Source organism: Myxine glutinosa, chromosome 10 (genome assembly GCF_964187855.1).
Source record: "Myxine glutinosa chromosome 10, kmMyxGlut1.1, whole genome shotgun sequence".
NCBI lineage: Eukaryota > Metazoa > Chordata > Myxini > Myxiniformes > Myxinidae > Myxine > Myxine glutinosa.
This window is the reverse complement of record NC_136270.1, coordinates 3,711,586-3,783,674: the sequence shown is the minus strand read 5'-3', so window position 1 is coordinate 3,783,674 and position 72,089 is coordinate 3,711,586.

The window sequence follows — 72,089 nt, the reverse complement described above, 5'->3', positions numbered from 1 at the left end:
TCCATAAGGTGTGTCCTAATGTCCAAGGGGATGCTGTTCCTAAAATCTTCCATCAAGATAACCTCCCTGAGATTACCATAGGTCCTATCCACTTGTAGAGAACGATACCACCGATTAAAACGCTTTTCTTTCTCCCTCGCAAATTCAACAAATGTCTGCCCAGCCTGTCTTTTTAAGGTTCGGAACTTCTGCCGGTATGCTTTCAGAACTTGCTCATAGGCTGACAACACAACCCTTTTAACAGCCTCATAATTCTCTGACTGATCCTCCGACAGAGCTGAATACACTTCCTGGGCTCTCCCTACGAACCCACTTTGTAGTAGCAGGGTCCAGTATTGTACGGGCCACTGAAGACGTTTGGCTATCTTTTCAAAAGACAGGAAAAACGTTTCCACCTCCTCCTCATTAAACTTGGGAACAAGCCTAATGTTCTGAGCCACATCAAAGGAACGGTGGAGATCATTTGGACCCCCACCTGAATCGATGGAAACCGGTTGGGCCGATCCCACCTGAATTTCTAATTTTCTTAACTCAAACTCTCATTGCCATTCTTCTTTTTCCCTTTCAAACTCTTTGCTTTTCTTCTTTTTCTCTTTCAAACCCTTGTTGCCTTTCTTTGTCTTCTAACTTTAGTCTGAGCAGTCTTTCTTCTGATTCTATCTGGGCCAATTCCAAAGCTTCACTCAATTTTACCCACGGTTCTAAACACATGCGACTGACAAATGCCGAAACAATCTCCGCCTTTTTCATACCAGATGTCCCACTAACCCCCGAGATGATCAGCTACAGTTCGTAACTCTACCATACGTAACAGTTCTACATCTTGCACCGATAGCCGCTTCTTCTCCATAAATTCCTTCACTTCAAAATCCATCTCCTCAGCCATGGTGTACGACTGCAGTAATATAGAAGTACCAGCACCGTAAACAAAAGTCAAATTATCTGCCAATGAGAAAACTTACAAATGCGAAAAAAACAAAAATCCAAGACAGGTACCATATAATCCATATCCCGGACGAGCCCCCAATTTGTTACGACCTGAAGCACACCAAGCCAAGCCTTCAATCACACTGTCTTTATTTATGGATTATCACACGAAAATATCTTCCTACACATAAAACAAAGAAGGGAGAAGAGAGGGAAAAACCAGAGTAGGCCAGTCCAAGAGTAGGCAGGTCCAAGAGTAGGCAGGTCCAAGAGTAGGCAGGTCCAAGAGTAGGCAGGTCCAAGAGTAGGCAGGTCCAAGAGTAGGCCACCAAGGCAGGCCCAGCAGTAGGCCCCAGTGCAGGCCCAGCCCAAGAGGGTAGGAGTAGGCAGGTCCACAAGTAGACCCCAAGGCAGGCCCAGCAGTAGGCTCCAAGGCAGGCTGAGTGGTAGGCCCTAGTGCAGCCCCAGCACGAGAGGGTCGGAGTAGGCAAGTCCACGAGTAGGCCCCAAGGCAGTAGAGGTACGGCAGCAAGAGTTCGATCAAAGTCACCCTTCAGGTAGAGAGGCGGCTGCAGGCGGTTGATCCAGCATACCCTTCAGGTGGAGAGATTGCAGCTGGAAACTCTACAACACCCGAAAATGCACTCCGCCATGAACCCTCCTCCAAAATCGCCACTCCCCCTGCTGAATCACCTTCCTGGCCCCTCCCCTGCCCCACAGCCAATCAGAGGCTTTATACCCATGGACCAAACCACTTGGTCTAACTCAAAGGGGGGGGGGGGGGGGGAGGAAGAGAGAAAACAAAGGTCGTAGACCGTAAGAATATATATATATATATTGTTACGGAACTGGAGTACGGCACTCCCCTTATGGGGGGGGGGGGGGGTTAATCCCCCCTTCTATTTTCACTGGCCATCTCCGCTCCTGACGCTACCCAGCTACCTCTGGAAAGGCAGGTGTGCAGCCCCGTTCGTATCGCGGACAGATTTTAATTGCCGAGCGGTTTTTAGCAACCGCGGCACGAACTATAAACAGAACCTAACCCGATCCTTGAACGTTGGCCAAATCGTGCCACAGGTATTCAATGAAGGAAATCACTAAGACGACGGATGTGAAGAAGAGGAAGACAGCAGTAGGAAATACGAATATGATTTATTTGCTATTATTTACAACCAAAAGAAACCAAGGAGGAGCAGAGATAATAAAATACATTACAGAAGAAGAAGAGGACACAGTGCAAATTAGCTTACCTACTACAGTCTTACTTAACCCCAAGGACAAGACACACAGAACAAACTCACGTACACAGAAGGATGGAATGGAGGCAGGAACGAAGGACTGGAAGGAGAGAGGAAGGTTCAGCTGGAGCAGATGGTTCGGGCTTGATCCCGCACGGGACGTCGGGCTGGACCTCGACGGCCACCGATGCCAGCGATCCTGTTTCCCGCGTGGTAATGGGTCGAAGCTGCCTGGTGGAGCCAACGCTGCCTGGTGGAGTCAACGCTTCCTGGTGGAGTCAACGCTGCCTGGTGGAGTCAACGCTGCCTGGTGGAGTCAAAGCTGCGTGGTACTGCTCGTGGGGCTCCGTCACTTCCCTCGCTCTGGACTCATCTGCCGCATCTCTCTCTCCGACCACCTCAAAGGCTTCCACGCGCGCTTTTATAGCGCCTCCAGAGCAACCTGCGCCACGCCCGAGCTGGTCTCTCACCGGTCCTGATTGGCGGGTCGGGGCTCGCTGGCTCCACCTTGTGATGACGATCGGCAGCCAACGCCCTGGATTCGGCGGCTCCTCCCCCTTCATCTCCGATCTGACCACATGTTCAATGGAGTTTTGCGGCGAAAACCACAAAGCAGCAGCGGCGAATGCAGAAAACCGCACGCAGAAAACCGCCCAATGCAGTTGGCAATTGATGACAAAAGGGGTTTTGGAAGGGAATCTACCTTATTTGCATTCGGTGCAATGGAGTGTCAATTAATGGAAGACAAAGCCTTAATCTAATACACATAATAAGGAGATAACTACTGAACAGGGAGATCTATGATTTGCTACGTGATTGTATATGGCCTAACTAAGGGACGACCTTTGACCTTTACACATAACACGGAGGGTGATATCTTACAACAATCTTCATTACACTTACAACGATTAAAAAAAACACAACAATTCTCAAATCCACAACAATATATATATATATATATGTATGTATATATATATATATATATATATATATATATATGTATATATATATATATATGTTGGATTCAGACTTAGAACTTGGGACTCAGAAGACTCAGAGAAAAGGAGCAACGGATATATTTATTAGAACTCGATTACACAAGCTTGCGGGAGCAGGTGTCGCTGGAAGGTTCACATGGAATGACCAACACTACAACAAGATGCTCTGAAATAATTCAATTAAACCTTGCTTTATATAAGGAAGATCAGGGGTGGGGTTAGCTCACAAGATACAGAGAAAGAATGGGCTCATTGGTCCTCCCACCATAGTCCCATCCTGTTGTTCAGTTAGTTAGAGGAAGCTCATCAAGGCCACTCATAGGTTAACTCAGATAAGGAGATGGTCAGCCATATGTGGCAACATGTTTACAACTTTCTGTATAGAAACCTTGGTTGGGAAAGTACAAAGGGAGGGGACACTCATAAATGTGTCAAATACAGGATATTGGCAAAGTCTAGAGGGAGGCAGAGAGATAACAATTGCCTCCAAGGCCAGGGAAGGGGAACTAGAGATTGTGCCCACGCAGGCCAAGAGCTCACAGGCAAAGAACTCCTTATTAGGATATTACACATCCTCAATGCACAAGAAAGAACTAAGCATTATAAAAGAGTACAGCAGTCAGTCAAAACAAAACATATAATTGGTTATACTTGGTAATTGGTAAAGCAGCAAGGATATACAAAGGGGGAGGGGCATTACAGCTCCCTACATACCGCCCTTTTGGATCTAAGATACAAAGTTATCTACGAGCCAATCAAAGGCCTTTATTTCAAACAAAGCAGAAACAAAACCAATCAGGAAAGTCATTCAACATATCACGCGAAGGCAGCCCAGTAAGCATGTCCCGTACCAAAGCACCACACACACTCAGTAGGATGATTCGCGTCTGTATGTGAGTATGCAATGTAAATCCGAAAAGCGGAGTGATCAAATGGCATACAAAATCCACCATGAGAGGTGAGAGAGACAGTGTAAAGGGTTCACTAAACGTAACGTACCGCGCGAATGCAGCCCAGTGAGCATGTCCCGTACCCCGTACCGCACATCGCACTCAGCAGGAAGATCCGCGGGTGTGTGGTGTAAGTGGGTGTAAGTGGGTGTATGATGTAAGTCAGGTGTAGATGGGTGTATGAGGTGAGACCGTAGAGGCATGAAGATCGAATAGCGCGTCAAATCCACAACGAAGACCTCTGGTTCCACCGGGGTCCACACCCAGGAAGATCTCCGACCCACCCTTTGCCCACAGAGGTGCGGCCGGACTCCCCCCCGACTGGAGCTCGCCCAGGCTTCCCCAGGTGAAATCCTTGTAGATCTCCAGCGCTCAATCGATATTCATGTTCATGAGGTCTCTTACGTGCTGGTGATCTGGGGAAGACACAACATCGTCAGTATCAGGTGGCTCAAACCTATGGCCATAAAATAAAGCATAACGGTCCAAAGGTGGGAGAGAAACTTCCTTTGGGTCAAAGTCGAGATCGTCCGAGGCGATGCTGCTTGCATCGCTGCTATCTCTGGACGAATTCGTAAAACAATCAGTCTCGGAACTCAGAGTATCTCCACGATCGAGTTCCTCTCCATCCGGGCTTGGGTTAGCAGCTGGGTCCAAATCCCGGACTGGGTCAGTGGCGTTTGACTCACTGTGGGCTTGTGAGACATAAAGGTGAGCTCGTGAAACATAAAGAGGCAAGGCCTGCATAGAGACATAAACATCAGTCGGGGACCCTTGCAAGTGGCCCACATCATCATTGGTAACATCATCAGTAACATTATTCTCAGGTGGCGTAGGCCGGCGGCGTCGGCGGCCACCAATAGTCACGGCCTTGCACATCGAGAAGAAACGAGAGGAGTCCCTTAGGAACTCGTTGACGTCTGCATGCGACGTGTTGGGGCCCAGAGTAAACGGCCTCCTGGCAGCCTGAAATGCTTCGAGGTCCGCAAAAGTGTAATCGACATCATTATCGGTAATATCAACAATGGAAGAACAATCTTCGGAAGCGGAGATCTCATTGTCGCGGCCCAGTGGCTCGTTCGGGTCGTCGTTCCAGGATCTGCGGTCTGCAGTCACGTCGACGGCCAGTGTGTCATCTGGACCTGCGATCAGCTTGTCGATCATCACCATGGCCTTTTCTGTTGTCGTCTTCAGAGTCCATCCTGTGGAAAACTTTCTCACACACGCAAGGACTAAAGCCTTGATTATTACACAACTAACCACGATTCCGAGGACTATTGCCAAGGCGGTCAGTACCCACTTTACTATCGTACCTGTCCACCCTTTGAACCAGTCGGTAAGCCACTGGTGGGAGGCTTCCCGATCCATTCGATCCCTTGTCAATGTATGAGCACTTTCCCTTAACCTTATAATAGCAGCGCTGACCCCCTGTGAGGGGTCAGGAATAAAAGTGCAACATCTACCCTCAATTATCCCACATACCCCTCCTCGTTCTGCCAATAGCATATCTAACGCAACCCTATTTTGCATAACCATTGTACGCAGGTGGACAACTGTGTCCAACATTTCGTCATGTGCTGTAGCGGTGGCGTTGGCCACACTTTCTAGGATTAACGCAATTTTGTCAATGCGGTAACTGCTCATGACCGTCCCAGCCCATGGGAAGAAGAAACTAACGGCTTTCTCCCAATCAGCGCCATGTAAGGTGGTGGTACCGTCGTCGTGCCAATAGGTGCTTCGTGGTGTCCTTATGAGTGCAGGGGTATTATACAAGTGTTGTCGCATTTCCATTTCTGGGAAAACTGATCCTAGATAGCAAATTCCTCCCCAATTATCAGGTAAATACGGGTAAGCTTTGTTCCCGCATACAAACATGGTTCCGTGTGGAGCCACTAAATGAGTGGTCATGCAAGTGCGAAGGTCTACGATAGTGTTTGTTCCGTTTTCCCCTTCCCATGCCAACTGGAGGTGTGTGAGGTTATGTAAGGGTGAACTTGTAACATTTACTAACAGCATGTGTTTCCCTTCCCTAGGGTCCGCGAGGAGGGTATCTCTACACACAGATTTGCCTACCGTTATTGGGCCCTTTCCTTCTAAGCAGAGGGCCCCTTTAGCCGGCTTAACCCAAACCGGCGCCGGACGTTCCTCAAAGTGTCGGGACTGGATGGGGGGCGAGTACTGGAAAACTCGTTTACACGCGGTTTCGTCAGAACCTTGGCTTGTCAGGGTTGTACTAAGGCATTTGGTGTCTAGTGGCTTCGAGCACAAATCATTGAGTGATAGGGGTAACACTACCATTGGTATTCCTGCTGTGCTGGTGCGGGGAAGGTGCATACACATCCAACACCGTGTCCTGTTCTGTATTGTGGCCATATGCCGTGCGACCTTCCAGTATGTGTTCTCCTCTGGTTTCCTTCTTACTTTCTGGGCAGGCGGGGTTTTAATGACGTAAGCGGCGCAACTAGGTCGAAGGTAAGATGCAGTTCCATTAGGGATTATCGTGCGAGGGGGCCATATTCCACATTCGAGTATCATTGTTGTATCCGGACCAATGGGGGTATAACGCAACATGAGGGTAGTATTCTCAATGCCCTTGCCCCATCGATATCCTGGGGCATATCAACTGCTTATGTCCCCTGTGTATGTTCCATTTTCCACTTTCCTCACCTTAGTCAGGACTAGGCGTGTTCTTGTCATGCGTGCCTGTGGTGTGTTATTGTGTACCACTATAGCTTCCACCCATCTTACAGATAACCACTTAAAGCTCGTTTCCAAGTTACAGCAATTCACCGCTATTTTGTCTCCCCTGCGAGCCGTTATATACTTGACGGGGTAGAGGGGAAATGCTGAATAGTTGTCGGGTCCTGGGTACTTGGGGAGGTCCTTTCTCGATAGTTCAAAGTTCAAGAGCCTATCTTGGGCAGGGGGTTTTCGGCAGTTCCCCAGCATTCCCATCATCATGACCGTCATCGCCGCCCTTAGGAGACTGTGGTGCCCTAGACGGTGCATTGTCTTCAGCTGTGTGGGGTGCGGTGTCTTTAGCAGTGTGAGGTGCGATGTCTTGTGTGACTTGTGGTGCGGGAATGGACAACTTACAATGGGTGGCGTGGATCCACGAAGGTTTACCCTCGCAGAAGACTGCCGTCGGTGTGACCAGTAGCACCTGGAATGGTCCCTTCCACCGTGGCTCCAAAGCAGCCTTGCGGGTGAAGTGCTTTACGAGCACCCAGTCGCCGGCCTGGAAGTCGTGGATGGCGTGGCCTATTGGTTCAGGCAGCGCCTCTCGTACTCGAGCATGGATGCTGCGTGCCACATTGGACAAGCCTATGCAAAATCTCAAAAGCATGTCATCCATTACTGGCAAAGCAAGGGTGGACATGTCTGTTGGTGCTGAAACGGGCAAGCTCATAGGTCGTCCCATTAATATTTCATGGGGGGAAAGGCCCGTAGTGCGACCCGGGGTGGAACGGATGCTCATCAACGCAAGCGGGAGAGCCTCTGGCCACCTCAAGCCTGTGTCTGCGCAAAGTTTCGCTAGTTTATTCTTTAAAGTCTGATTCGTTCGTTCCACAAGTCCCGATGACTGTGGGTGGTAAACGCAATGGAAGGACTGTTTAACGCCCAACGCCTTCAGGATGCCCTTGACCACCTGCGCCGTGAAATGGCCCCCTTGATCTGACGAAATTATCTGGGGGATGCCAAATCTGCACATAAAATCCCTTACGAGGCGCTTCGCTACTGTCGGGGCATCAGACTTGACGCATGGGTAAGCTTCGACCCATTTGGTGAACGTATCTATGATTACCAACACATAGCGAAACGACATGCTTGGTTCCAATTCTGTAAAATCGAACTCGATAGTTGCGAACGGCCCACTAGGCGGGGGCCGTCCCCCATCATGTGCATGTCTCGGCGGCGCCCCTCTATTGTGTTGCTGGCAGACCACACACGATCGGCACACTTCGGATGCAATCCGTGACAGTCCTGGCGCTGCCCAAGTGTAGTTTATCTGTCCCATCACCCCCCTCTGGCACACATGACCATTCTGATGAGCCATGCGTGCCAGCCAAGGCAGTAAGGCCTGGGGTGCTATAGGTTTCTCGTCAAGGGTCCATATTTCTCCTGGCCCGAGGCGTATCGCCCCTCGCTTGAGCCAGTCCTCGTGTTCGGCCGTCGGTGCAGCATTCTGCAAATTTATGATATCGTCCTTAGTTGGTGTGGCGGGTGGTCCCACAGTCGGTATGTCAGCAATCTGTGCAGATGTCGCCTTTGCTCGTGTCACCATCGGCATGTTGCGTTCTATCTGTTGGTTGGCGGCCTTTCCTGCCGCCTCGTCCGCCCTTGCATTGCCCCGGGCAACGTCAGTGTCCGCCCTTTGGTGGCCACGACACTTAATTACCGCGATAGCGCGGGGAAGTAAAATACTTCGGAGGAGCCCTTCTACCAACGCGCCATTTTTTATTACTGAACCGGCAGATGTGAGAAAACCTCTCATCTTCCAGATGGCCCCTTTATCGTGGACTACGCCGTGAGCGTAGGCCGAATCTGTGTAAATGTTGACGGCAAGGCCTTCCGCCAAGCTGCACGCTCTGGTCAAGGCGCACAGCTCCGCCTGCTGTGCGGAAAATGTAGGTGGAAGACGCCCGCTTTCCACCGTTTCGCTATCCGAGCACACGGCGTACCCGGACAACAGGGACCCGTCCCATGCGCGCCTAGCTGATCCATCGACATAATATGTACAGTCGGGGTATTCTAAGGGATTGTCCTTTAAATCCGATCGCACCGTGGAGACTAGCTGCACCACGTCGGCGCACACATGGGGTTCGCCCTCCTCAGGGGTGGGCATCAGTGAGGCTGGGTTGAGTGTCGTGCAACGTTCGATCTTGATGTTGGCTGCAGTGATCAGTGCGGATTCGTATTGCATTAATCTAGTGTTCGACAAATGCTGTGTGCTTCGCTGTAACAACAGCGAAGTGACGCAATGCGGTACCCGTAGCGTTACTGGGTGTCCCATAACGATGTCCGCTGTTCTTTCTACTGCGTACCTGGCCGCTGCCACGGCTTGCAGGCACACCGGAAACCCTTGTTCGACCGGATCTAACTTTTTACTAAAGTAGGCTACCGGCCACTCCTTATCCCCATGGGTCTGTGTCAAAACTGACTGGGCGAAACCTCCCACGGCGTGAGTGTAAAGGGTAAATGGTTTCGCATAATCCGGGAGTCCTAATGACGGTGCCGTGACCAGCGCCTTTTTCAGCCCGTCAAAACATCGCCTCAATTCATCCGTCCATACCATTTCGATTGAGGCGGTTGATTTGGTCGCCTCGTATAGTGGCTTAGCCAGCAGCGCAAAATCAAGTATCCAAGTGCGGCAATATCCCGTCATACCTAGGAAGCGCAGCATTTGCCGTTGTGAGCGAGGGCGAGGCAGCTCCATGATAGCGGTCACTCGTCCAGCATCCAATTCTCGTTTTCCGTGCGAAATGGCATGTCCCAAGTAAGTTACAACCTTCCGCACAAACTGAAGTTTCGGTCTGCCTACTTTGTGGCCTTTGGCCGCCAAGGCCTTTAATAGGGCCATGGAATCCATTTCGCACGCCTCCTTTGAAGGGGAGCAAATCAACAAATCGTCAACGTATTGCAGCAACACTGACCCTCCCTTCAATTCCACATCCGCCAGGTCGCGGTGTAGCGCCCGGGAAAACAGAGTGGGGCTATCTGAAAACCCCTGAGGTAGTACTGTCCAAGTATACTGGCGCCCCCTATGGGTAAAAGCGAACAAGTATTGTGACTCAGGCGCGATGGGCACAGAGAAAAACGCAGAACAATGGTCAATAACTGTGAAATATGTTGCGTCCGGCGGGATTGACATCATGAGGGTTTCTCCGTTTGGAACTAATGGGTGTATGCCCTGTATCACCTTGTTCACCTCCCTTAAATCCTGTACAAACCTCCATTTGTCCTTCGACGGCTTTTTTACTGGCAAAATTGGTGTATTACATGGGCTGTTAGTTTCCACGATAATTTTCTGTTCCACTAGGGATTGAATTACTGGTGCTATGCCTACGTCCGCCTCAGGTCGCAGCTTATACTGTTTTACGTTTGGCAAGCGCATCCCCGGCTGCACTGCTATCACTAGGGGTTTGGCGTCTCGCATCCGCCCAACCTCACCGTCGCTTTTAGGCCATAAATTGTCTGGCACCTCCGCTAGGAGGTAATCTGACTCACCCGGGTCCGTTAGCACTGCCCTCATGGCATAAGTGCCCTTAGGAGGCAACTCAGTTGCTTCGAACACTCCATCCCTCCGTTGTGTCTTGAAGTCAATTGAGAACCCTTCGCCATTTTGGAGCCGTTTCAAAGTCCAGCGGCCTCTCTTACTCCGATAACCTTGTAAGGGGACTTCTCGTAACCTCCCCACCATCCAACCTACACTTTCCAGCGGCCACCCCTTGGCAGTGGTGAGGGTAACATGGGCGGCCACTCCTTCGGGGTATTGGGTCAACGCACGCTGACTCGAGGTTAGGACTGCCTCGATTCCTATTCCCTCACGGCCGATCCATATCCGTGATAAGTGTAGAGGCGTGCGCTCGCCCAGCTTTTCCTTAACCTTCTCTCGATAATTCTCGTCGTCGCCCGTTGCATCATAGTACGCAGTGCAATGGGGTGGATTATCCTTTAAGGTTTTTATCGAAATTTGGTGCAGTTGTAGCCAATCTCGCAGAACTGAACTGTCCAAACACACATTATCTATGATATGCGTCCAGGTAGCCAGAGCCCCGTCATCCATGCGCCACCAATACACGGTGGGGCCGGGCCGAGACAATGCCGTCATTACCAAGTCGCGTTTAGATTCCGCGACGTCTACGAAAACTCCCTCCTCTGTACATGAGATTTGACAGCCCAATCGGCACAACAAGTCCCGTCCCAACAAATTTGTCGGGGCGGTAGTGGTCATCAAGAAAGCATGTTTAGCCTCCAGCGGGCCGCATGTTACTCGCACCTCCTCCGAAATAGGAAGCGCTTGGGGTAAACCCGAAACACCCAGTATTTGAATGTTCCTTGCCGTAGGGCGCAAAGAGGGCAATTGCCCCCTGTTAATTGTGCTGCGAGTCGCGCCTGTATCGACGAGAAATTCTAATTGTCTTCCCTCCACGTCCAACATCAAGGTCGGTTCCTCTGCCGGTGTCATGGTCAAGAGAGGACACTCCTTGGGCGACCCGCCAGCGTCCCGTCAATAGGCCCCTCTATTGTATTGGGGCGGAAACCCCTTACGAGCCTTTGGGCAATCACGTATCCAGTGTCCCATTTGCTTGCAATAATGGCACGGTTCCTGCGGAACCGGTGGTGCGGAGGGCATAGGTCGTCCCACTACAGCTCCCCTTCCGCCCAGCCGGCGTTCTGGCGCTCCCCACTGTGACTGGTTTACTGGTTGGCATTGCGGCGGACCCCAAGGCGGGGCCCAGTTCCCCCTTGGTCCATTCTGCATCCCACTATTGGGGGGTGGTCCAGGGGTTTGGAGAAGGGGTCTTGGTGGATACCAATTTTGGGGAGGGGGCCCTTCTACGGTCCAAGTTTGGGGGTTTTGAGGAGGAGGGGGAAGAGGGGGTGGTATTGTCCATTGTTGTTTTATTTCGTCCATATTAATTAGTCCTAAGTCCTCAGCAGTACAACCTTCGCAGAGGTTACCTTCGCGGTGGATCCACTCTCCGTTGGGGAATTGGCCCCTATAGAAAGGCAAACCGCTCCTCCCAAGGTCCTCATAACCTCGAACAGGTCCCCACTTCTGGCACTGTTCGCGTATGTAGTTCTGACTCTGATCCCCCTTTTTATTTTGATTAAATTGAGCCCGTTTCTCCTGAACATACATTTGCAATATTTCCTCCTTAATATCCTTCTTCTCCTCTAAGGAGGAGCCCGGGCATTGTTCCAGTTTGTCGCATAACTCGTTGGTTGTCATTCCTTTCCAGCCGAAAAGGACTAACTGTACCTGTTTCTTTAATGCTGGCCGAAGCCCCTCTATTAAATATTGGTTTACCAATGGGTTGGGTAGTTCGGCCAACAGCATCGGGCCCAGTCCTCCCCAACGCGCGATGGCTCTTTCCAACCTTTCCCGGTAATCCCCAATTGATTCTCCTGCCTTTTGTTTTATGGCCCCAATTTTTGCCCAATCCGGACCTCCTGCTGGCAACAGCGCCTGCTCAATAGCCTCTAGCAGCCGGACCTTTAGATCATCCCATTGTGCTACTGTTATCTGGTTTGCACCCGCCGCCCTTGGGTCTATCATCGGCCACTGTGCTCTTTGCCTAGCCTTATCCCATACCTTGGGTGGGAGCACAGAAGTGCCCATATGGGTTATATCTCGAAAATCACAATCGCCATGCTCGCATGTGATCCAATTCGCTATAGTCGGAGCTATCTGTCTTGGGTCCTCGATAAGCAAATGTTGAATCCTTTCCCGCATTACTGTTAGAGCGGATTCTTTCCATGGTACCCTTTCTCGAACCCCATGACCTTGAGCATCAACTCCGATAACTTGTAGGGGGCACAATTTTCCTCCCTCTGTTAATCCAGAACTTTTCTTCAGTGGGGGGTATAAACTAGACATTCCGGTGGTTCGGGGGGTCTCGTTCCCATTACAACCTACCAGCGAGGGGTATAACCCATCCTGTCCGATCGGTGGCGGGAACCCCGCAATGTCGGTTCCGTCATCTATCCCGTTAGCCCCGAGTTGGGCAAACGGCCTTCCCTGGCTCGGGTGGTTCTGGGGTATCTGGGGCGCGATGGTAGCGGGGTTATAGGGAGGTGGTGGCGGGAGCGCAGAAAGGATAGGTGGTGCCTGAAACCCCGGAACAGGGCTTAGGTCTGGGGCTGGGGAGGGTAGATTGGTCACTACTTCCCCTACCGCAGGGTCTGGGTTTTCAACGAGCGACATCAGTCGCGCGTTGGCCTGCCTCTCTATTTCTTTAAGCGCTTCATCCTGCACTTTATTCGCCTGTTTCCTCAGACCCTTGAGTTTTGTTACCTCACCGGCCAAGCTGGCCTGTTTCGACTTTGCGTGTCGCTTCATCGCTTCTTCCTTCCACCAGCCAAAGACTTTCCAATAGTCAGGCGGGAAGTGTTTCGTGGCCTGTTCAAACTTTTCTAATGTCTCATACAACACGTCCAATTTTTCCAGCGCAAAAGACCCTCCTTCGGGCCACGGTTCTCCTAAATCCTTCGTCAGCGCAACCCATGACTTCCCTGGTCTCACAGCATCATAGCCATACCTCCGAAACATGAAAAATGCTGGGGTATTTCTAAGCGGTTCACCTGCCTTTACTGTCTTATTACCCATACTGTTACCCATCCTAGGAAAATTTTTAGTTTACCGACGTAGCCTTGTACTCGTGAGGATCTCCCGCCTCGCGGCACAGCCGTCTACCTAACTCTGAGAGGCTCGCAGCCTTGTACCCGTGAGGTTCGCCCGCCTCGCGTGGTACGGCCTTCTACCTAACTCTTGAGAGACTCGTAGCCTTGTACCCGTGAGGTTCGCCCGCCTCGCGTGGTACGGCTTTCTAACCTACCCTTACTGTACTCTCCTGGCGTCCTACGCCCGTGTAATACTTCTAACCTTACTTATAATTCCGACGTCTCCCAGGTAGGCCTCGGATCGGGACGCCGCCCTTATCCTTACCCTCACAACCCGGAGATCTATTACTCCTTACCCTCAGGCGCCCAACGTGGGGCACTTTCCCTTACGTAACGTTACCCTAACGAGTCCATAAACAGTCAGTTGCTCCGGGACCCAAGCGGTCCGTATTTAAATTTAGGTTCGAGGATCAGGTCTGAGCAGGGAACGGAACAAACGGCATCCGAGCAAGAGAGTGTGGGTTACAATTTGGACTGACCCCCCGGCTATAAAGGAAAAACAAAAGAAAACCACAGCTCACCTGACCCGGATCAATTGCCAGCTGGTCTCTCACCACTCACTTGCCTGGGACCGCGTCCCGGACTGCACAGACTGATCCCACCGCTGCCACCAGTTGTTGGATTCAGACTTAGAACTTGGGACTCAGAAGACTCAGAGAAAAGGAGCAACGGATATATTTATTAGAACTCGATTACACAAGCTTGCGGGAGCAGGTGTCGCTGGAAGGTTCACATGGAATGACCAACACTACAACAAGATGCTCTGAAATAATTCAATTAAACCTTGCTTTATATAAGGAAGATCAGGGGTGGGGTTAGCTCACAAGATACAGAGACAGAATGGGCTCATTGGTCCTCCCACCATAGTCCCATCCTGTTGTTCAGTTAGTTAGAGGAAGCTCATCAAGGCCACTCATAGGTTAACTCAGATAAGGAGATGGTCAGCCATATGTGGCAACATGTTTACAACTTTCTGTATAGAAACCTTGGTTGGGAAAGTACAAAGGGAGGGGACACTCATAAATGTGTCAAATACAGGATATTGGCAAAGTCTAGAGGGAGGCAGAGAGATAACAATTGCCTCCAAGGCCAGGGAAGGGGAACTAGAGATTGTGCCCACGCAGGCCAAGAGCTCACAGGCAAAGAACTCCTTATTAGGATATTACACATCCTCAATGCACAAGAAAGAACTAAGTATTATAAAAGAGTACAGCAGTCAGTCAAAACAAAACATATAATTGGTTATACTTGGTAATTGGTAAAGCAGCAAGGATATACAAAGGGGGAGGGGCATTACAGCTCCCTACATGATGGAGATGGAGGCATTACAGCTCACGTACACAGAAGGATGGAATGGAGGCAGGAACGAAGGACTGGAAGGAGAGAGGAAGGTTCAGCTGGAGCAGATGGTTCGGGCTTGATCCCGCACGGGACGTCGGGCTGGACCTCGACGGCCACCGATGCCAGCGATCCTGTTTCCCGCGTGGTAACGGGTCGAAGCTGCCTGGTGGAGCCAACGCTGCCTGGTGGAGTCAACGCTTCCTGGTGGAGTCAACGCTGCCTGGTGGAGTCAACGCTGCCTGGTGGAGTCAAAGCTGCGTGGTACTGCTCGTGGGGCTCCGTCACTTCCCTCGCTCTGGACTCATCTGCCGCATCTCTCTCTCCGACCACCTCAAAGGCTTCCACGCGCGCTTTTATAGCGCCTCCAGAGCAACCTGCGCCACGCCCGAGCTGGTCTCTCACCGGTCCTGATTGGCGGGTCGGGGCTCGCTGGCTCCACCTTGTGATGACGATCGGCAGCCAACGCCCTGGATTCGGCGGCTCCTCCCCCTTCATCTCCGATCTGACCACATGTTCAATGGAGTTTTGCGGCGAAAACCACAAAGCAGCAGCGGCGAATGCAGAAAACCGCACGCAGAAAACCGCCCAATGCAGTTGGCAATTGATGACAAAAGGGGTTTTGGAAGGGAATCTACCTTATTTGAATTCGGTGCAATGGAGTGTCAATTAATGGAAGACAAAGCCTTAATCTAATACACATAATAAGGAGATAACTACTGAACAGGGAGATCTATGATTTGCTACGTGATTGTATATGGCCTAACTAAGGGACGACCTTTGACCTTTACACATAACACGGAGGGTGATATCTTACAACAATCTTCATTACACTTACAACGATTAAAAAAAACACAACAATTCTCAAATCCACAACAATATATATATATATATATGTATGTATATATATATATATATATATATATATATATATATATATGTATATATATATATATATATATATATATATATATATATATATATATATATATATATTGTTACGGAAACGGGGACGGCACTCCCCTTAGCAGGGGGGGGGGCGGAGGGGTTAATCCCCCTTCTATTTGCACTGGCCGTGTCCGATCCTGAAGCTACCCCGCTCCCTCCACGAGGCAGGTGGGCAACTCCGCTCGAGACCGCGGACAAGATGTTATTTGCCGAGCGGTTTTCAGCAGCCCGCGGTCCGAGCCATTTAACAAAAACTAAACCCGATCCTAAACGTTGGCCAAATCGTGCCACATGTACTCAATGTGGAAACCTCTAAAGTCTAAAGCGACCGAATGTGAAGAAGCAAAAGGGGTAGAGAAAGAACACAGGGATGTATTAATTATTTACACACAACCAAAGCAAGAGAAGAAAAGAAATGTAATTTACAGGGAAAAATAGAAGACAGTGCAGTTATTAACTTATACAAGCTTACTTATACCCAGGACAATACAGACAGAATGAACTCACTCACACGAATAGGGAATTGCAGATTGGATTGGCTGGAGGGAGAGGAAGGTGGGACCACAGGGCTGGCAGGTTTGGCAGGGCGGCACAGCAAGCAGGTCCTCTCCGGGCTGGAAGCGAGCAAGGCGGCGGTAGGCACATGTATTTTCGTTGCACGCGGCAGGGGCTGGTTGTCGCTGCACGCCTCGGGCTCCCTCAGTCATCTGCTGGGTGGGGCTTCCCTCTACGGGTTATATAGCCATGCCCTACCAAGCCGTGCCCACCGAGTCCTGGTTGGGCGCAAGGGCTTCCTGGCTCCACCTCCTGAAGACGATGGGCCGGCCACACCCTTCTCCCCCGAGTTGACTGAGTGCGTAATGGAGTTTTGGGGTGAAGAAAACAGCCCAATGCAACGGTGGCGAACACCACAGAAAACAGCCCAATGTTACTGGCACTTTGAAGAGATGATTTGGGGGAAACTTGAAAAAGGGGACTATCTTATTTCATTTGGTGCAATGCAAGGTCAATTAATGGGAAACAGAGCCTTAAACTAACATAGAATAAGAAATAACTATAGAGAGGTTCTATGGTTCTCTACGTGTGTGCGATGGACTAACTAAAAGGACGACCTTTAATCTTTACACAATTGGAGGTATTTACAAGGATTACTATTACAATTTGCAGAGGGTGATATTTACAACAATGAATTAAACACAGTGCATGGTTTCCCAAATCCGTTACACTGCACCCTCATCCTCCAGGCACGTCCCGGGCCTATAAAACTTTACTTAATGTGACACGCAGGTGTAATTACCTCTACAATTAATCTGACCCTGAGTGTGACAGTTTTAAAACACAAATAAATATGTCCTGCTGTTGCATTGCACCCTACCTAACAGATTCACGCCCACAGCTAACCGAATTGCGGAATGGTTTTCAAACTGTACATTTACGGTGGGGAGCATTATTTACAAGTTACACTATTTGGACTATTTACAAAACGCAACCCAGGACCTGCGATTTCTTATGGGGGAAACAAAAAGAAAATCCTGTGGGAGGGGAGGAGACAGCATGCACTGCATCAACGCACCAGCACCAATAAAGAGCACCAAAACACCACAAAAAGCACCAATCCCATGTACAGTCATCACATAATAAAAAAAACACTGATGATCTGGATCTTCTCGTCCGCTCTGCTGGCCGTCGTCTCTTCCAGTTGTTGTCTTTCTTGTGGCTTGTTGCCTATTTGTAAAGATAAAAAGGCACACAACGTGTCCATCTTTTTATTTATGGCCCACAGGGGCCGACTATGGGTGGTTCACCTGTGGGCTTGGTGCCACCTCACCGGGTCCGCAAGCAAGATCTTTTGGCCGCAATGGCCGGTCCCAGCAGAGGGGCCAGGCCCCAAAACTTAGGGTCCATAAGTGGTGCTTGGCCACAGACTGTGGTCCATATTGTGGTGCGTGGATGCAGGCAGCTAGTTGCGGGGATTCGGCCACACCGACGCGGGCCCCCCGCACGCTCCCCTCAGTGCCCAGAGAGCACGGTCCTCGGGTCGGGTCGGGAAGACAGAGATGACAGGTTAGCAAGGGGTAAGGTCACAGGGGTACACATCAATGAAGGTAATGCAAGGTGAGGTGCGCCTGGAGACTGAGCGGAGAAAAGCTCGTCCCTATCGTACGTCACCCCCACCCCCCCCCCCCCTTGTCAGCTACTCTACCCTTGCCTCCTTACCCCCGTGTTTCCAAAATTTACACACTTACCAATTCGTTACTAATGTCACGTCTTCCCCATATCTCCCCTATACCAAATTCGTCACCACAATCCCTCTAACCAAATTTACCACAAATTCAAATTCCTCATCAATTCCTCATAAGGAGGAAGAGATGGAACCTTAAGCACAATGTCACACCCACGTCATGATGCGTCTCACAATCCAAACAATTGCACACAAAAAGAAAAACAACAAACCATGGCATGGTGTGGAGTTCTGTCACCCCAGGTGAGTGGATGTAGATGGTGCGAGGAGATTTCAATCCTAACTACTTCCTAAATGACATTAACACTCTTTACACTACCCGGGGTCTTTCCCTGCCAATCCATTGGCCATCTTACACTCTATGCGGTTTTAAGAACCAAATTCCCATTGACCAAACTGTGGTGCTTCATCAATTTGGGGTCTCACTCCCCCGGTTCAACTCCCTGTGCCTTTGCACAATTTCAGGACTGGGTTGTGTGGCTCTCCCAGCAGGTCTACCCACCTGCACACCTCCACCACTGCAGTTGCCTCCGAGCTTACCTGCTCCTTACCTAACCTATCTACCTGGGGAAGGCCCTCCTTGGCGCTTACCCCCTCGGTGCCCTCTCTGGCACTGGGCTACCCGGGTCCTTCCTCTGGATCCTCGGGCCCCATTCACAACTCTACCGGCTCCCAGAGCCCACCTGCGGCCTCACCTGGCCGACATCCTCACAGTGGCAGAGTGCCCATTTAACTACGCACACTAACAGGCCACACGCCCAGCCATTTCCACGTCACTAATGCACCCATCCAAACACCATTCTTCCGCACGCACCACAGATGCCAATATCCAACCACAATTTACCTATACCCTCTACCTAACTCTTAAACTACCCTCCCCGGGTATTCGTGATGGGGTCCATCCTCCCCATACACACCTTCGCACCATCCACTCCACTCCACAGTTTCCACCATACTCACTCCACACCATCCATTCCATACTCCATACATTCCAGACCATTTATTCCATACAACCATGCTCACCTGTATTTGCACACCTGTGCCATCACTCCTACACCTGGTGCTTCCTGCACCCTCCTTCCTCCAGGACCATTTGCTCAACACAACACACAATCACCATTACTCAGTCATACACTGCTCCATACACCTGTTCACTTGCACACCTGTGCAATCACACCTGGTGCCTCCTGCACCCTCCTTCCTCCCAGGCTTCTTCATTCAATACAATGCACAATCACAATTATTCCTCATACGCTGCTCCATACACCTCCACGCTCAATACAACTCACAATCACCTCACACTTTTCACAATACGCTACTGAATACACTTTCAACACACACACACGGCACCATTCACGAGCATTTCCTCATTTGCTCAACATGCTCACCCGCAAAGATTCTCACACACACGGCATCATCTGACTACCTGGTGGCCTTCTAACTTGGTGCTCCCCGTCTTCCCTTTAAACTAAGCACATACCATGTCATTAACAACCATTCTAACCTCTCTACATCCCCGACTTCCTGTACAATGTCGCTACTTACCTGTACAGTTACCTATGGTCATTTTTCTAGATCCCTATACAATATCCAAACCGTCCCTCGGCGAGCTTACACTGCCAAAACCCCATAGCTAGTGCTCATGTGCCCCGTGTGATGTGAATGATGATGGATTTGCCATCCCACAACCTCGGGCATCTTCTATTATAAATTTTGCCCATCCAATTTCCAGCCAATCAAATTTTGCTCATCAATTTTTGCCAATCACCAATTCCCTATCCCTACCAAATGTCCATTAAACTTGAGCCTCGGTGCGTCGTTACCTGCTCAAAGTTTGGCTTCGCCAAGCCGAGCAATGAATGCGGGTGGTTCGTTGCCTGCAGTTGGATCTGTCCGGCACTTGGTTCAAGGGAGGGGGTTCGCTCGGGCCGAGATCCCACGGTCCACCCCGGCGCGGAGCCTTTCGGTCTCCCGCCCGATGCCCCAATCTCGCCCGGCCGGAACGCCGCAACCACAAGGGGTTGCCGTGCTGACCCTTCCTACCTGTCCTTCAACCAGGCCGCCCGCTCCGCTTAGCGGAGCACGGACGCGACCGTGCAGAGCGAAGCCCAGCACGGATCGCGCACAGCGGTTCCTTTGAAACCGCCGTGGTTACGATCCCCGCTGGTTCCCGCAGCACCCAAAGCCCGGCACGAACCGAGGGCTCGCGTCGGCTAACCGTCGATCTAACCGCTGCTCCGTTTAACGTCGATGCTTTACTTGCATGCTCACACGACGCATTCTGTTCCTTATTCACACATCCAGGTGTCTCCCTACTCTTCGTTATTGTACCTTCTCTTGCACACCACCCAGGTACACTCATTCCGCTCACAGACTTCACCACACACCTGACCACCGCACACCTTGGCACACACTCGTCGTTTGCACACCACATCAACACACCTCTTCGCGCCCACTCCTCGGTCACGTCCTCTGTGACAACCATGTGTGTGCACTCTTCCGCACACCCGATCACGTGCTTCAATGTGCCCTCTCGCACTCGCGCCACCACCAACTCAGGTGTACATTCACACACGCGCTCGACCATTCCAGTTGTGCATCCTTTCATTCCATGTGTACATTATTTCTCACCTGTCACAACCAACTCGTGCTCCGTGTCACTCTCACTCTCGACAGCACACTCACTCCTCGGCGCACACTCTTTCCTCACACACACCTCCGTTCCACACCATTCCCGTGCACCTGTCGCACTCTCTCCCCGTACATACTCCGTACCACTCATGCGGGTGCATTCTTGCACACACCCAATCACTGCCGCACACGCTGGCTCACAAATACCTTCCGCACTCCCCATAGTCAGACCTCCTTGCACACCTCCTCTTTCCATACACTCTGGACCAGTCATACACCTCACCATTGGTCTCTCACGAACACCCGGGTCCAACCCAACACCCAAGCCCCCTGAATCTCTACTCACACCATATACATTTCCGATTATATCGCCACTCACCTCGGCACCTCGTCTTCGCTCCTCCTCCGCCACCTGCAAACTCTTTATTTGGTCAGTAAGCACATCATCACGATTTGAGCACAGACCTTGTACATAATCCATCACTTCTTCCTTTATCTCCCTCTGAGTTTCCCTCCGTCTCTTCTTAATTTCACTCACCCCCTCTTCCACTTCCTCTAATTTTTGTTTCACCTCTTTTATTTCCCGGTGCGCCCCCTCAATTTCTTCCTCTAATGCCACCTTGGTCGTTTCTATGTGCGTCCTTACTTCCCGTTCTTTTGTCTCCATTGCCTCTGTCACCTCGTCCAACCTCTTTGTCAACCCCTCATGTACCATCTGACATTCCCTCTTCATCGCTATAAGTTCTTTTTTTTATCTCTTTCTGTGTCGCCTTCAACCCCCCGATTACTGCAGTGTTCTTCTCCACTTGCTACCCTAATTCTTTTTGTCCCACTGTCAGCTGCTCTACTCCCCTCATCAGATCTTCTATTCCCCCCTGTAACCTAGCCGTACTATTTCTCACCTCTTTCTCCATACGCTCCTCACCCCGCCTTATCTCCTCGCGTACCCCCGCGACCTCTTCTCCCACACCTCGCCTGATCTCCTCCCCCATTTCTCCCATCTCTTTGGTAGATGCTGCCCTCATCTGTTCCAAATCATTCCTCTGGGCATCCAATTTAGTTTCCAACCCGATTTTCATCTCCTCTATCTGATCTCCCATCTGTTTAATTTCCCTGGCGGATTGCTCCCCTATTTCCCTCAATTTGCCTTCCATGGTGTTTTCTAACCCCCCTAACCCATTCTTCACCCCTTCCATCTGGTTCTCCTGGGCAGCCATTCTATTTTCCAACCCCGTTAACCCCTCCTTCATTTCCCCAATTTGATTACCCATGTCCTCCAGTTGGCCCCCCAATTTACCTTCGAGCCCCCCGTTTCGGCTTCCCATATCATTTCTCAATTCCCCGATTTGGTTTTCTAGCCCCCCAATTTGATTTTCTAATCGCTCCCCCATTCTGTTTTCCAAACCTCCAATTTGGTTTCCCATTTGCTGCCCCATTCCCCTGAAATTATCGTCTGTCTTTACCATAAAGGCTATCATCTGCTTCATAAACAGGTCCAAATTCATTGGTGGCGCGGGCTCAGCTGCCGCAACCACGTGTGAGCTGCCATTTTGTGCGCCTCCCACCTCGTGCGTGGCGTCGCCATCTTGTGCACCTGAAACTCCCGTAACCCAATGCGTATTGTGCTCCTCCATTACTCCCAAATCCTCCCCAGGGTCCTGGGTCGATTCTACCCCTTCTTCTATCTCCCCTACCGGCATCCGGTCGCCTTGATCATCCGTGGCACGATTTTAAAATTTAGAATGTTAAATAAAATTTTGGCCACTCGTAATTTTGAGTGCGTGAAGCGCACTTCGGGTCCGAATCTCGCTCCCGACACCAATTGTTACGGAAACGGGGACGGCACTCCCCTTAGCGGGGGGGTGGGGGGGGGTTAATCCCCCTTCTATTTGCACTGGCCGTCTCCGATCCTGAAGCTACCCTGCTCCCCCCACGAGGCAGGTGGGCAACTCCGCTCGAGACCGCGGACAAGATGGTATTTGCCGAGCGGTTTTTAGCAGCCCGCGGTCCGAGCCATTTAACAAAAACTAAACCCGATCCTAAACGTTGGCCAAATCGTGCCACAGGTGTTCAATGTGGAAACCTCCAAAGCAATCGAATGTGAAGAAGCAAAAGGGGTAGAGAAAAAACACAGAGATTTATTAATTATTTACACACAACCAAAGCAAGAGAAGAAAAGAAATGTAATTTACAGGGAAAAATACATGACACAGTGCAGTTATTAACTTATACAAGCTTACTTATACCCAGGACAATACAGACAGAATGAACTCGCTCACACGAATAGGGAATTGCAGATTGGATTGGCTGGAGGCAGAGGAAGGTGGGACCACAGGGCTGGCAGGTTTGGCAGGGCGGCACAGCAAGCAGGTCCTCTCCGGGCTGGAAGCGAGCAAGGCGGCGGTAGGCACATGTATTTTCGTTGCACGCGGCAGGGGCTGGTTGTCGCTGCACGCCTCGGGCTCCCTCGGTCATCTGCTGGGTGGGGCTTCCCTCTACGGGTTATATAGCCACGCCCTACCAAGCCGTGCCCACCGAGTCCTGGTTGGGCGCAAGGGCTTCCTGGCTCCACCTCCTGAAGACGATGGGCGGCCACGCCCTTCTCCCCCGAGTTGACCGCGTCCGTAATGGAGTTTTGGGGTGAAGAAAACAGCCCAATGCAACGGTGGCGAACGCCGCAGAAAACAGCCCAATGTTACTGGCACTTTGAAGAGATGATTTGGGGGAAACTTGAAAAAGGGAACTATCTTATTTCATTTGGTGCAATGCAAGGTCAATTAATGGGAAACAGAGCCTTAAACTAACATAGAATCAGAAATAACTATAGAGAGGTTCTATGGTTCTCTACGTGTGTGCGATGGACTAACTAAAAGGACGACCTTTGATCTTTACACAATTGCAGGTATTTACAAGGATTACTATTACAATTTACAGAGGGTGATATTTACAACAATGAATTACACACAGTGCACGGTTTCCCAAATCCGTTACAATATACATATATATATATATATATAATTATATATATATGTGTATATATATATATATATATATATATATATATATATATATATATATATATATATATATATATTGTTACGGATCTCTCCGTCGGCCTTCTCCCCTTAAGAAGGGGGGGTCAATCCCCTTGTCCACGACTGACCGACGTGAGTCCTGGGGGTCCCAACGCTCCTCCCGGTTGGGAGCAGCCAGGGTATTTGGTCTACAAAAAGTCCCAAGGACCTGAGTGCCACTCCTGACCGCGAGCAAGGTAGGGACTCCCGCTCGAACCCCGGTGTTAGATGTTATAATTGCCGAGCGGTGTTAGCAACCCGACGTTCGAGCCATGAGCAGAGACTAACCCGATCCTGAACGTTGGCCAAATCGTGCCACAGGTTTTCAATGGGGAAAAGACAAAGACGACGGATGTGAAGAAGAGGAAGACAAAAGGTTGGAAATACGAATATGATTTATTTGTATCTATTATGTACACAATTAAAGAAACCAAGGGAGAAGGAAGAATAAGAAAATAATTACAGAAAGAGGGACCGACCAGAAGAACACAGTGCAACGCTAGCTTACCTATGGCAGTCTTACTTACAACCCCAGGACAGAACAAACAAAACAAACTCACGTACACAAGATGATGGAATGGCAGGAATGGTTTGGAGGGATGAGCAGGTGGAATCACAGGGCACAGCGAGCAGGTCCACTCCGGGCGGGACGCGAGGAGCCGGCAGCTCCAACTATTTGGCTGTACACCGCGCACCGGCAGGTTGGTTCACAGCAGCGCGTCAGGGCTCCGGGCGGTAGGTTGAAACGAGGCTGGTTGAAGCGGCTCTTTGCAGAATTATCGCTTGTGCAGAACTCAGCTGGGTCACGCATCTCCCGCAAAAGGCTTGCGCACGCGCTTTTATAACGCCTCAGGCGATCAAGCCGCCGGCCTCCAGGACACGCCCATCGGTGAGCTCGCCTCGGCCTTGATTGGTCGCGAGGGCTCACCGATCCCGCCCCTAGAGGAGGCGTTGGCAAGGCCACGCCTTGTTCCCGGCGCTGGGCCGACTCCTCCCACCTTCTGCTCCGAGATGACCTCGTGGCTAATGGAGTCTTGCGGCGATGGAAAACCACTCGCACCGCTGGGATGGAAAACCACTCGCACCGCTGGGATGAAAACGAAAGGGGACATAGCTTATTTGACTTCGGTGCAATGCAGTGTCAATTAATGGAAGACAAGGCCTTAATCTAATACACATAATAAGGAGATAACTACTGACCAAGGAGTTCTATGATTGGCTACATGATTGTATATGGAATAACTATGGGCACCACCTTTGACCTTTATACACAACAAATGGAGGAAGGAGGGTGATATTTACAACACACAAAAAAAACACAATTCTCAAATCCATAACACTGCACCCTCCTCTTCTTAGGCACGTCCCGGGCCTATTAACTTTTACCTTTAGTGTGGCACGTAGGTGTAGTTCCCTCTACATTTAACCTGACCCTGAGTGCGACAATTTTAAAAACACAAATAAGTATGTCCCGCTGCTGCATTGCACCCTGCCTCACAGATTTACGCCCACAGCTAACCGAATTGCGGAATGGTCTTCAAACTACACATTTACGGTGGGGGAGCATTATTTACAATGACGCCACTCGTATTTACAAAACGCAACCCAGGACCTGCGATTGTTCTTTTTGGGGGGCGGGGGGGGGGGGGGAGGGAGACAGCCTGTGCTGCATCGACGCACCAGAAAGCACCATAAAGCACCAATCAGTGCACAGTCACCACAGTTCATAATAAACAGTAATCCCAAACCCTGCTGGTGGTCTTGCTCTTCGGCTCCCTCTGCTGGCTAATGCTCTTCCAGATGTTGTCAACTTGCTCTTCTTACTGGCGGCCTATTTAGACTAATAAAAGTGCACAACCGTGTCCATTGTTCTTTTTATTTATGGCCCACATGGCCGACTATGTGTGGTTCACCTGTATGGCATAGGTGCCATGTTACCAAGGTCCGCCAGCAAGATCTCGGGCCATCATGGCTGGTTCCAGCAGAGGGGCCATGCCCCAACCCGTGGGGTGTCAGCGGTGCTCAGCCACAGACATGTGCTCCATACGTGGTGCATCGATGCAGACCGAGGGACCGACCATCGATGCAGACAGCAATGGCGGACTCCCGCACGCTCCCCTCGGCGCTCATTGGCGCACAGTCCTCGGGTGGGAGACAAGGGGGGGGGGGGAAGACAGGTGAGTGAGGGGTAAGGTCACAAGGGTACACATCAACAAGGCAATGCAAGACGAGGTGCGTACGGAGAGCGAAGTGAGAAAGCTCGTCCCTACCGTACGTCACCCCCCCTGTTACCTACTCTACCCTTGCCCTTACCCCATATGTACAAAAAAATCTAACACATTTACAAATTCGGCGCTACCGTCACGTCTTCCCCATATTTTCCCTATACCAAATTCATCCCCACAATCCCTCTAACCAAAATTTGCCATCACCCAATTCATCATCAATCCTCATAAGGAGGGAGAGATGGAACAACAAAGCACAATGTCACACCCACGTCATGATGCGTCTCACATTCCAAACATTTGCACAATAAAATAATAAAACCAACAAACCAGGGCATGGTGTGGAGTAGCGTCACCTCAGGTGAGTGGATGTAGATGGTGCCAGATTCTTAATCCTAACTATCTTCTAAATGACTTTAATACACTTTACACTACCCGGGGTCTTTCCCTGCCAAACCATTGGCAATCTTACTCTATGTGGTTTTAAGAACCAAATTCCCATTGACCAAACTGTGGTGCTTCATAAATTTGGGGTCTCACTCCCCCGATTCAACTCCCTGTGCCTTTGCACAATTTCCGGGCTGAGTCATGTGGCTCTCCCAGCAGGTCTACCCACCTGCACACCTCCACCACTGCAGTTGCCTCCGAGCTTACCTGCTCCTCACCCTAACCTATCTAACTGGGGAAGGCCCTCTGGCGCTCTCCCCACTCGGTGCCCTCTGGCACTGGGCTACCCGGGTCCGTCCTCCGGATCCTCGGGCCCCATCCACAACAACTCTACCGGCTCCCAGAGCCCACCTGCGGCCTCACCTGGCCGACATCCTAACAGTGGCGGAGTGCTCAACCTACTACACACACTAACAGGCTACATGCCCAGCCGTTTCCACAACACGAATGCACCCATCCAAACACCATTCTTCCACCACGCACCACAGATGCCAATATCCAACCACAATTTACCTACTCCCTCTACCTAACTCTTAAACTACCCTCCCCGGGTATTCGTGATGGCGTCCATCCTCCTTTCCCCCATCCACACCTTCGCACCATCCACTCCACTCCACAGTTTCCAACACACTCACTCCATGACCATCCATTCCATACTCCATATATTCCATACTCCATATATTCCACACAACCATTCTCCATTCACCTGTAGTTGCACACTTGTGCAATCATTCCTACTGGTGCTTCCTGCACCCTCCTTCCTCGCTGGACCATTTGGTCAACACAACACTCAATCACCACTACTCAGTCATACACTGCTCCATACACTTCCGATCCTCAAACACTCGGCATCATCTGATCTAACTACTCCCCTCTGAAACTCGCGCTTCCCAGTCGCCCCTTTAATTTATTGCGCTCCCGCGTCATTATCATCCAACTACCCTCTCTATGTCCCCACTACCTGTCCAATGTTGCGACCTAAACTTACAGTTACCTATGGTCATCTTCTCTAGATCCCTACACACTTTATCCTAACCCTCCCGGGCTAGTTTTCACTGCCAAACCCCATAAACTATAGCTCTTTTGCCCCCGTAGTGTGTGAGAGATGGCAGAGTTGCCATCCCACCACATCGGGTATCTCACTATAAATTTCGCTCATCAAATTCCAACCAATCAAAATTTTCCAATCACTAATTTCCTATCCCTACCAAATGTCCTTTACTTGAGCCTCGGTGCGTTGTTACATGCTCAGAAATTGGCTTCGCCAAGTCGAGCAATGAATGCGGGTGGTTCGTTGCCGGCGGTTGGATCCGTCCGGCATTCGGTACAGGGAAGGGGGTTCACTCAGGCCGAGATCCCAAGGTCCACGTCGGCGCGGAGCCTTTCGGTCTCCCGCCTGATCACCCGATCTCGCCCTGCCGGAACGCCGCAACCAAAAGGGGTCACCGTCCCGACCCTTCTTACCGGGCCGCCTGTTCCGCCTAGCGGAGCACGGACGCGGCCGTTCAGCGCGCGGCCGGGCGTGGATCCCGCACGGCGGTTCTTTCGAAACCGTCGCGGTTACGATCCCCGCTGGTTCCCGTGGCACACAAAGCCCGGCACGAACCGAGGGCTTGCTCCGGCTACAAGTCGATCTAACCGCTAACCCGGTTAACGTCGATGCTCCACTTGCATGCTCACACCCCGCGTTCCGTTCCTTGCTCACACATCCAGCTGTCTCCATGCTCTCCGTCATTGCACCTTCTCTTACACACCCAGGTACACTCATTCCGCTCACAGACTTTGTCACACACCTGACCAGCGCACACCTTAGCACACACTCCTCGTTCGCACACCTCACCAACACACCTCTTCGCGCTCCCTCCTCGGTCACATCCTCTGTGACAATCACGGGTGTGCTCCCCTTCGCACACCCAATCACGTGCTCCACTACCAACTCCAGCGTGCATTCCCACACGCGCTCGCCCATTCCAGGTGTGCATCCTTCCATTCCAGGTGTGCATCCTCTCTCACCTGCTACAACCAACTCGTGCTCCGTGTCACTCGCACTACTCTCTCCACCCCACTCGGTCGCGCATTCACCCTTACTCTCGACAGCGCACTCTGTGCTCACGCACTCCTCTGTTACACACCTCTCTCATGCACACTCTCCCGTTACGTCCTCCATAACACTCACCACAGGTGTGCACTCCTTCGTTACATCCCCTGTAACACTCCCCATCACGCGCTTCCATGTGCCCCCCCACACTTGCGCTACGACCAACTCACTCTCGCCAGCACACTCACTCCTCGGCGCGCACTTTTTCCTTACACACCCCATAGTCGGACATCCTCGCACACCTCCTCCTTCACACTCTGTACCTGTCGCGCACCTTACCCGCGGCCTCTCACGAACTTCCGGGTCCAAACCAACCTCCAAGCCGACTGAATCTCCCCTCACACCATATACATTTCCGAGTATATCGCCACTCACCTTGACACCTCTTCTTCGCTCCTCCTTCGCCACCTGCAAACTCTTGATTTGGTCAGTAAGCACATCATCACGATTTGAGCACCGACCTTGTACATATTCCATCACCTCCTCCCTTATCTCCCTCTGAGTTTCCCTCCGTCTCTTCTTAATTTCACTCACCGCCTCTTCCACATCCTCTAACTTTTGCTTCACCTCTTTTATTTCCTGGTGTGTCTCCTCAATTTCGTCCTCTAAGGCCACCTTGACCGTTTCTATGTGCGTCCTCACCTCCCGGTCCTTCGTCTCCATCGCTTCCGTTACCTTGTCCAACCTCTTTGTCAGCCCCTCATGTACCATCCGACATTCCCTCTTCGTCGCTATTAATTCATTTTTGATTTATTTTTGTGTCGCCTTTAACCCCACGATTATTGCAGTGTTCTTTTCCACCTGCTCCACTAGTTCCTTTTGTCCCACCGTCAGCTGTTCCACCCCCTGCGTCAACTCCTCTATGCCACCTTGTGACTTTGCCGTCCCACTTCTCACCTCTTTCTCCATACGCTTCTCACCTCGCTTTCCCTCCTCGCATACCCCCGAGACATCCTCGCTTACACCCCGTCTTATCTCCTCCCCCATTTCTCCCATCTCTTTAGTAGATGCCGCCCTCATCTGTTCCAATTCATTCCTCTGAGCATCCAGTTTACCTTCCAACCCGATTTTCACCTACTCTATCTTGTTCCCCATTTGTTTGATTTCCCAGGCGGATTGCTCCCCTATTTCCCTCAATTTGCCTTCCATCTTGTCTTCTAGCCCAGTTAACCCATTCTTCACCCCTTTTATCCCGTTGTCCAACCCCTCAAATTTATTGTCTAAACCCTCAAATTTAGCTTCTAGCCCCCCGATTTGATTTTCTAATCGCTCCCCCATCCTTTGTTCTAGACTACCCAACCCGTCTCTCAATTGCTCACTGGTACCCCTCGCTTCGTCCCTCATTTGGCCCCTCAATCCCACAAGTTGGTTTCCCATTCGTTCCAATTGTTCCCCCATCCCCATTTGCACGGCGGCCTGCAGCTGCGCAATGAGGGCTTGCATGTCTATCCCTCCCACTTGCGCCGTGGGCGCGGCTACTGCAGCGCCGCCATTTTGTGCCTCTGCAACCACGTGTGCGAGGGCGCCATTTTGTGCGCCTGAAACCCCCTCAACCACCTCCTCATTGTTCTCCTCCTCCATTTCTCCCACATACATTTCCCCAAGGTCCTGGGTCGACTCTACACCCTCTATTTCCCCCACCGGCATCCCGTCGCCTTGACCATCCATGGCACGATTTTTAAATTTAAGATGTTAAAATTAAATTAAATTTTGGCCGCTCGAAATTTGAGCGTGCTATTCGCGCTTCAGTTCCAAATCCGACACTCCTGACACCAAATGTTACGGATCTCTCTGTCGGCCTTCTCCCCTTAAGAAGGGGGGGGGTGTCAATCCCTTGTCCGCGACTGACCGACGTGAGTCCTGGGGGTCCCAACGCTCCTCCCGGTCGGGAGCAGCCAGGGTATTTGGTCTACAAAAGGTCCCAAGGACCTGAGTGCCACTCCAGACCGCGAGCAAGGGAGGGACTCCCGCTCGAACCCCGGTGTTAGATGTTACAATTGCCGAGCGGTGTTAGCAACCCGACGTTCGAGCCATGAGCAGAGACTAACCCGATCCTGAACGTTGGCCAAATCGTGCCACAGGTTTTCAATGGGGAAAAGACAAAGACGACGGATGCGAAGAAGAGGAAGACAAAAGGTTGGAAATACGAATATGATTTATTTGTATCTATTATGTACACAATTAAAGAAACCAAGGGAGAAAGAAGAATAATAAAATAATTACAGAAAGAGGGACGGACCAGAAGGACACATTGCAACACTAGCTTACCTATGGCAGTCTTACTTACAACCCCAGGACAGAACAAACAAAACAAACTCACGTACACAAGAGGATGGAATGGCAGGAATGGTTTGGAGGGATGAGCAGGTGGAATCACAGGGCACAGCGAGCAGGTCCACTTCGGGCGGGACGCGAGGAGCCGGCAGCTCCAAGTATTTGGCTGTACACCGCGCACCGGCAGGTTGGTTCACAGCAGTGCGTCAGGGCTCCGGGCGGTAGGTTGAAACGGGGCTGGTTGAAGCGGCTCTCTGCAGAATTATCGCTTGTGCAGAACTCAGCTGGGTCACGCATCTCCCGCAAAAGGCTTGCGCGTGCGCTTTTATAATGCCTCGGGCGATCAAGCCGTAGGCCCCCAGGACACGCCCATCGGTGAGCTCGCCTCAGCCTTGATTGGTCGCGAGGGCTCACCGATCCCGCCCCTAGAGGAGGCGTTGGCAAGGCCACGCCTTGTTCCCGGCGCTGGGCCGACTCCTCCCACTTTCTGCTCCGAGATGACCTCGTGGCTAATGGAGTCTTGCGGCGATGGAAAACCACTCGCACCGCTGGGATGGAAAACCACTCGCACCGCTGGGATGAAAACGAAAGGGGACCTAGCTTATTTGACTTCGGTGCAATGCAGTGTCAATTAATGGAAGACAAGGCCTTAATCTAATACACATAATAAGGAGATAACTACTGAACAAGGAGTTCTATGATTGGCTACGTGATTGTATATTGTTACGTGGTCCCCTCGGTGACTACCTGGTCTCGGTGACCCCCGGACCGTGAGAGGAACTTCGCCAGAAAGTAGTATTATATATGCACTTTCGCAACGCAATCCCTATGAATTCCACCCAAGATAAACTGATGTTCAATGATATATTTCAAGAGTAAGGATATCATACAATTTCAATGCTACAATCACGGATATATTCCCCGAGCAATCAACAACAAACAACCATCAACAATTCCCCATCCACAATCAATTCCCTATATGCTTAAGATGGCCATCTTATATGTGTGTCCCCGTGGGTACTCACGACCCCCTTTTGGTCTCGGTCCCGCACAATGTCTCTGGGCCCCTCCTGACCAAGATGATGGTCGGCGTCGCCGCACTCGGGTGGTTGAACGAACCCCGGGTGGACGTGTTTCCACCGGGCAGGTATCGTACCAGGCACCCGGCTGCAGCCCCTCGTGGCCACGCGAAGCGGGTACGGGAAAGCAAGCCAAAAGCCCCACGCCGCTTGCAAAGCGTGTTAGGCCCCAACGTGCGACCCGTACGCGTCTTTTTAGACGGTGTCGCGAACGGTGCCAGACGCTGGGTCGGTGCACGGCCACACGACAGTTTGACGTCCACCGGGCAGGTATCCGTCCCGGTAACTCCTCTCGCCAGACGGGCTCGGGAACGCCGCTTTTCCACACGGCTCAATATCAATCCCACCTTTTGTCGGAGCGGGGCGAGGAAGAAGAATACTCGTCGCTTTTCTTCCTCGTGTCTTTTTCTCTTCCGTTTCCGGTCACTTCCGTTTCCGGACACTTTTTCAGAAGGGCTCCTGACCCTCCAACCACAACAACCCTTAATCTATTACACATGGATAAGCAAAGACCTGAATGGTAATTCACATACATTCACATAAATATGTAACACTCCCCCCCTTCAAGAAAGAAAGTTTGAACCCAGCGAAAACTTTCTTTGCCGGCCAATTTGGAGAAACAAACCAGATAACTCAACCCCCCCCCCCCACATTATCAGTTCCCCCCGGGCACAGTTATCACTTAAAAATAAAGCAACAAAATTTCACCACAACCCCCCCAGATTACTCACTCTGGACTAAGCACCAGCAACGACATTGTCCCTGCCCTTTACATGTTCAATTTCCCGTTGGACTCCTGCCAAGCCAAACTCCATCTCATGACCCTCTGACTTTGACCGTCAGTTTCTTGTGAATGAAGGTTAAGGGGTTGATCAAAGATCCAAAGTTAAGCAACTCGATAGCACTTTTTCCGGGAGGCCAAGCCGAGTATTCACTACATGGATGCCTTTAGGAACGTGGAGTTCATGGTTAGTCCGTGCAGGAAAGTTCTCTACCTGGGCGCCTTGAGGAACGTGGAGTTCACGGTTAGTCCGTGCATGAAAGTTCACTACATGGACGCCTTTAGGAACGGCGTTCACGGTTAATCCGTGTAGGAATCTTGGCTCGGCGACTCCGCCGCATTCAGTGCTTCAACTTCTCAGAACTTCCCTAATAATTATGGTGGGACCACTTGTCCCTGTAGTCCCATGAATAGCGGTCTCCTTCTCGGCCACTACTTTGCCAATCCTTCCTTCGGGAGCTGCCGTAACTCAGGGAGCCTCCATAATAATATTGATTGCGGCCACCAGCAAAACTACCGCCCAGTTGTCCTCTCCTGTAGACCTCTCGACGCCTACGAAATGCCTTCCCTACTGTTATAGTCCGACCCTCCAAATCCTTGCCATTCCAATTCTTCTCTGCCTCTCTGGCATCTTTTGTGCTGGCAAACGTGACAAAGCCGAACCCTCTTGACTGTTGCGTTTCCCTGTCTCTTACCAACCGCACTTCCACCAGCGGCCCATATCTGTTGAAGACAGAGGTCAGAACTTCTTCCTCTGTTTTGAAGTTCAGTCCCCCTACAAATAACTTGGCACTTTTGTCGCCATCCCGAGCTGGTGTGGTGTTATTTTCCCTGCTGGGCTCTTTACCAACCCTCAGGTTACCATAAACTTGACCCCCGGCCAAATCATTCCCGATAACCACAGATACACCCTCTACAGGAAGCGTGGCTTGTAAACCGACGGTGACCGGTCCTGACACCAAATCGGACTCCAAATGGATGACATGAAGTGGAGCACTAACACCGCCCCCGATCCCCTGTAAACGAACACTATCCCCCGTTGCCGTCTCCTCGGACCCTGGCAAAATGCCTTCAAGCATTAAAGATTGATGTGCCCCTGTGTCCCTCAATATCCTAACCGGTCTCCGGTTAGTCGAGGCTCCATCCCGTGACACAAACCCCTCTGAAATAAATGGTTGGTAACCCTTTTGATGGCGATTTCTCACAATGGCCATTGCATTTGGAGTCGTAATAGTCGGACTCCGCTCTGGGTCTTCCCTTTTCATGCGGTAACAACTGGACATCAAGTGTCCAGGTTTCTTGCAAAAAGCGCAAGAAGGCCCGGAGGATAAACTCGTGGTCTGCCTCGGGCCCCCCGAACTATAAGTTTGTCTTGGGCCCGCATCCCTCTGATTTCGAACAGGTGGGGTATCCGCGTTGTCCCCATAATCCTCTCGAGGCCGCCGCCATGTATGGTCGTTCTCCGCACCTGCTGTTCCCCACCTCCCCTGCGGAGATCTAGGCGAGGAGTTAGGTTCGTGGACCCCTATTCGGTGGGTTAAGGCATAATCATCTGCCATGGTGGCTGCGTCCCACAATTTTGGTACTTTCTTTTCCTGCAGGTACACTTTGATGTCTTCGTGGACACACTGCTGAAATTCCTCCACCAGGATCAAGTCACGCAATGTTTCGAAGTCTTTCCCGACTCCTTTTGACTCACACCACCGATCAAACATGTTTTCTTTCACTCTGGCAAACTCCACATGGGTCTCACTCTCCCTCTTCCTGGCATTCCTGAATTTTTGCCTGTAAGCTTCCGGAACCAACTCATAGGCTTTGAGGATGTGCTTCTTCAGTACCTCATAATCTGCACATTGGTCCATTGGTAGCGCCGAATAAATCTCTTGAGCTTTTCCCACCAGCACACTTTGCACTAGTATGGTCCAGGCCTCCTTAGGCCAGTTTAACTGTCGAGCCACTTTCTCAAAGTGTGGAAAAAATTTCGCGACTTCCTTTTCACTGAACGGTGGAACCAGCCTCACATGTCTACCCACATCCCAGGTTTTCTGGTTAGGTGTCGACCCCGTCAGCAAGGGTGGTGCCTCTCCCCATTCTCTCATTAACTCCAGCTCCTTGAATTTAATTTCCTGCCGAAGCTCCATGTCACGTTCCTTTAATTCCCTTTCTGCTTTTCTCTCCTCTGCTTCGAGTTCACTTGCAGCTCTCCTCTCCTCTGCTTGTTTCTCTTCTCTCCTCTCCTCTGCTTTCCTTTCTTCTTCTGCTCTTTCCTTTTCTGCTTTCCTTTCTTCTTCTTTTAACCTTTCCTGGAGTTCTCGTTCCACTCTCCTTTCTTGTGCTTGTTTCTCTTCTCTTCTCTCTTCTGCTTTCCTTTCTTCTTCTGCTCTTTCCTTTTCTGCTTTCCTTTCTTCTTCTGCTCTTTCCTTTTCTGCTTTCCTTTCTTCTTCTTTTAACCTTTCCTGGAGTTCTCTTTCCACTCTCCTTTCCTCTGCTTGTTTCTCTTCTCTCCTCTCTTCTGCTTTCCTTTCTTCTTCTTTGATCCGTTCCTGGCTCCGTAATTGCAACTCCAGTTTCCGGAGCTCAACGTCTTCTGGTTCTTCGGGTAGCCACTCCCAGGCTAACTCGTCCCATGTTCCTAATCCCACCATAGATTGTATCACCGTGGCCTGCAACTCTGCCTTCCTCAAATTAGTTCGGACCTCCAAGTTAAAATGTTTGGCCAATTTCAAGAGGTCCGACTTTAGTAACGCTCGGAACTGTGCCTCACTCGGTGTTACCGCAAAGTTCTGTGCCACAAACGCCATGGTGACTATCGTTAACACCTGTTAACCTTCACCCAAGACTTTACCCCAATTTCCCCAAAAATTTTCCAATTAATACTTAATTAATAAATTTTTATTAATAAAAATTTTATTTTATTATTTTATACAATTTTAGATCCCGGACGAGCCCCCAATTCTGTTACGTGGTCCCCTCGGTGACTACCTGGTCTCGGTGACCCCCGGACCGTGAGAGGAACTTCGCCAGAAAGTAGTATTATATATGCGCTTTCGCAACGCAATCCCTATGAATTCCACCCAAGAGAAACTGATGTTCAATGATATATTTCAAGGGTAAGGATATCATACAATTTCAATGCTACAATCACGGATATATTCCCCGAGCAATCAACAACAAACAACCATCAACAATTCCCCATCCACAATCAATTCCCTATATGCTTAAGATGGCCATCTTATATGTGTGTCCCCGTGGGTACTCACGACCCCCTTTTGGTCTCGGTCCCGCACAATGTCTCTGGGCCCCTCCTGACCAAGATGATGGTCGGCGTCGCCGCACTCGGGCGGTTGAACGAACCCCGGGTGGACGTGTTTCCACCGGGCAGGTATCGTACCAGGCACCCGGCTGCAGCCCCTCGTGGCCACGCGAAGCGGGTACGGGAAAGCAAGCCAAAAGCCCCACGCCGCTTGCAAAGCGTGTTAGGCCCCAACGTGCGACCCGTACGCGTCTTTTTAGACGGTGTCGCGAACGGTGCCAGACGCTGGGTCGGTGCACGGCCACACGACAGTTTGACGTCCACCGGGCAGGTATCCGTCCCAGTAACTCCTCTCGTCAGACGGGCTCGGGAACGCCGCTTTTCCACACGGCTCAATATCAATCCCACCTTTTGTCGGAGCGGGGCGAGGAAGAAGAATACTCGTCGCTTTTCTTCCTCGTGTCTTTTTCTCTTCCGTTTCCGGTCACTTCCATTTCCGGACACTTTTTCAGAAGGGCTCCTGACCCTCCAACCACAACAACCCTTAATCTATTACACATGGATAAGCAAAGACCTGAATGGTAATTCACATACATTCACATAAATATGTAACAATATGGAATAACTACGAGCACGACCTTTGACCTTTATACACAACAAATGGAGGAAGGAGGGTGATATTTACAGCACACAAAAAAAACACAATTCTCAAATCCATAACAATATATATATTGTTACGGACCGCGGATAAGATGTTGATTTGCCGAGCGGATGGCGCCGCGGCCCTAACAGTTACCCCGACTAACCCGATTCCTGAACATTGGCCAAAATCGCGCCACAGATATTCAATGGGGAAAAGACTAAAGCGAAGGATGTGAAGAAGAAGAAAGACAAAGGGTAAGGAATACAAATATAATTTATTTACTATTTACAACCAAAAGAAACCAAGGTGAAGGAAGGATAATAAAATAAAGACAGAAGGAATCAAGGAGACACAGTGCAAATATTAACTTATACAAGCTTACTTATACCCAGGGACAAGACAAAAGACAGACTACAAGCACACTTACACGGGGGATGATGACAGGAATGGCAGGAGGTGGATGGCTGGAGGGAGCAGAAGGTTCAGCTGGAACCGCAGCACGGTCGGGTCGGGGATGAGCAGCCGCCGCCCTTTCTCGATCGGCGCGTTTATCAGCCGCCGTTCCTTCGCGGCCCCGCTCGAAACTGCCGTCAAAGCCCCGAAGCTGCTGTGGCTGAAGCTGCTGTGGCTGAAGCTGCTGTGGCTGAAGCTGCTGTGGCTGAAGCTGCTGCATGCCGCTGCTCTTTCAGGGATTCCTCCACCTCATGCGCCGCGTGCTCTCCACCGGTTCATCTGCCTTCTCTCTCGTATCTCGTGGGGGCGTTGCGTGACGGGTTCTCTCCCTGACGCATCTGCTCGTGGGGATCCCTTACTCAACTCCGTAAGCAGTCCCTCACTCCTTCTTTTTTTTGCCCTCCCCGGAATCAAGCCGCGGGCTACGAGGGCACGCCTACCGGTTCGCTCACCGCGGTGCTGATTGGTGGTTAAGGGCTCTCTGACTCCAACTTTTGATGACGATGAGGTGCCACGCCTTTCTTCCCCGAACAGAGCACATGCTTAATGGCGGCAATTGCAGACAACAGCCAAATGCAGTTGGCAATTGACGAAAGGGGGGTTGGAAGGGAATCTACCTTATTTCACTTGGTGCAATGGAGTATTTCAATTAATGGAAGACACAGCCTTACACTAATACACATAATAAGGATATAACTATTGAACAGGGATATATGGTGTCCTTCGTGTATGCTTTATGGAATTAACTACGGGAACGCCCTTTGACCTTTATACAACACTGGAGTAAGGATGGCGATATTTTACAACAATTTACACAACAACAACAACAACAACAAAAAAACATTCTCATATCCACAACACTGCACCCTCCTCCTCTTAGGCACGTCCCGGGCCTCTTACCTTAACTTTTAGTGTGGCACGTAGGTGTAGTTCCCTCTACATTTAACCTGACCCTGAGTGCGACAGTTTTAAAACATAAATAAATATGTCCCGCTGCTCCATTGCACCCTGCCTAACAGATTCACGCCCACAGCTAACCGAATTGCAGAATGGTCTTCAAACTATACATTTACGGTGGGGGCGCATTATTTACAATGACTACTTTATTTACAAAATGCAACCCAGGACCTGTGATCATTCTTTTGGGCGGGGAGACAGTCTGCCCTGCATCGATGCACCATGAAAGCACCCAAAAACTCACCAAAGCACCCTCAAGCACCAATCGGTGCACAGTCACTACAATTCTCAATAAAAATAACCAAACAAACCCTGCTGGTGGTCTCTTGCTCTTCGGCTCCCTCTGCTGGCTATTTGTTCTTCCAGATGTTGTCTTTCTTTCATTTTCTTACTGGCGGCCTATTGGTGGAAATAAAATGCACCCAACGTGTCCATTTTTATTTATTTATGGCCCACAGGGCCGACTAGTGTGGTTCACCTGTGGGGCATCGGTGCCCTGTGGCCAAGGTCTGCCAGCAAGATCTCGGGCCTTCATGGCCGGTTCCAGCAGAGGGGCCATGCCCCAACCCATGGGGTCCATAAGTGGTGCTCAGCCACAGACATGTGGTCCATAATGTGGTGCATCGATGCAGACAGCTGGTTCTGGGAGTTTCGGGTGCACAATGGCAGACTCACGCACGCTCCCCTCGGTGCCCAGTGGCGCACAGGTCCTCATGTGGGAGACAAGGGGGGAAAAGACAGATGAGCGAGGGGTAAGGTCACAAGGGTACACATCAAACAAGGCAATGCAAGGCGAAGTGCGTACGGAGAGCGAAGTGAGAAAAGCTCGTCCCTACCGTACGTCACCCCCCCTTGTCACCTACTCTACCCTTGCCCTTACCCCATATTTACAAAATCTACACATTACAAATTCGTCGCTAATGTCACGTCTTCCCCATATTTCCCCTATACCAAATTCGTCTCCACAATCCCTCTATCCAAAATTTGCCATCACCCAATTCATCATCAATCCTCATAAGGAGGAAGAGATGGAACATCAAGCACAATGTCACACCCACGTCATGATGCGTCTCACAATCCAAAACATTTGCATCATAAAAATAATAAAACATGGCATGGTGTGGAGTTATGTCACCTCAGGTGAGTGGATGTAGATGGTGCAAGGAGATTTTCATCCTAACTATCCTCTAAATGACATTAACACACTTTACACTACCCGGGGTCTTTCCCTGCCAATCCATTGGCCAACTTACACTATGGGTTCTAAAAACCAATTCCCATTGACCAAACTGTGGTGCTTCCTTAATTTGGGGTCTCACTCCCCTGATGCAACTCCCTGTGCCCTTGCACAATTTCAGGACTAGTGCGTGTAGCTCTCCCAGCAGGCCTACCCACCTGCACACCTCCACCACTGCAGTTGCCACCCGAGCTTACCTAGCTCCTCACCCTAACCTATCTAATTGGGGAAGGCCCCTCCTGGCTCTGTCACCCCTTGGTGCCCTCTGGCACTGGGCTACCCGGGTCCGTCCTCCGGATCCTCGGGCCCCATCCACAACAACTCTACCGGCTCCCAGAGCCCACCTGCGGCCTCACCTGGCCGACATCCTCACAGTGGTGGAGTGCCCAACCAACTACACACACACTAACAGGCTACACGCCCAGCCATTTCCACATCACTAATGCACCCATCCAAATACCATTCTTCCACCACGCACCACAGATGCCAATATCCAACCACAATTTACCTGTACCCTCTACCTAACACTTACACTACCCTCCCTGGGTATTCGTGATGGGGTTCATCCTCCTTTCCCCCATCCACAACTTCGCACCATCCACTCCACTCCACAGTTTCCACCATACTCACTCCACGACCATCCATTCCAATACTCCATACTATTTATTCCATACAACCTGTTTTTTCATACACCTGTTGTTGCACACCTGTGCAATCACACCTGGTGCCACCTGCACCCTCCTTCCTTCCTGGACCATTTGGTCAGCACAATACACATCACCATCACTCACTCAAACACTGCTCCATACACCTGCTCAGTTGCACACCTGTGCAATCACAATACAACTCACAATCACAATCATTTACTCATACCCTGCTCAATACACTTTCGATCCTCACACACACGGCATCATCTCATCTAACTACTCCCCTGCTAACTTAGTGCTCCCCGTCTTCCCTTTAAACTAAGCACATACCACATCATTATCATCCACACTAATCTACCTGCGTCCCCACTACAGGTATCATTGTCACTACCTAATCTTAACGTTACCTATTGTCATCTTCTAGGTCCCTACACACTATATCGTAACCCTCCCGGCTAGTTTTCACTGCCAACCCCATAACTAGTGCTCCTTTTCCCCCGTGTGAGAGATGGCAAAGTTGCCATCCCACCACATCGGGTATCTCTCACTACCAATTTTGCACACCAAATTTCAACCAATTAAAAATTTGCCAATCATCTGCCAATCATCACTCTGCCAATCCTTTGCCAATCCTCAAATTTTGTTTTTCTAATTTCGGGGCCAAAACACTATCCTCATCATGACAGTCTACTCACTAGAGCCTCTCGGTGCACCAATTCATTTCCAAAGCTCGGCTTCGTAAAGCCGAGCAATGAATGCGGGTTGTTTGGTGCTGGCGGCTGGATGCGTCCGGCATTCGGTGCAGGGAAGGACGCTTACCCGGGCCGAGATCCCACGCACCATCTCGGCACAGAGCCGTCCAATGGCCCGATCTCGACCTGCCGGAACGCCTCAACCACAAAGGGTTGTCGTGACGACCCTTCCTACAGGGCCGCCCACTCCGCTTAGTGGAGCACGGACGCGGCCGTTCAAAGCGTGGCCCGGCGTGGATCTCGCACGGCGGTTCTTTCGAAACCGCCGTGGATCCCCGCGGCACGCAAAGCTGCCCGGTTCGCACCGAAGGCCCGATTCGGCTATACGTCGCTCTAACCGCTAACCCGGTTAGCGTCGATGCTCCATTCGCATGCTTACACCTCGCAGCCCGTTCCTTGCTCATACATCCAGCCGTCTCCATGCTCTTTGTCATTGCACCTCCCCTGGCACACCCAGGTACACTCATCCGCTTACCGACTTTGTCACACACCTGACCACCGCCCACCTTTGCACACACTCGTCATTCACACACCTCACCAACACACCTCTTCGCGCCCCCTCCTCGGTCACCTCTTCTGTGACAACCACAGGTGTGCTCTCACTTGCACACCCAATCACGTGCCTCACTACCAATTCCAGTGTGCATTCCCATACGCGCTCTACCATTCCAGGTGTGCATCCTTCCATTCCAGGTGTACATCCTCTCTCACCTGCCACAACCAACTCATGCTCCGTGTCACGCTTACTACTTTCACCACCACACTCGGTCGCGCATTCACCCTTACTCTTGACAGCGCACTCTGTACCCATACACTCCTCTGTTACACACCTTTCTCGCGCATCCTCTTGCGCACACTCTCCCGTTACACTCTCCGTAACACTCACCACAGGTGTGCAGGCTTCCGTTACATCCCCTGTAACACTCCCCATCCCGCACTTCCATGTGCCCCCTCGCACACGCGCTACGACCAACTCACTCTCGACAGCACACTCACTCCTCGGCGCGCACTTTTTCCTCACACACCCCAGAGTCGGACATTCTCGCACACCTCCTCTATCGTACTCCGTACCTGTCGCACACTTCACCAATGGCCTCTCACGAACACCCGGATCCAAATCAATCCCCAAGCCGACTGAAGCTCCCCTCACATCATATACATTTCCACGTATATCGCCACTCACCTCGGCACCTCGTCTCCGCACCTCCTTCGCCACCTGCAAACTCTTTATTTGGTTAGCGAGCACACAATCACGATTTGAGCACCGACCTTGTACATATTCCATCACCTCCTCCTTTATCTCCCTCTTAGTTTCCCTCCGTCTCTTCTTAATTTCACTCACCCCCTCTTCCACTTCCTCTAACTTTTGCTTCACCTCTTTTATTTCCCGGTGCGTCTCCTCAATTTCGTCCTCTAAGGCTACCTTGACTGTTTCTATGTGCGTCCTCACCTCCCGGTCCTTTGTCTCCATTACTTCTGTCACCTCGTCCAGCCTCGTTGTCAGTCCCTCACGTACCATCTGACATTTCCTCTGTGTCGCTATTAATTCGTTCTTGATGTCTTTTTGTGTCGCTTTTAACCCCCCGATTATTGCAGTGTTCTTTTCCACTTGGTCCACGAGTTCCTTTTGTCCCACTGTCAGCTGTTCTACTCCCCTCATCAGACCCTCTATTCCCCCCTGTAACCTAGCCGTATTATTCCTCACCTCTTTCTCCATACGCTTCTCACCTCGCTTTACCCCCTCGCGTACCCCCGAGACCTCCTCGCTTACACCTCGTCGTATTTCCTCCTTCATCTCTTCCATCTCTTTTGTAGATGCCACCCTCATCTGTCCCAATTCATCCCTCTCAGCATCCAATTTACCTTCTACCCCGATTTTCACCTCCTCTATCTGCTCTCCCATTTGTTTAATTTCCCGGGCCAATTGCTCCCCTATTTCCCGCAATTTGTTTTCCATCTTGTTTTATAACCCCTCTAACCCATTTTTCACCCCCTCTATCTGATTCTCCTGGGCAGCCATTCTATTTTCCACCCCCGTTAACCCATTTTTCACCTCTTTTATCCCATTGTCTAACCCCTCAAATTTATTGTCTAAACGTTCACTGGTACCCCTTGCTTCGTCCCTCATTGCTCCCATTTGGCTCCCCATTTCTCCCATTTTGGCTTCTAGCCCCGTATTCGCCATTAGTATGGCTGCATTAATCTGCGCCATGAGGTCCTGCACATCAATTCCCCCTATTTGCGCAGCGGGCGCGGCTACCCCGCGCTCGTGCGAGCTGCCACTTTGTGCATCTGATACCACGTGCGCGAGCGCGCCATTTTGTGCACCTGACACCTCCTCAACCACCTCCTCATTGCTCTCCTCCATTTCTTCCCTCTGATCCTGGGTTACCCCTAACCCCTCTTCTAGTTCCCCCACCGGCATCCGATCGCCTTGACTAGCCATGGCGCGATTTCAAAGTTCGTTTTTTTTTTTCGAAAACAAAACAAATTTCGGCCGCTCGTAATTTTGAGCGCGTTAAGCGTGCTTCGGGTCCAATCTCGCTCCCGACACCAATTGTTACGGACCGCGGATAAGATGTTGATTTGCCGAGCGGATGGCGCCGCGGCCCTAACAGTTACCCCGACTAACCTGATTCCTGAACGTTGGCCAAAATCGCGCCACAGATATTCAATGGGGAAAAGACTAAAGCGAAGGATGTGAAGAAGAAGAAAGACAAAGGGTAAGGAATACAAATATAATTTATTTACTATTTACATCCAAAAGAAACCAAGGAGAAGGAAGGATAATAAAATAAAGACAGAAGGAATCAAGGAGACACAGTGCAAATATTAACTTATACAAGCTTACTTATACCCAGGGACAAGACAAAAGACAGACTACAAGCACACTTACACGGAGGATGATGACAGGAATGGCAGGAGGTGGATGGCTGGAGGGAGCGGAAGGTTCAGCTGGAACCGCAGCACGGTCGGGTCGGGGATGAGCAGCCGCCGCCCTTTCTCGATCGGCGCATTTAGCAGCCGCCGTTCCTTCGCGGCCCCGCTCGAAACTGCCGTCAAAGCCCCGAAGCTGCTGTGGCTGAAGCTGCTGTGGCTGAAGCTGCTGCATGCCGCTGCTCTTTCAGGGATTCCTCCGCCTCATGCGCCACGTGCTCTCCACCGGTTCATCTGCCTTCTCTCTCGTATCTCGTGGGGGGCGTTGCGTGACGGGTTCTCTCCCTGATGCATCTGCTCGTGGGGATCCCTTACTCAACTCCGTAAGCAGTCCCTCACTCCTTCTTTTTTTTGCCCTCCCCGGAATTGAAGCCGCCGGCTAGGAGGGCATGCCTACCGGTTCGCTCACCGCGGTGCTGATTGGTGGTTAAGGGCTCTCTGACTCCAACTTTTGATGACGATGAGGTGCCACGCCTTTCTTCCCCGAACAGAGCACATGCTTAATGGCGGCAATTGCAGACAACAGCCAAATGCAGTTGGCAATTGACGAAAAGGGGGTTTGAAGGGAATCTACCTTATTTCACTTGGTGCAATGGAGTATTTCAATTAATGGAAGACACAGCCTTACACTAATACACATAATAAGGATATAACTATTGAACAGGGATATATGGTGTCCTTCGTGTATGCTTTATGGAATTAACTACGGGAACGCCCTTTGACCTTTATACAACACTGGAGTAAGGAGGGCGATATTTTACAACAATTTACACAACAACAACAAAAAAAAAAAACCATTCTCATATCCACAACAATATATATAGATACATACATACCCACATATGTGCATTTACATACACATGGTGAAACATACACACACACACACACACACACACACACACACACACACACACACACACACACACACACACACACACACACACATACACACACACACACACACACACACACACATATTTTAACAAACAGGAATAAATTCCTGCATGGGCTAGTGTGAAAAAAATGCTGACCCAACCTGGAACTACGAACCCAAGGCCTTTATCACTTACACGGTGTCAGCCCACAGAGCTATATATATGGGCTATAAATACATTCACATTTACATACACACACACACACACACACACACACACACACACACACACACACACACACACTAACACATACACACACACAAGCACACACACACACACACACACACACACACACACAAACACACACAGACACACACACACACAAGCACACACACACACACACACACACACACACACACACACACATAGCATACGAGGAGCAGAGCAGCAGACCGTTGGTCCGATTGACAATAAAAATTCACCATAGGTGCAACTCCACCTGTAAAAAATTGTAATGATAATTGCGACGTCATAGGTCATGTATTTCGGCCGCCATCTTGGAAAAACCGAAAAGCCTTGCACCTCTATATCTCTGAAAGCACTGCACAGAAAATATTGAGACATGGCTCATTGTAAAGAGCTCTCCATGTGGAATAACATGTTAATGATGATTTCATAGGTGCCTCCATTATGATGTCATAACTCGACAAGTACAAAACTTCATCCGATCAAGATGAAATTTATTGAGCGTCGTGTAGGCATAAGCTGGTGGAGGGGAAAAAAATATGACGTCATCGATCACGTGGTTCGGCCATCATCTTGGAAAAACCGAAAACATTTGCACCTATATATCTCCGAAAGCGCTGAATAGAAAAAATTGAGACATGGCTCATTGTAAAGAACTCTCCATGTGGAATAACATTTGTTGTTGATGTCATAGGTGTCTCCATTATGACGTCATAATTTGACAAGTACAAAACTTCACCCGATCAAGATGAAATTTCTTGAGTATAATCTGGGAATAAATTGGTGGAGAAAAAATAATAATGATGACGTCATCGGTCACGTGGTTCGGCCGCCATATTTGTTTTAACCAAAAAGCCTTAAAACCCACTGAAAACACATCCTGGCGAGGGTTTGCAATCTCTGATTGCTCTTTCTTGCTGTTTTTTGTGTTTCCGCGGCATGAACATGGCTGGGTTCATGTCGGTCCGGTTTGGCCATGATGGCGTGTGGATTGCGTAGTTGGTGGTATATATATTGTGGACATCCTTTAGACCAGGGAGAATGTGGACCAACATTGACATATCTTGATTTGCTCCCCATAACCACCAATATGTTGCACACTTGGTAAAATGTGAGAACTGATAACAAATCGTCGAGAAACCGAGTTTAGAGGGGTTTCCTTGCAAGGATGCAAGGTGCTCAGAGCAGTGCCGTACTGATTTGTGTATGAAATGCGCTCCTTCCCGTTTGTACTGCATGCGAAACCTCTCATATGCCCGCTCGGTGCTTGCCAAGAGAATTTTCCCAATCATCTCTTGCGGACGGCCCATGGATGTCAGAATGGCAGCTGGTGGGACCCCGTATAAACGAGAACCCAATGGAATTTTTTGTTTTTTTTACCATTATCTTTACTTTCCATGTGTTCTGTTTTCGACATTTGGAACGCTCTCGGCGGCGAGGTTTGCACTTGGCTGGCAGTTACACGGCTCATTTGGTGCACGGCCGGCAGGGTTGCCTTTGTACTGAAAACCTGCACTTTGGAGAAAATGAACTTGAAGCTGACAGCGCATATTGCCAAGCTGATCCTAATGGAAATGCCAGGCTAACCGCGAGGTTAGTAAACGCTATGGAATGCTCAAAGTAGAAGGGGGGAAAAGGTTTTTTTTTTTTTTTTTTTTAAGATTCTCTTAACCTCGAAATCCTCGTGAAGTCGCTTGCTGCATGCACGGACAGGGCGTTTGAGCTGTGCATTTTTAATCAGAGAGAAGCCACCCCACCTCCTCCTAACCCCAACCCTCTTTTATTCGTTTTCCCCTCGCTTAACTCTCAAAAGCCAAAGAGATGAGATGAAACATGTGCCGGATTCAGACTCCATCATATATGTTTTGCTTTATTATATTAATCGTGTGGAAAGGTCTTCAAAGACATATGATACATATATATATATATATATATATATATATACATACTCGTACATATACAGTGCCGACAGAATGTCGACACCCCCTCTCAAAATTTACACCTTTTGTTACCTTCTAGCCTGGAATTAAATTGCATTAACTCAGACTTTTCAACCTTTATTTACACATCGTAACCCACAACTTCCAAGTGAAAAACACATTCTACAAATTTCAGAAGATTAATTAAAAATATAAACCTAGAATATCTTGGTTGGATAAGTGACCACCCGTAATGGCTTTGTTATAAAGACTACCGTGACTCGGCGCGCTTCTCGCGCCTCACCACACGTCGTTTCAGAGGGATACTCGCGCATCTTTGACCATTTTCGTGTCTTTTGGGTCTTCAGCGTCTTTTGGATACTCTGGGCCTTTAAGGGTATTTTGGGTCTTTGAGGTGTTTTGGGTCTTCAGGGTCTTTTGGGTTTTCGGTGTCTTCAGGGGCTTTGGGGTCTTAAGGGTCTTTTATTTCCTCTGGGTCTTTAAGGGTCTTTGTGGTATTTTCGTTCTTCTGGGTATTTAAGGGTCTTTTGGGTCTAAAGGGTCTTTTGGGTTTGCAGGGTTTGGGTCTGCAGGGTGTTTTGGGTTTTCGGGGTCTTTTGTGTCTTTTGGATCTTCCGGGTATTTTGGGTCTTCAGAGTTTTTTGGGGTCTTCGGGGTCTTTTGGGTGTTTTGGATGTTTTGGGTCTTCAGGGGTTTTGGTGGTCTTAAGGGTCTTGGGGGATTTAAAGCCTCGTCAAAGGTCTGAGGGGTCTCAGCAGTCTAAACGTAATTAAGAGGTCACGGACTTTGTTTTGGGTGTTAATTTATTTTAAGAAGAAGAAGACGTTTTTGTCGCATATAAACAAACAAACAAACAAACAAACAAACATAGCCACATACGTTGGCTTTATTATAATAGAATGCAGACACGCAGATGGGATCAAGCACCATCTTTATTCTAGGCAACGGCAACACAGGCCTCCCTCGGTCCCGCTCACAGCGGATTCACTCGGCCGAACATGGCAATGCACTCCTCCCCCCCTTTCTCTCGCTGGGTCTTCAGGGTCTTCCCCTCGCCGAAGTGACAACCACAATGACACAGACGCATTTCTGTTTTTGTACATTTTGACATATACATTTTGTACATTTTGACACATGTACATGTACATAGTCCCGTGCCAAAACCGGCTGGTCCACCGTGAATGAACGAACATTGGTCGCCGTAACACCTTCAGGTGCACCAGGTCGAAGCAAATCCAGGCGCGACCGCAACTGTCGGCCATACATGCGGAATGCCGGCGTTTCCTGTGTAGTAGAATGCACTGAATTACGATAAACATGAAAAACACATCAACCCTACTCTGCACAGATCGAACCGCTTGGCCTCCACGCAAGGCATGTTTCAACGCTTTGACAAATGACTCAGCCTGGCCATTTGTAGCTGGGTGGTAAGGTGTCGACCTCAGGTGTTTGATACCATTAGCACGCATGAACACAGCAAACACCTCAGATACAAACTGCGAACCATTATCCGAAACTAAAATCTCCGGAACCCCCTTGTTAGCAAAAATACTCCGCAGATGCTCCACCGTGTTCTCTGCCGAGGTGGACTCCATTATAGATACTCCTGGCCACTTTGAGTAAGCGTCGATCACCACCAGAAACATGCGGCCCATGACTGGCCCTGCAAAATCTACATGAACGTGCTGCCACGTTCTATCAGCAGACGAACATAACAATGATACACGTGAGGGATTATCAGCATCAGTTTGACACGTATCACATGCTTTTACCGTCGGCTCGATGTCCGCATCAAGTCCAAGCCACCACAACAAACTCGAGGCTAAACTCTTTGTTTTGACCAAATCCAAATGACCCTCATGCAACTTATTGAGACAGCGCTGACGTAAAGCAGCAGGAATGACCATCCTCATGCCCCACATTACACAACCTTGACCTAAAGACAGCTCGGACACCCGTGATACATATGGAGCATATTCTGACGTCGAGGGCAACTCGCCCCAAGAATCTGACAAAACAACGTGCACAACACGTGACACGACGAATGGCAGCGGCCACTTCTGCAGCGATTACCGGACCAGATTCAATCTGCTCCAACAGGAACACCTCGACCTCATCCGCAGGTTCCGCACCGGCCTTTGTAGACGGCAATCGAGACAGGCCATCACAGTTACCGTGCCGTTCGGAAGCACAAAATTTGATTTCATAGTCGTTCGCACTGAGGACAAGACACCATCTCTGTAATCGAGCATCAGTAGTGACTTTCTTTCAAGAACTGAAGCAGCTGATGATCAGTTTGTAGTAGAAAATGCCGACCTATCAAGTACTGGCGAAATTTCAACATGTCCCATACCAAACTCAGCGCTTCACGCTCAATCTGAGCAAAGTTCTGCTCTGCGGCTGTCAGAGCACGTGACGCAAAGCACACCGGACGGTCAGCAGCGTCACTCATTACCTGAGCACCGATGCTGTACGACGAGCTGTCACACACCAGAATGAGAGGACGTGAAGGTTCGTAATGTGTGAGTACCGTGTCTGCAGTAAGGTGAGCTTTGACTCATTCGAATGCTGCTTGTTCCGTCGAACTCCACTTCCAATGAACATCTTGACGCAGCATGCGAGTCAGCGGAGCAAGCTCAGTGCTCAGGTTGCTGACATACCTCTGGTAATACTGAGCAAGCCCAATGAAGGAACGAAGCTGAACTTTGTCCCTTGGGCTGGGCATGTCGGGTATAGCGTCGACCTTCTGAGGGTCTTTCGACAGTTCTTCTGGGGTGATGACATTCCCCAGGTACTCCACTCACTTCTGAAAGACTAAGCATTTGTCCTTGTTCAAGCGAAGGCCATGAGCAGATAACTTAGACATCACCATGTCAATGTTCTCAAGATGTTGTTCGGCCGTGGCGCCCACAATGAGGATGTCATCAAAGTAGCGTCGTGCAGGTAAGTCGGTACAATGACGACCCATCGCCTTCTGCCACATTGCTGGAGCTGAAGCGATCCCGAAACAAAGACAGGTATACTGGTACATACCCTAACACGTATTGACGGTAAGGAGGTGACGATCCTCCGGCGCGATCTCAAGATGAAAGTACGCATCGCGCAAGTCCAACTTCGTGAAGTACCGACTCCCCGCCAACTTTGAATATATCTTGTCAATGGATGGCAGTGGATACTGCTCCACACAGAACTTGGGGTTAACTGTCACTTTAAAATCACCACATAGGCGAATACCTCCAAATCCGCTTAAGCACTGTGACCACGGGCGTCGCCCACTCAGAGTGTTCCACCAGTTCAATGACCCCAATCTTTTTCAATCGATCGAGCTCCACTTTGACCCGATCGCGAAGGGCATACAACACCGGTCGAGGCTTAGCCTACAGAATCGCGGACTGATGCCCTCCTTCCGGTGCAGGTGACCTTGAGCACCTTTGAGTTTCCCAAATTCGGGCCCGAATACAACTTGGTGTTTTTCCATGATCCCCTTCAACTGGGAAGGAGACGGAATTGACGTATGCACAATGTAAATGTTTGCCCAATCCAGACGAGTGGTGTGCAACCAATCAGAACCAAGTAGGGATGGTCCAGAACCATCAACCACATGCAGGGGCAACACATTGCTGCTGGTCCCGATAACAAACCAATACGTCCATTAAGCCGACAAAGTTTATTATCTCCCCTGTGTAAGTACAAAGGGTAGTGTGTATGGAGGCTAACACCAGACAACCCAACTGACCCCAGATCCGTTTACTCACGAGACTGACTGATGCCCCGGTATCCACTGTGAAGTTGACTGGCCTGCCATTCACACTGACAGCCTCCACAAAGGGGTGATTTGCAGCTGACGTCATCGGAAACATGCCCAGTTGATCAAACTCACTGCCAGCCCCAACCACATCAACCGATGATGGTGCCCGGCCCCGACAGACCCTCCGCACATGGCCTGTCTCACCACACCGGTAACACACTGCATTCCGAAATGGACAGCTCCCACGAGAATATGAAACACCACAACCCTGACAAGACTGCTGTGGTAGCTGTCCCTGTGACGCACTGCTTGCATGCACCAGGGGTGAAACAAGAAGAAGAAGAACCCTGATCCCCGACCCAGTTGGACAATTGCGAGCACGTGACCCTCCCGCAGCTACGGCATTAACAGCCACGTCCTCCCCAGTAACGCCGCGAACATCCTTTCTAACTTGTTGCACAACAGCCGCAGTTTCAAATGCTTCAGCAAATGTAATCTCTTCAAACGTTATCCGTAAAATTAACGAGACCATCTTCTCATCTCGCAACTCCATGATAAAACGATCCTTCAATCTTTGTGATCGTTCATCGTCACCAAAACGACAATCCCCCGCCAGATGCTTGATCCTGGCCATGAAATCAGCTACCCTCTCATTGGGAAGCCGAACCAGATTGTCGAACTCGTACCACGATAACTACGGTGACTTGCCTGGATTAATACGGTCGTGCAACGTCTTCACTATGGACTCGTAGGTAACAGCATCATCCGACGTCCTCGCCGTTGAAATCAAGTCACACAGCAAACGGAAAACCTCCGCCGAGAGGGACGATAGAAGAATCTCTTTCTGCTTCCCCGCCTGGACGATGTCGTTAGCGATGAAATAAAAGCTCAGCTTCTGTGCAAAAAGTTCAAAGTTGTCACCAGCATACTGCGGGACCTTTCCATATGACGTAGCCATGGTCCGAAAAATCCTCGTCACCAATTGTAATGGCTTTGTTATAAAGATGCAGATAGGATCAAGCACCATCTTTATTCCAGGCAACGGCAACACAGGCCTCCCTCATCCCCACCCACAGTGGCCTCACTTGGCCCCACCCACTACAGCCTCACTCGGCCATACACGGAACCATCCCCCTGAGTTAATGCTTGATGGAAGCACCTTTGACAGCAATTATAGCTGTGAGTCTATTAGGATAGGTCTCTACCAACTGTGCACACCTTGATTGGGCAATATTTTCCCATTCCTCTGTACAAAATTGTTCTAGCTCAGTCAAGTTGCGTGGGGAGCATTGATGTTTCCATTGGAACAGATTTTCAATTGGATTTAGGTTGAGGCTCTGACTCGGCCACTCAAGGACATTTATCTTTTTATTCCTTAGCCACTCCAGTGTAGCTTGGCTGTGTGCTTTGGGATGTTGTCATGCTGATAGGTGAACTTCTGTCCCAATATCAGCTTTCTTCCAGAGGGCAGCAGGCTTTCCTCCAAGATTTTTTTGTGTTTTGATCCATCCATTTTGCTTTCTATCCTGACAAGTGCCCCAGTCCCTGTTGATGAGAAACATCCCCATAACATGATGCTGCCACCACCATGCTTCACCTGAGGGATGGTGTTCTTTGGGTGATGTTCTGTGTTTGGTATACTCCAAACATAACATTTTGCATTTTGGCCAAAGAGTTCCATCTCTGTTTCGTCAGACCACAAATACTTCTTGCCACATGGCTTCAGAATCTCTGGAGTCGTTTTTTGGACTCAATGTGGGCTTTGGCCTTTTTTGAGTAATGGCCTCCTTCTTGCCACCCGACCACACAGGCCATACTTGTCGAGTGCTTGGGATATTGCTGTCACATGCACACAGTGACCAGTCTTTGCCATAAAGGCCTGTGGCTCTTTCAAACTTGCCATTGGCCTCTTGGTGACCTCTCTGATCAGTCTCCTCCTTGCTTGGTCATCCAGTTTGGAGGGACATCCTGATCTAGGCAGGGTCTTGGTGGTATCATACGCCTTCCACTTCTTAATGATTGTCTTGACTGTGCTCCAAGGGATATTCAAGGTCATTGAAATATTGTATACCCATCCCCTAATCTGTGCCTTTAAACAACTTTATTCCGGAGATCTTTTGAAAGCTCCTTGGTGCTCATGGTTAAGTCTTTGTTGTGAAATGCACTACCCAGCATCGGAAATCTAAAGGAACAGCTGATTTTATTCTGAAATAATAAGAATCACTACAATTTAACACAGGTGGATGCCAATTAACTTGGTGTGTGATTTTTAAGGTGATTGGTTACACCTGGGATCATTTACAATTCCTATGGTTGACACATATCCAACCAAGAAATTCTAGTTTTGTATTTTTACTGAATTTTCTGAAATTTGTGGAATGTGTTTTTATCACTTGGAAGTTCTGGGTTACGATGTGAAAATAAAGGTGGAAAAATTCTGATTTAATGCATTTTAATTCCAGGATATAAGGCAACAACAACAACACACAACATGCATTTTAAGGCCATTTCCCTGCTAGAGCGGGGGTTCGTCTTGCGGTCCCCATGACAATCTTCTCCATTTTGCCCTATTTTCTGCATCTCTCCTTGTTAACCCCCTTGCCCGCATTTCTTCTTCGACCATCTTTAGCCAAGTCTTTCTCGGTCTTCCCCGTCCTCTACTTCCTTCTACATTCATTTCCATCACTCTTCTCAACCAGTCACTTTCATCCTTCCTCAACACATGACCAAACCATCTCAACCTGTTCCATCTCAACCATCACAGCATCAATCACAGGCTCTATTCCAATCAACTTTCACAATTCATCATTTGTCTTCCTCTCTCTCTCTCAACGATACTCCGCACATCCGCCGAACCATTGGCATTTCCACCCTTTCCAGCCTTCGTTGCTGCTCTACGTTCATTACCCATGTCTCGCTCACATAAATCATAACACTTCTCACACATGCAGCATACACCTTTCCCTTCAGCTTCAACGACACTCCCCCCTCATCAGCACGCCACTCAGTTCCCGAAACTTCTTCCATGCACATCTCACTTTAGCAACCGTTGCCGAGTCTGATCCACCTTCTCCATTCAGCATGTCTCCGAGGTAGCAAAATGTTTTCACACCTTCCAGCTTCATGCCGTCTCCAAGATCCAACTCAACATTTCCTCCATCTGCAGCTCCCTCTGTGCACACCTTACATTTGAATGTAGCTGCCACACTGGTTAATGACCCTCTCAGACCACTACATTTTTGATGAACCCACTCAGCGCACATTCTACATTGAATGGAGTTCACTCCAACACCCTCCTGCATGCAGCACATGGCCACTTCCCAGTTCTTTCCACCTCACCACATGCTTTACCACTTGCCATCACCTTCGTCTTTCCGATATTCACCTTCAGATCTTTTGTCTCCATACATTCCTTCCACTTGTTCATCTTTTCCTTCAGTCCATCCATACTTTCCACAATCAACACCAGATCATCTGCATACAACAACTCCCACGGTAAACCCTCCTTTACGTTCTGAGCCAGCACCTCCATCACAGCTACAAATAGTAGTGGACTTAGTACCGACCCCTGATGCACTCCCACCTTCACCTCAAACTCACCACTGTTCCCATCCTTCGTCCTTACAGCTGTGCGCGCTCTTTTGTACATTGCCATCACTACTCTGATCAACCATTCCTCCACTCCTAACTTCCTCAATGCCCATGTCAATACTTTGCGTGGAACCCTATCGAATGCTTTCTCCAGATCAACAAACCCAAGAAACAACTTCTTCCTCTTCTCCATGTACTTCTCCTGCAACTGCCTCACGATAGAGAGCGCGTCTGTCGTTCCTCTTCCTGGCATAAATCCAAACTGCATTTCGTCGATCTTCACCTTCTTCCTTATCCTCCTCTCCAACACCCTTTCCAATACCTTCATTCCATGCTCCAATAACTTTATCGCTCGGTATGAGCCACACTCCAGAGGGCCACCTTTCCCCTTGTATACAGGGACGAGGGTACTCAGTTCCCAATCCACTGGAATGCGGCCTTCTTTCACCACCAGATTGCAGATTTCTGTCATTCTCTTCACACCCCAATTTCCCGCTGCCATCAACATATCTCCCACAACTCCCGTCGACCCTCCCGCTTTTCTACTTTTCATTGCTTTTATCGCTTCCTCAACTTCCGTCTCAGTTATCTTCTCTGCCGGTCCTAAAACTGGGTTTTTTTTTGTTTTTTGTTTTTTGTATACTGAATCGAGGCTCGTGAAAGAGCTAACATTTATTTCACAAACAAATCAACCAGACAAACAGACAAACAAATATACAAAAAGAGGGAGCGGAAGACAAGATGGGGAGAGAAGGGGAAGCACACAACCACAACATGGTTGTAAGTGGACTTAGGGGTTGCTCTCTATGTTGCCATCCCATTCATTCTCTGTATTCAACAGCATTTCCATATATCTTTTCCATCTTCCTTTAATTCCATCTGGGTCCACAACGATTTGTCCCACTTCATCCTTCAAGCAACTCACCCCCATCACATCACACCTCTCTTTCGCTATCTGCTTTGCAATCCTGAATACCGCTCTCTGACCCTCTTCTGAATCCAAGCGTTGTCCGAACATTTTCCTACATGCCTCCTGCAACTTTGCTACCTCTTTCTTTGCAGCCTTCTTGGCTGCCTTATAACTTTCATGCTCTGCTTTTTCTGCTCCCGTACCCTTCGCCTTCTGCCACTCCTTGAACTTCTTCCTCTTCTCGTCAATCCTCTTTCCAACTTCATCATCCCACCACCATGTTTCCGAGTGCCTCGGTGGTCCTTTTGTCCATCCACATACCTCACCAACGGCTCCCAACAGACTAGCTTTCATTGACATCCAACCACGTTCAAGCTCAACCACATCATCCTCTACCCTACTCAGCCTCTCTTTTAATGCCTCCCTTACTGTCACCTCATTCAACCTCCACACCTTCATTCTCAGTTGGTACTTCACCCGCCGAGCTCTCCTCGCACCTTTCACCTTTATGTCGCAGACAACCAAGTGGTGCTGTGAAACAGCCTCCTCCCCCGGGATCACCTTTGTGTCCCGGAGGTGCCCCCTATCTCGCCTACGCACCATCAGGTAGTCAACGGTTGTCGTCGACCCACCTGACGTGTATGTAACAAGCTTATTATCCTCTTTCTGGAACTGAGTATTACAAATCAACAAATCAGCTCCATCAGCAAACTCCAAAATCCTTTCACCTTCTCCATTTCTCACACCATATCCATAACCCCCATGAAGTCCCTCAAAACCATCCATACTCCTTCCCACGTGTCCATTTCGGTCTCCTCCTTCCACAACAACTTCCTCATCTTTCACGTTTTCCATCAGCTTCTCTATCGCACACCAGAACTTGTCCTTCTCGTCATCGCTCCGACCAACCTGCGGAGCATATCCCGAGATGACGTTCACCAAGAGCTTTCCAATCATCATTTTCACCATCATCAACCTATCACTCACTCTCGTCACACTCACCACACTGTCTACAAACTCCTCAGAAAACAGGACACCAACACCATCACGCCCTCCGGGCACCCTTGCCACACAAAGTTGTATTTCTGTCCCTGCCTACCCTTCACCATGCTCACACCACTTCCCTTCTATCTCGTCTCTTGCACACAACATATGTCCACTCTTCTTCTGATCAATACTTCCACCACTTCTTCTGATCTCCCTGTCATTGTCCCTACATTCCATTTCCCAAACCTCAGAAACCGATCTCCACTTCGGGCTGTACCCTGCCCATATGTAGTTACCTTCGCAAAAGCGGAAGGTTATGTTTTGATCGCTGTGTATTTATTTGTATGTCTGTGTGTGTGTGTGTGTGTATGTTATTCGCATAACTCAAAAAGTATTCAACCGAATTGCATGAAATTTGGTGGGATGATTGGTTATTATACGGGACACATTTGATTAGATTTTGGGAGCAATCGGGTCAAAGGTCAAGGTCAAGGTCACGAAAAGGTCAAAATCGTATTTTTACGAAGACATTACCCTTGTTAGCGGTTGGGGGTCAAAGGTCAGGGGGGTCACGACCTTGCAAAATGTGCGTTTTTTGTCATAACTCGGTCAATTCTTATCCGATTTGCATGAAATCAGCACCAAACTGTTCACTGTTCTGTTCCCTACACTCCCATGCCAAGTACAGAACAGTAGCTGCGGCGAAGGTATGCGCTCTACCGAGTGCCCGTTCTAGTTGTAATTGTCATGGTTCTCTTTTTGAGGCAATGTTTTTATGGCCGGATGCCCTTCCTGACGCCAACCCTCTTCGTCGCCTCTTACGACACGCAGGGATACGGTGTACCTATTCTAAAACAGTCGAATATTTTCCTACTTCCAGCCGATATACACTAAATGCACTAAAAATATACACTAAAGAGCAACCGATATACACTAAACAAACTATTGTACACACGTTATAAGGCAACAAAAGGTGAAAATTTTTGAAAGGGGGTGTAGACTTTCTATAGTGGCACTGTATCATATATATATATATATATATATATATATATATATATATATATATATATATATATATATATATATGTGCCTTGAATTGCACTTCCTCATGTATATAGCTGAAAATGCTTCTTGTCAAGGAATACCCTTGATCTCATAAAGCAACAATCCATGAGCTTCGTTGAGTAACTGAAATGAAACAGACGGCCTTTCGAGAATAAAATGTTTCCTTGCAATTCAAGACCAACGACCAGATTTATTTATATGCACGTGTGCACAGGAGCGACTATTGTACAGCCTTACCTTATCGACTGGATCAGTTGTAGATGTCGCATAAGTAAGGTGAACCTACCGATGAATGATGCGCCATTTGTGAGTGTTTAGTGCAGGAAGAGTTCCTGGTGAACACAACATGGTAAGGTACCTACTTGACCGGCCAGAGTCGTCCACATGGCATTATGGTGTATGCAAAATCAGGATTCTTGGAGAAGCGATTTGACAAATGGTGCAAAGGCAAAAATGTGGGAGTACGGGAATGATTTAACAACAAAAAGGGAGAGAGAGGAGGGGAGGCAACAGTAATTTGCCAATAAGATAAATCGTTTAAGAAAGGTTAATGTGGGGAATAAAGATTGTGGCCATGTGATGGTGGTGCATTTCCTCGCGCTGCTTGGAGCCGGGTAGGGAAGAGTGCAATTGAATCGTCTCCGGAAGGCAATTCCACACATGAACCACCCAATCTAGAACACAGACCTTTGGTCAGGCAGAACACCAGAACACCAGTTAGTTATTGCTTTTTTTTATTTACTCATGGAAATAAAAAAAGTTGCGGATATTTAAATTCCTTTCACATCGAACAAAAAATATATATATCTGGGAAATGCAAATATGCAAATGAAACTAGTCGACTAAGTAACCCCAAAAATTCAAACCTCGGTTGTGAAACATCATCTGCAGTATTTGCGTATACTTTGCGTAATTTGCGTAATTTGCGTAAGCAATGGGTTTGCGTAATTAGTAGCTGCCTCGCGACATCATCCCTTGGGTGCGCGCACTGCTCCTGTACACCGCCTGCTGATCCGGCATACAGGCTGTCATGATAGAAACATCCACCCTAAACATTTTGGCTTAACATGGTGCTACCGTTGTTTGATTTGCTGGGGCACAAACATACAAACGTATGACTGATTTTGGCAGAAAGCGAGTGAATTTCGCCTTCTTAAGACAATTTGATGGCGGCGAGCAATGTAAACCCGATACGCTCAGAAAGAGCAACCGCTCATGCATTGACCTAACATGGTGCCGTGGATTCGACAAGGACCACTCAGTTACTCGGGTTCGTATTCATTTCAGTAGAGGCCGGTGTTTTGTTAAAAAAGAAAAAAAAGAAAAAAAAAAGAGGTATGTATGGAGGCATTTACTCGACATGCTACATTGCAAAGGACCATCCAATGTCCACGCAGGAATGAAAATAAAAGGAGATTGTAATGATTTGCAGAGATGGATTCCAACAGATGGCTTGCAGAGCAGCGTGATGTTGATGTACAAACGGAAGAGTTGTATTTCTTGAAAGAGTATCCTTTATGAAGTTATACAAAGTCATGTTCGACCAAAAAACGCCAATATTATATATAAATATAGTATATATCATTTATTTATTTATATATATATGTATATATATATATATATATATATATATTTGTTATATATATATATATATATATATATATATATATATATATATATATATATATATATATTGTCCTGTGGATGACAATATTAAGACAGAGCGTCCACGGATAGCAATCGAGCTTAATGAGGCGTTGTCCAATTCAATGGCAGATCATATGTGAGCAGGGGGGATTGGGGGAGAATGCTGCTTACCTTCACACATGCAGTCTTCACCCTGTGGAAATTAACTCACGAAGGAAAACCGCCGCTTCTCTTCCAATCAGTGCGTAGCTTGTTGTGGCTCTTTCACGCCTTCCTCGCTGATTGGCCGAGCGTCTGGCGGCTTTGGTGTTACGTCATCGGTCGCATGTCATTGTCGGTGGCCAATCAGTGTGGCACATCCTTCACCTCTCTTCCTCTCCAATCGGTGCTCTGGCTGTTGCTCGCCCCTCTCCCCCGGTCAGTCACGAGCCTTCCTGGGCGTGTCTCTCAGCCTGCCTGTTCGATGTTTGTCTGCATGGTGTAACACTGCGTGGCCACTTCCGGTCTGTTCATCCGTAAGTCATTGTGGCAGCGGGGGAATTTAATTAATGTGGTGTGCTATTGGGGCTAACTATAGTATGAGAGTGCGTTGCCATACAGGACACCGGGATGATTACAGGTTTCACACACGCGGGAATTAGCCTAATCCCGCCAACTATTTAACACACGATCGATATACACTGTCGGATTAAGATATACACTTAATCCGACAAACCGCCTAAACAAACTTATTACAGGTGAGGATACCCTATCACGACAGATGAAGAACCTACCTATGCAGATCTACCTGGATCTAGATATGCCCTACCCAACCGACATACAATATATATATATATATATATATATATATATATATATATATATATATATATATATATATATATATATATATATATATATATATATATATATATATATATATATATATATATATATATTGTTACAGACGCAGATTAAAGATGTTATTTTACCGAGCGGTTGGTATTACCGCGTCCGCACAGTTACTCCCCGCTTAGAACCCGATTTCACCCAAACGTTGGCCGGATCGCACCGCAGCTAGTCAATAGGGAAAAGACAAAGGCGACACGGATGTGAAGAAGAAGAAGAAGACAAAAAGGTTGGAAATACCACTAAATTTATTCCTACTATTTACATGCTCAAAGTAACCAAGGAGAAGGAAAGATAATAAAATAATATACAGAAGGATCAGAGACACAGTGCAATTATTAACTTATACCAGCTTAATTAACCCAGGACAGAACAAACAGAACAAACTCACGTACACAAGAAGGATGGACTGGCAGGAGGTGGATGGCTGGAGGGAGAGGAAAGTCCAAGGGGGTCCCGCAGCTCAACCGGCGTGTTTAGCAGCCGCCGTTCCTTTACGGCCCTGCTCCAAACCGCCGTTCAGGCCCCCAAGCTGCTGTTGTGGCTGCTGTGGACGTCGCGTGCTTTGCCAGGCCTTGTCCGACTCGTCTGGTCCAAACCCTCAACTCGTTCTTGGTCCACTCACTCTTTGCCACCGACTCCCCACCGCAACCAACTGACCACCACCACCGACTCCTCACCGCAACCAATGCAACCAACTGACCACCGACTCCACTGACTGACTCCTCACGACTCTCTCCACGACCAACTCTCTCTGGCAACCGACTCACTTGCTTCCTGCGTGCGCGCCTTTATAACGCCTCCGGCGATTAAGCCGCCGGCCTTTTGGACATGCCCATCGGGGTGCTCACCTCGGCCCTGGTTGGTCGCGCGACCCTCGGGCTCTGCCCTTGATGACGACGGGCGGGCACGCCCCTCTTCCCCTCTATGACGAGGTGGAGACACGCCTTTCTTCCCCGACTCGAGCACATGGTCAATGGTGGTTTTGGAGGGGATGTAATATGGGCAATCGAGGCTCGGCAATGACGAGAGGGGATGTAATATGGGCAATCGAGGCTCGGCAATGACGAAAGGGGATGTGAAGGAAATGGGGATTTTGGGGATGGGAATGAAAGGGGATCTATTCTCTTTCACTGGTGCAATGGAGTACTTCAATTAATGGGAGACACAGCCTTACCCTAAAACACAGAATAAGAGATAACTATCAACAGGGGTATTCTATTACTTGGCTGATGTGTATGCTTGTGGACTAATTATGGGATGCCCTTTCACCTTTACACAGCTCCGGAGGTAGGGGGGCGCAGAATAAACAATAATAATAATAATACAGCACACAATCAAAAAAATAGTCCTCATCTCCGCAACACTGCACCCTCCTCCTCTTAGGCACGTCCCGAGCCTACAACTTTTATTTTTAGTGTGACACGTAGGTGTAGTTCCCTCTACTTTTAACCTGACCCTGAGTGCGACAGTTTTAAAACATAAATAAATGTGTCCCGCTGCTCCATTGCACCCTGCCTAACAGACTTACGCCCACAGTTAACCGAATTGCGGAATGGTCTTCAAACTACACACTGACGGTGGGAAGCATTATTTACACTTGACGCTACTTTTATTTACAAGACTAACCCAGGACCTGTGATTGTTCTTTCTGGGGGGGAGACAGTCTGCTCTGCATCGACGCACCATGAAAGCACCCAAAAACGCACCCAAGCACCAATCGGTGCACAGTCATCACTGTTCATGAATAAAAATAACCAAACAACCCCTAACCCTGCAGGTGATCTCTTGCTCTTCGGCTCCCTCTGCTGGTTATTATTATTTGGTCTTCCAGATGTTGTCATTCTTTTGCTTTGCTTACTGGCGGCCTATTTGTATTAAAACTTGCACCCAATGTGTCCTTTTTATTTATTTTATTTATGGCCCACAGGGCCGACTAGTGTGGTTCACCTGTGGGGCATCGGTGCCCTGTGGCCAAGGTCCGCCAGCAAGATTTCGGGCCCTCATGGCCGGTTCCAGCAGAGGGGCCATGCCCCAACCCATGGGGTCCATAAGTGGTGCCCGGCCACAGGCATGTGGTCCATAATGTGGTGCATCGATGCAGACAGCTGGTTCTGGGAATTTCGGGCGCACAATGGAGGACTCACGCACGCTCCCCTCGGCACCCAATGGCGCACAGGTCATGTGGGAGACAAAAGGGGAAAGACAAATGAGCGAGGGGTAAGGTCACAAGGGTACACATCAATGAGGCAATGCAAGGCGAAATGCGTACGGAGAGCGAAATGAGAAAGCTCGTCCCAACCGTACGTCACCCCCCTGTCACCTACACTACCCTTGCCCTTACCCCACATGTACAAAAATCTACACATTACCAATCCGTCGCTACCGTCATGTCTTCCCCTTATTTCCCCTATACCAAATTCGTCGCCACAATCCCTCTACTTCAAAATTTGCCATCACCAAATTCATCATCAATCCTCATAAGGAGGCAGAGATGGAACATCAAAGCACAATGTCACACCCACGTCATGATGCGTCTCACAATCCAAACATTTGCACAGTAAAAAATAATCAAAACATGGCATGGTGTGGAGTACCTGTCACCTCAGGTGAGTGGATGCAGATGGTGCGAGGAGACTTCATCCTAACTACTTTCTAAATGACATTAACACACTTTACACTACCCGGGGTCTCTCCCTGCCAATCCATTGGCCAACTTACACTATGGGTTCTAAAAACCAATTCCCATTGACCAAACTGTGGTGCTTCTCAATTTGGGGTCTCACTCCCCCGATTCATCTCCCGGTGCCCTCGCACAATTTCTGGGCTGCGACGTGTAGCTCTCCCAGCAGGTCTACCCACCTGCACACCTCCACCACTGCAGTTGCCACCCGAGCTTACCTAGCTCCTCACCCTAACCTAACTAACTGGGGAAGGCCCTCTCCTGGCTCTGTCACCCCTTGGTGCCCTCTGGCACTGGGCTACCCGGGTCCGTCCTCCGGATCCTCGGGCCCCATCCACAACTACCGGCTCCCAGAGCCCACCTGCGGCCTCACCTGGCCGACATCCTCACAGTGGTGGAGTGCCCAAACCAACTACACACACTAATAGGCTACACGCCCAGCCATTTCCACAACACTAATGCACCCATCCATAGACCATTCTTTCACCCGCACCACAGATGCCAATATCCAACCACAATTTACCTGTACCCTCTACCTAACACTTACACTACCCGCCCCGGGTATCCGTGATGGGGGTCCACTCTTCCCCCATTCACACCTTCGCACCATCCACTCCACTCCACAATTTCCACCATACTCACTCCACGACCATCCATTCCAATACTCCATTTATTCCACACTACCATTCTCCATACCTGCTGTTGCACACCTGTGCCCTCACACCTGGTGCCACCTGCACCCTCCTTTCTTCCTGGACCATTTGGTCAGCACAATACACAATCATCATCACTCACTCATACACTGCTCCATACACCTGTTCAGTTGCACACCTGTGCAATCACACCTGTTCAATCCTCACACACACGGCATCATCTCAGCTAACTACTCCCCTCTGAAACTTGCGCTTCCCAGTCGTCCCTTTAAACTATTGCGCTCCCACGTCATTATCATCCACGCTAATCTACCTGCGTCCCCACTACAGGTATCCTTGTCACTAACTAACCTTAACGTCACCTAATGTCATCTTCGCTAGATCCCTACACACGATATCCTAACCCACCCGGGCTAGTTTTCACTGCCATCAACCCCATAAACTATAGCGCATTTGCCCCCCTTGTGAGGGATGGTGGATTGGCCATCCCATCACATGGGGCATCTCTTACTATAAATTTTGCTTACCAAATTCCAACAAATCAAAAATTTGTCAATCACTCTACCATCATCAAATTTTGCTTTTTTTTCTAATTTCGGGGCCAAAACACTATCCTCATCACCCGTCTACTTATTACATCCTCTCGGTGCGCCAATTCACGTCTACAGCCCGGCTTCGTACAGCCGAGCAATGAACGCGGGTTCTTTGGTGCCGGCGGCTGGATGCGTCCGGCACTCGGTGCAGGGACGGGGGCTTACCCGTGCCGAGATCCCACGCACCACCTCGGCGTGGAGCCATCCAATGTCCCGATCTCGACCTGCCGGCACGTCTCAATAGAAAGTGGTCGCCATGACGACCCTTCCTATCGGGCTGCCCGCTCCGCCTAGTGGAGCCCGGACGCGGCCGTTCCACGCGAGGCCCAGCGTGGATCGCGCACGGCGGTCCTTTCGAACCCGCCGTGGCTCGGATCCCCGCTGGTTCTCGCGGCACGCGAAGCCCGGCACGCACCGAGGGCCCGATTCGGCTATAAGTCGCTCTAACCACTAACCCGGTCACCGTCGATGCTTCACCTGCATGCTTACATGCATACGCTACCCCTTTCTTGCTCATACCTCCAGCTGTTCCCATGCTCCTCGTACCTTTCCTTACACACCTCGGTACACTCATTCCGCTCACCGACTTGGTCACACACCTGACCACCGAACACCTTGGCACACATTCGTCGCTCGCACACCTCACCAACACACCTCTTCGCGCCCCCTCCTCGGTCACCTCCTCTGTGACAACCACAGGTGTGCTCTCACCCGCACACCCAACCACGTGCCTCACGACCAACTCAAGTGTGCATTCCCACACACGCTCTACCATTCCAGGTGTGCATCCTTCCATTCCAGGTGTACATCCTCGCTCACCTGTCATAACCAACTCACGCTCCGCGTCACTCTCACTACTCTCACCACCACTCTCGGTCGCACACTCACCCTTACTCTCGACAGCACATTCTTTCCTCATGCACCCGTCCGTTACACACCTCTCGCGCATCCTCTCGCGCACACTCTTTCGTTACATCCTCTGTAACTCTCACCACACCACGCTTCCCTGTACCCCCTCGCACACGCGCTACGACCGACTCGCTCTCGACAGCACACTCACTCCTTGGCGTGCACTTTTTCCTCACACACCCCATGGTCGGACATTCTCGCACACCTCTTTTTTCGCACACCAGACCTGTCGCACACTTCACCAACGGCCTTTCACGAACACCCGGATCCAAACCAATCCCCAAGCCAACTGAAGCTTTCCTCACATCATATACATTGCCACTCACCTCCGTACCTCGTCTCCGCACCTCTTTTGCCACCTGCAAACTCTTTATTTGGTTAGTGAGCATCACATTATGAGTTGAGCACCGACCTTGTACCAATTCCATTACCTCCTCCTGGATTTCTCTTTTAGTTTCTGTCCGTCCCTTCTTAATTTCACTCACCTCTTCTTCCACTTCCTCTAATTTTTGTTTAACCTCTTTTATTTCTCGGTGCGTCTCCTCAAGTTCGTCCTCTAAGGCTACCGTGACCGTCTCTATGTGCATCCTCACCTCTCGGTCCTTTGTCTCCATTATCTCTGTCACCTCGTCCACCCTCATTGTCAGTTCCTCCCGTACCATCTGACATTGCCTCTGCGTCGCTATTAATTCGTTTTTAATTTCTTTTTGTGTCGCCTTTAACCCTCCTAGTACCGCAGTGTTCTTTTGAACCTGCTCCACTAGTTCTTTTTGTCCCTCCGTCAGCTGTTCCACCTCCTCCGTCAGATCTTCTATTCCCCCTTGTAACTTTGCCGTATTATTTCTCACCTCTTTCTCCATACGCTTCTCACCTCGCTTTACCTCCTCGTGTAGCCCCGAAACCTCCTCACTTACACCTCGTCGTATCCCCTCCATCTCCCTTGTAGATGCCACCCTCATCTGTCCCAATTCATCCCTCTGAGCATCCAGTTTACTTTCTAACCCGATTTGCACCTCCTCTATCTGGTTCCCCATTCGTTTGATTTCCCTGGCAGATTGTTCCCCTATTTCCCGCAATTTGTCCTCCATCCTATTTTCTAACCCCATTAACCCATTTTTCACCCCCTCTATCTGATTCTCCTGGGCAGCCATTCTATTTTCCACCCCCGTTAACCAATTCTTTACCTCTTTTATCCCGTTGTCTAACCCCTCACCGGTACCCCTCGCTTCGTCCCTCATTACCCCCATTTGGCCCTGCAATCGCTCACCCAATCGCTCAATTTGGCTCCCCATACTCATCTGTACAGCTGCCTGTAGCTGCGCAATGAGGGCCTGCATGTCAATCGGCTGCATGTTAAAGCCCGTTGATACAGCGGGCTCGGCTACCGCGCGCTCGTGCGAGGCGCCTTTTTGCGAGGCGCGACTCTCTCCACGCCTGAAACCTCGTGCGCGAGAGCGCCATTTTGTGCGTCTGATACTCCCTCAACCGCCTCCTCATTGCTCCCCTCCATTTGATCCTGGGTTACCCCTAACCCCTCCTCTAGCTCACCCACCGGCATCCGGTCGCCTTGACCAGCCATGGCGCGATTTCAAAATTCGGGTTTTGTAAAACAAAACAAATTTCGGCCGCTCCAAATTTTGACCAAATTTTTTTTTTTTTAGATGTTTTAAAAATTTGGTTCGGGCCCCGAATCTCACTCCCAGACACCAATTGTTACAGACGCGGATTAAAGATGTTATTTTACCGAGCGGTTGGTATTACCGCGTCCGCACAGTTACTCCCCGCTTAGAACCCGATTTCACCCAAACGTTGGCTGGATCGCACCGCAGCTAGTCAATAGGGAAAAGACAAAGGCAACACGGATGTGAAGAAGAAGAAGAAGAAGAAGAAGACAAAAAGGTTGGAAATACCACTAAATTTATTCCTACTATTTACATGCTCAAAGTAACCAAGGAGAAGGAAAGATAATAAAATAATATACAGAAGGATCAGAGACACAGTGCAATTATTAACTTATACCAGCTAAATTAACCCAGGACAGAACAAACAGAACAAACTCACGTACACAAGAAGGATGGACTGGCAGGAGGTGGATGGCTGGAGGGAGAGGAAAGTCCAAGGGGGTCCCGCAGCTCAACCGGCGTGTTTAGCAGCCGCCGTTCCTTTACGGCCCTGCTCCAAACCGCCGTTCAGGCCCCCAAGCTGCTGTTGTGGCTGCTGTGGACGTCGCGTGCTTTGCCAGGCCTTGTCCGACTCGTCTGGTCCAAACCCTCAACTCGTTCTTGGTCCACTCACTCTTTGCCACCGACTCCCCACCGCAACCAACTGACCACCACCACCGACTCCTCACCGCAACCAACGCAACCAACTGACCACCGACTCCACTGACTGACTCCTCACGACTCTCTCCACGACCAACTCTCTCTGGCAACCCACTCACTTGCTTCCTGCGTGCGCGCCTTTATAACGCCTCCGGCGATTAAGCCGCCGGCCTTTTGGACACGCCCATCGGGGTGCTCACCTCGGCCCTGGTTGGTCGCGCGACCCTCGGGCTCCGCCCTTGATGACGACGGGCGGGCACGCCCCTCTTCCCCTCTATGACGAGGTGGAGACACGCCTTTCTTCCCCGACTCGAGCACATGGTCAATGGTGGTTTTGGAGGGGATGTAATATGGGCAATCGAGGCTCGGCAATGACGAGAGGGGATGTAATATGGGCAATCGAGGCTCGGCAATGACGAAAGGGGATGTGAAGGAAATGGGGATTTTGGGGATGGGAATGAAAGGGGATCTATTCTCTTTCACTGGTGCAATGGAGTACTTCAATTAATGGGAGACACAGCCTTACCCTAAAACACAGAATAAGAGATAACTATCAACAGGGGTATTCTATTACTTGGCTGATGTGTATGCTTGTGGACTAATTATGGGATGCCCTTTCACCTTTACACAGCTCCGGAGGTAGGGGGGCGCAGAATAAACAATAATAATAATAATACAGCACACAATCAAAAAAATAGTCCTCATCTCCGCAACAATATATATATATATATATATATATATATATATATATATATATATATATATATATATATATATATATATATATATATACTGTATATATATATATATATATATATATATATATATATATATATATATATATATATATATATATATATATATATATATATATATATATATGGCATTAACACCTCATCTCGACTTTGTCATAGACAAGATGAAAGCCTGACATGCTCTTCTCAATGTGGAGTTCTCTGATTAGGATGAAAGCAAATAGGAAGTAGAATCTCATTCATTCGAAAGAGACTTCCTCCTCTCTTCTCCATCAACTCTTAGTCTGACTATGTCCCTGTGAAATTAACGAAAAGCACCATGAACCAATATCTTTCCTCAGATGTTAAAAACCTTCCGAGGATTATATATATATATATATAATATATATATATATATATATATATATATATATATATATATATATATATATATATATATATATATATATATATATATATATATATATATATATATATATACATAGATATATATATATATATATTCCGAGGATGTTGAAAGTTAAACAGTCATAATTTTTCTATACAAAGTAATCACCGATCTGATCGTCATTCCTTTCTGTTAATTCTGAGAACCACCAGATCACAAAGTGACAATAAGCTGCCATGTCTGTCTCTGCACTGTGAGCATTGAGGTAGGTAGACACTGATCTCACCATGAAACCATCAGAACCTCAGCTGTGTAAAATGGTTCGTCTGGCGGTCATGGAAGCTTGCCTTTCCTGCCCTGGAGCACTCCTTCTGGGAGCAAAGGGATCCTCAAACTGTGGAGGAGCGAGAGAACAGCACGTTAACAGCGCTCGTGGTCTTACATCAGCGCAAAACTCTGCCAGACCGTTTTCATGCTTACATCGAACTCATGTAACCGATAGCCTACTTGTACACGGAACTTGTCGACAAAATTCAGGAATCGCGCGTGTTCTGTGGATTGTACGAAAAACAGATCTTCGGGACGAGAGGTGGGGAGAATTTCGTCTAACCTCAACAACCATCTCCCAAAGAGGTGCAAACTTATCCTTTTTGAGACTTTGAGTTGACCTGTTAGTCTTCCCATCCGAACCCCTGGTTCATGATGTACAGGGTGTCCACAATGTCTTGTCGCCCCTTGGAAAAATTGTGACATTGCCTTCGTGTGCAGAGTGCTAATTCGCTTCCTTTTTTCAGATTGAGTCAACGCAACTATGGGTGATACAAGCAATTACACCATTGAAGAACGGATTGTTGTCAGTGTCTGGTTTCACGAACGTCCTCAAACATGGAAAACAATGGAAGATGTGCGCGTCGACTTTAAGCAAGGATTTCGCCAAGAAGCTCCCAATAAATCGACACTTCTGTGTTGTGAGCATAAACTCTTTGCAACAGGCAACATAAAAGATATACCTGAACTGTAAGGCCATCAACCATAGATCAGCAGTGCGAATTGGTCGAAGAATGGATCCACTGGACAATTAAAGCTTGCATCATGTGCTGTAAAATGTGTAATAGAGTAAAAGAGTGCTGCATATGTATGTGTATAACTTGTGTTGTCAGCTGATATGATAACAAGTACAAAAAGTTTTAATTAAAACAAAAGCCGCGTCGATGTTACACAATGCCTAGATGCAGCTGTGCCTATAACGTCGATGTTATAGGCACAGGACATTCCTATTGATTCGATTACTTGATGTTATTTTTGTGCAAAGTGAAAATATATCTCGGCAATTTCCCGTGTGTGGCGACGAATTTTTAATATATCTCGGCATTTTCCCATCTGTTATTTCAGGTGGTGTATGACTGACCATGCCGCGATTTAAAAAATATATATCTCGGCAATTTCCCGTGTGTGGTGACACGTGAACGAAGCTATGCTCCTCTCTCCACATTATTGTGACGACGTATAAATTAAATATTTCATCGTGACGATTGTCATCAAATGGACGAATTTTTTATATATCTCGGCATTTTCCCGTCTGTTATTTCAGGCGGTGTATGACTGACCATGCCGCGATTTTTAAAAAAAATATCTCGGCAATTTCCCGTATGCGGCGACACGTGAACGAAGCTATGCTCCTCTCTCCACATTATTGTGACGACGTATAAATTAAATATTTCATCGTGACGATTGTCATCAAATGGACGAATTTTTAATATATCTCGGCATTTTCCCGTCTGTTATTTCGGGCGGTGTATGACTGACCATGCCGTGATTTAAACAAAATATATATATATCTCGGCATTTTCCCATCTGTTATTTCGGGCGGTGTATGACTGACCATGCCGCGATTTAAAAAAAATATATCTCAATGGACTTGAAGTTACAGGCCTTTGAGAATTCATTTCGTTCTATAAAGGGCAACTTTCATCGGATTTTCTTCCCGTTTTTTTTCAACCGAGTCTAAAACTATGTTAGCGACTGTGAAAAATGAAATGATATATCGAATTTGATTTGAAATAAAACTGTGTGAGAGAGGAAGACACCACGGGCCTACAAAACAGGCCTCAAAGCTATGCGAGTTAATAAAATGGTGGATATTTGTTTATATGAAGCCTCTCCCAGAATGGGTGGAGCTATGGTTCCCAGAATGGGTGGAGCTTTGAGGTTTTGTCTTCTCTGCAAGAACAAGAACAAGAAGAACAACAACAACAACAGAGGGCACTCTATGACCAGCGTCTGCGACGCGGCTAAAAAGGCAATGTCGCAATTTTTACAAGGGGTGACAAGACATTGTGGGCACCTTGTAGTAGAACCCAGGTTGAAATATCATGTTTTTCTCTTTTCTACGAATGACCTTGTAATTCAGGTACAAGTACACTATTGTCTACTCAGGTCCACATCCTGCATGCTATTTTTTGTCCAAGCCCCTCTGGCCTTAGATCATGTACTATGTACTAGTTTTAGAAGTGTAAAAAAAAAAAAAAATATATGTGGGGGGTAGGCATTACCTTAGTCCAGGTAGAATTGCATAGGTAGTGTGCTCTGACTGTCGTGAAGAAGAAGAAACCCCATGTTTCATAAGTTGGGATCCGGTGGACCGTATGCCGTGTAAGTGCGTATCATTGTTCCCATCACGAGGGGTGGGGTTATGTTAATTAGTTAGGGATTATGGGTAATTAATCCCCTGTATGTAATAGCCTCTGTTATTTTCCTCTGTTCCTTCTGACACCAGCAGCACACACACACATAGCCAGGCAATTGCGCATTTATAACACTAAATAAAAGCGACTGGAACCGGGATATTCAACTACAGCTGGTGCCGCAGCCGTCACATCGCAACACAAGCAGGCAGGTCCGGAAGGCCACGCCCCGAAGAGGAGTGATTGGTCCAGGATTGATTGGTGCAAGGACTGCTAAGATGGGACTATGGGATTGGTGGAGCAGGCACGGATGACATCAGAGCCTTGGGTATAAAAGAACGCTCTCCCCAACATTTTCTCTTCTGGACTCCTCTTTCCTCTTGATGCCTCTTTAATTATTCTGGCTTTGGTGGTGAACAGTCACGATTTCATATCTCGCTCTACCAGGGATTTCACGGTAAGCGGTCGGAGTTCATAGCGCTCCTACACGAGGGGAATTCATTGATGAGTGGGGGTGAGTGGAACGGGCGCGGCCTGCTGACTTCACGCTCGGCAGCAAGAGACGCGGACTGCACAGGAGGCCTAGTTCCCGCTCGCGGCAGCGCAGCTTGCGGTTCCCATGCAAGGACGTAGAGGTCGGTGAAGAAGCGGGACGATTCCTGAGGTTCAAGAGCAGCTCGGAGCTACGTGCACACAAAAATAACGCATTTATTTTCACAGTTATTTTTTCCCTTTATGTGTATTCGAGTCTGTATGTGAACGTGCTGTTTAGGAATCTTATTTTGCGTGCTTTATTTTGTTACCGACATTCTTTAACAAAGCCGGTAATTTTGTACATTTTAATTCTGTGTCAGTTTGAGTTAATTGTTGCAGGTTCGAAGATGTCGAGTGGAAGCCGTCCAAGTAAGTTTGTCATTCTCCTTTCCCTCACGTGTAAAGAGTACCGTCATCATTGGATTAATCGGCTTGGAGTTAAAGAGAAAACAGGATTTTAGAAAGTTTTGCAAATTTATTAAAAAGAAAAAACTGAAATATCATATTGACATAAGTATTCATACCCCTTGCTATGACACTTGAAATTTAGCTGAGGTGCCTCCCATTTCTCATTATCATCTTTGAGATGTTTCTATACCTTGATTGGAGTCCACCTGTGGTAAATTCAATTGATTGGACATGATTTGGAAAGGCACACACCTGTCTATATAAGGTCTCACAGCTGACAATGCATATCAGAGCAAAAACCAAGCCATGAGGTCGAAGGAACTGCCTGCAGAGCTCAGATACAGGATTGTGTCGAGGCACAGATCTGGGGAAGCCTACAAAAAAAATTATGCTGCATTGAAGGTTCCCAAGAGCACAGTGGCCTACATAATTCTTAAATGGAAGAAGTTTGGAACAACCAGGACTCTTCCTAGAGCTGGCCGCCCGGCCAAACTGAGCAATCGGGGGAGAAGGGCCTTGGTAAGAGAGGTGACCAAGAACTCGATGGTCACTCTGGCTGAGCTCCAGAGATCCTGTGTGGAGATGGGACAAACTTCCAGAAGGACCACCATCACTGAAACACTCCACCGATCTGGGCTTTATGGCAGAGTGGCCCCAAGACTGATAATAATGTTCGTCACCTTCTGGGTGTTATCGAAAGCTGAAATGAGGCGCGCTGACGGACATC